The 72,089-nt window shown below is 41.1% G+C and overlaps 1 protein-coding gene across 4 annotated transcripts; it reads right to left on the bottom strand.

The window, feature by feature from the left end:
- Positions 1-23,649: 23,649 nt before the first annotated feature.
- On the bottom strand, positions 23,650-53,495 carry RGMB (repulsive guidance molecule BMP co-receptor b). 4 transcript variants are annotated; one of them, XM_046000356.1, is made up of 6 exons: positions 53,360-53,491; positions 52,787-53,024; positions 51,736-51,811; positions 48,256-48,521; positions 42,305-42,813; positions 23,650-27,057 (listed from the first exon to the last, which is right to left on the bottom strand). In XM_046000356.1, exons 3-6 carry the CDS (start codon positions 51,738-51,740, stop codon positions 26,389-26,391), a joined length of 1,449 nt encoding a protein of 482 aa, XP_045856312.1. In that variant the 5' UTR covers positions 51,741-51,811; positions 52,787-53,024; positions 53,360-53,491; the 3' UTR covers positions 23,650-26,388. The 4 variants fall into 4 exon arrangements, with proteins under 4 accessions (XP_045856312.1, XP_045856313.1, XP_045856315.1 ...); XM_046000357.1 differs by lacking the exon at positions 53,360-53,491 and adding an exon at positions 53,274-53,295; XM_046000359.1 differs by lacking the exon at positions 52,787-53,024 and having other exon boundaries at positions 53,360-53,495.
- Between the last annotated feature and the right edge of the window lie 18,594 nt (positions 53,496-72,089).

Here is a 72,089-nt window from a genome sequence, read left to right on the forward strand (position 1 = left end):
CCGCTAGTGCTTTCATCCTTAGAAAAGTTTTCAACAGATCCCCATGATATATCAAGTTCCTACATATACTTGGGTCAGTTTCTTGCTTTATTCTGTTCACTAGCTTATTTACCTCATTCTGAGGCAGTATCACATTGCTTTATTTTCATAATGTTATATAAGTTATTGATATCTGGTAAGACATGTTGTTTGAACATTTTTAAAAAAATAATTCTTTCCAATATAACATATGACATTGATCTTTTCTGGTTTTAAAGGCTTCACGGCTGTAAAAGGTAGCAGGTATAAAATACCAGTATGTAGTTTGGTTATTCATCTGCACTCAGGGGAAAAAAAATAAGCAACTGTGTATTAAATAGCATTATTTTGCATCGTTTTACAAGATGAAGTTTATAAGAACAGTCACTATGCATGAACTCCTCTAGGGCTATATGCCACCATAGACAAGTGTTTTAATAGATAACGCATTGGGACTGGTGGTGTGGATCAATTTTCTGATAAAGTTCATTTATTTTCTATTCATCACTGTATTTAATCACACTTTGCTTCATTGGCTCCTTGTGCAAAGTCATTACGTGTCTAGATTTTCTTGCTCCAAATTCACTTTCTATATTCATATTGGTGTTTCACACCCTTTTTATATTTCTACCGTTTTTATGAGCCACGGTACTTAACCATTTTCATCCCTCCTTTTAATCTTTAATGAGCTACTTCATGCTATGGATATGTTTTCTTTGAATTAGGATGGTAATGATGAAAAATTCAAATTTAACAAATTTAAATGACAGTACTCGATGGGCTTGAAAACACCTTGAACAGACAATATCTCAATGTAGTTGAATGTGAAGCAAGATTTTGTGATCAGTCCAAATAGTTCATGTGCAACTCTAAAAGCTTAGAAATTGTTAGAACATAAAGAAGTTTGAACAAAAATTAAAATTCACCGTAAAGTTCAAATTTGTGAAATCCATGCAAACAATTGTAAGCATTAAAAAATGTTTTAATTGCCAATCAGACTGAGGATCCTTCATGGACTGAGAAATCATCCAGGGTCTGAGGAAAAACTTTGAAACACACTGTCTTAAAGCATTTACTTCAGAGATTAAAAGTTCCGTATTGTGTTTCAGAAAAGTAGAACTCAAACAATCCAAAGACATGTAAGTTGACAGAAGACGTGTGCCAACAGCCTCGAATGTAGCCAGATCTAGGTTCTGACCAGTACTACCTTAAATTTCACTTCGTTACCTGGGAAATCCCCTACGATGTATCATCATACTATCCATGTGTTCTGTGAAGGGTAGCCATTTATCAAAGGATAGTCATTTTGTGATCTAAGAAGTTTGTGTAGATGTAGTAATTGAATTTTTCAGTTTTTAGGATAATCATGTTCCTGTTTTAAAAATTTTCTTAAGGAAAGATTTCAAAAAACTCCACACAGTTCCTATGACCTTCACGCTCAGATCCCACTCTTCAAAAGCAACCACATTAAATTGTAAGATTTTGTCCTGGCATTTACCAGTGTGTATGTGTGTGTGTGTATATATATATACATATATATATATACACACACACACATACATATATATAATTTTATAAATAAAATCTTTAAAATATATATATATATATTAAAGATTTTATTTATTTTTTTGACAGAGATCACAAGCAAGCAGAAAGGCAGGTAGAGAGAGAGAGGGAAGCAGGCTTCCTGCTGAGCAGAGAGCCTGATGTGGGGCTCGATCCCAGGACCCTGAGATCATGACCTGAGCCGAAGGCAGAGGCTTTAAGCCACTGAGCCACCCAGGTGCCCCTTACCAGTGTATTTTTATATATTTATTGCTTTCTCATAATTCATCAATAAGCATTTTCTATTTTTATAGCAGATTATAATTTTGCCCTCTTTTTTCTTTCATTCACCTCTTCTTTGCAATATAGTGCAAGCACAAGTTTTAGTTAAATTCAGGGAGCGTTTCCATTAGTATTCTCAAATATTTCTCTTAAATGGACAAATAGTGCACTGTGACATTTTTTGTATGACTTTGCCCAACTTCCCCACCAGGAGTAGTTTCATGTTTTCATTTTCTTGTCACTCTGCAATCTTCTTTCTCTTTTCCAAATTATTTTTTAGTTTAGTCTTTCTATAACTGCTGAGAGTCAGTGTTCACATCCAGGTTTGAGACTCTAAATAAAATCAAACCAAATAAAATAAACCTTTTCTCTCCTATTTTCGTTACTTAGTTTTTCTGTTCTGTCTTCTGATGATTTCCTAGATTTACTTTCCAGTTCTCCTAGTAGTATCTTTAATCCTGCTCTTAGATTTTTAGTTTTCCAGAGTTCCTTATTTGTTCTCAGGATCTAAAAAAAAAAATGGAACCCCATTCTTTGGCTGTGATTATGAAAATATTTTCCCTGTATTTTGCTTTCCCCCCCCCTCCTCTCCCCTTGCCCAGCACCTTTTTAAAAAAATTTAATTTTATTTATTTGATAGAGATATCACAAGTAGGCAGAGAGGCAGGCAGAGAGAGAGGGAAGAAGCAGGCTCCCCGCTGAGCAGAGAGCCCAATGTGGGGCTCGATCCTAGAACCCTGAGACCATGACCTGAGCCGAAGGCAGAGGCTTTAACCCACTGAGCCACCCAGGTGTCCCTCCCCAGCAACTTTTAAGCTCAGGGTAGGATTGGGGGGGGGGTAGGATGGAAGTGGGGGGTTGGTCTCATTTGTGAAGGGTTGTCCCTTGACCTGTTGGTGACCCTAGGTCTCTCACTCATGTTTAGGCATGAAGACTCAGGCTCACTGAAAATTTCATGTGTTTGGTAGGTCTTGTTGACCCAGTGGACAAGCTTCACTGTAGGTCAGTAGGGTGTCCAGTTGTCACTCTTTCTTGGTCTTCTCCAGAAGTATTTATCTCTAGGTTGTTTCTCTAGGCCAGTTTTTGACTGGAGACTTGGGTTCTTAGTTGCCAGAATCACCCCGGCTTTTCTTGATACCTTGTTACTCCCATTCCCGAGGCTTTCAGAAATGCTTCAAGGCAAACTGACTTGCTTTCCACTGTATCTGCGTTGGATTTTTCTTTATCTGCAAATGCATGACCATTTCACTATTCATTTCTGATTTAAATATGGTTTAGGGAATGTGAATTTATTTTAGTGTCATCAAATATTGACTCTTTGCTGGGTTGATTTTAAAGGGAATAAAGGGTCAAAATAATGGGTCAAAAGGTGTCTTTTTTACCATTTTGTTCTTGTAGTGGACTTAGTCTTATCTGAGCCCTTAATGCCTCTGCTGAATTGTCCAGAGTTAAACTCAAGGCATAATATCAACCCAGGAGAAAAAGTGTTTTGGGAGTAAAAGATTCATTCAGATTTCTTTGCTAATGAACCCAGATGTCCCATGATTCTTATAATTCAAGGAAGTATCACAGTATGCTGCATCACTGTGCTGCATTCACAGTATGCTGCAGATAACATATTCAGTTATCTAAAATTAAAAAAGAATCCTTAGAATACTCATGAAAATTCTGTTCCTGGGTTCTCAGGACTTTTTTTTTTTTTAAGATTTTTATTTATTTATTTGTCAGAGAGAGAGAGAGAGAGAGCGAGCAAGAGCGAGCACAGGCAGACAGAGTGGCAGGCAGTGACAGAGAGAGAAGCAGGCTCCCTGCCGAGCACGGATCCCGATGTGGGACTCGATCCCAGGATGCTGGGATCATGACCCGAGCCGAAGGCAGCCGCTTAACCAACTGAGCCACTGGGTTCTCAGGACTTTTGAAGACTTAGAATACTTAATCTCAGGCACAAATAGCACTATTAAGCAATGAGTGACTGAGGCCATTCACCAGGGCATAAATAGGAACCATGGATTTCTTTTTAAATTTTATTTATTTGAGAAAGAGCACACCAGAGGGGGAAGGGCCAAAGGGAGAAGCAGATGCTCTGCTCAGTGGACCCTAAAGCAGGACTCTATCTTGAGATTTGGGATCATAACTTGAGCCCAAGGTAGATGCTTAACCTTAACCAACTGAGCCACCCAGGGGTCTAGGCACTGTAGATTCCTCATAAAGAAGTGGGAAGCACATCCCTCAGAAGGCCAGGATGAAGTATGCTCTGAAGCATCAGATCATTGATTTCCCACCCCAGGGTCTTTCATTAGATCCATGTGTATTTTAAGGGCCTCAAGAATCCAATAAGCACTTTAAAATCACTTGAATTTAAGCATTGTATTTATATCTCTAGTATATTTGACCTTGATGGGAAATAAAGATATGAATCTATAAGTGTATTTTCCCATTAATTTTATTATTTATGCATTACTATATATTCTCTTATTTTCCAAAAATATTTTATGTAGATTAAAAACCTTTGTGATAACTAATCTTTCGGTGCCACAGTTTTTAATCACCTCTAAGTGGATATAATAGTACCTACTGAGTAGCATAATTATGAGAAATAATTGAGTTAATATTTGTAAAGTGCTTAGAGCAATGTCTAGCACATGCTAAATTCTATCCAAGTTTTTAAAAATAAACAACACAGCAAAAAGAGATAAAATAAGTGAGGAGGAGGATGCGCATAGAAAACAAAGGATTTGGAAACAAAATGCAGTCCCAAAAACATACCCACGAAATCCCCTAGATTACTAGGGTACCCCTAGGTACCCTTCCACTTCTTAGTTGGAGGAGCATGCAACTCTTGATCTTGGGGTCACGAGTTCAAGCCCCACACTGGTATAGCGATTACTTAAATAAATAAATTTCTAAAAAAAAAAAAAGAAGTGGAATCATTAGTTTTAGTTTTGAGCTCTGTGGTACCAAGACAAAATTAGAAAGGCAATCAGTTATGAGATTCGTAGAGCCCGTAACTTAAAAACAAGAGAGAGTATTGTTCCGTACATTAAGAACAGAGAGAAGTACATCCCCAGGCCCTGATATCTGTCATTTCTCACAGTAGCTGCAGCAATAGGTTTTATTGGGTTGTGTCTCATCATCTCTTCTGTCACATCATTAACAGCCCATTGAGAGTAGCCTGGGGCTGCTGCAGACCTGCAGAAAGGAGAAGCTGCGGGTGGGCTCAGTGACCCACTATCTTTATGGCCTGGCTTAGTCTAGGATTAACTTGGAGAATATCCTTAGGATGATAGCTGATCTTCCAGCGCTCAGTTATCTAAAATTAAAACCAAAAGAAAGGGGGTGGTGGGAGTGGAGCTTGGCATACGATAAACACTCTAAATCTATGTAGGAAATGAATGAATGAAATTCTCTATTGAAGCTATTTTTATTGGAAAACATTACGGAATGGGCAGTACACATTTTTGCCTTCTTATTTGATGAATTCAAAATATAATATCACCTATTCTCGCTGACTCTGTTCCTCTGTCATGAACATCCCTGAAGGCCTCAGGGGAGGTTGAGAGGCAGAAGCCTGTCTATGCCCTCCCTCTGTAATCTGCTTCACAGTGACACGGCTTTTACTCTGACAGATGTTTTGAAGTTCTTACTTCTGCATCCAAAGCAGTTATTGGGTTTATTTTTTGTTATTGCCACTACGTCTGTTTCTCTTAGCCTTCTCTTTTTTTTTTTAATTTTTTTCAAAGATTTTATTTATTTATTTGACAGAGAGATCACAAATAGGCAGAGAGACAGGCAGAGAGAGAGGAGGAAGCAGGCTCCCTGCTGAGCAGAGAGCCTGATGTGGGGGCTCGATCCCAGGACCCTGAGATCATGACCTGAGCCGAAGGCAGAGGCTTTAACCCACTGAGCCACCCAGGCAGCCCAGCCTTCTCTTTTCCCTTGGTATATCTGTTGTTTTCCTTCTGATGGTGAATAAGAAGCCGGGTGATTAACATGGAAGAATTACATCTAAAATCAAACTAAATTAGCCCTGAGTGACAGCCAGAGAAATTTCTCTGTGGGTAAAAGGCGTAAGATTTTGTGAGCATATTGTTAGATTCTTTCTATGGCTTCCTATTTACTCATGGTTGTGTTCTGGATAGTCGAGTTTTCCAGATAACCAATCCTCAGAAAAATGTAATATTAGTCTACACAGGATACAGTATTATGCTGAATAAGGTGTCAGAGGGCGAGCTTTCTTGTAAAGTATTTCACAAGGAGGAGATGGCTGTGGCATTTCTGGGAAAGTCCTCTTGTTAGACATACATAATAGATTAATTAAGCAAGAGTTCCAGGTAAGTGGAGACTAGGCAAACCAGACTGTAGCACTGAGCCATCAATGTAGGAGACAGAGGTGTTGAAGGCTTAGGGCTTAGAGATTGCATGTTCTAGATACTCATCCGTACCCATCTGAAACATCGCTTGCCTGTCCTTGGAGCAAGAGTTTGGGATTAGTCATTGACTTTTCCATCATTTTCATATTCTATGGGTAAAATAAAAATAGTACTCCTTGATTCTCTGAATTTTTGGTATATTACATATGATTTTCATTTAGTGATTTCATTGTTTACCCTAATCATTTTTAGTTACCTAGAGATTTTTGGGAATGGCACAACAAAACGTGTAGACAATAGAACACAATGTGATCTTAAGGAATTCATTTTTAGCATCATGAACAAGAATAATTGAGATGAGCTTAGTTCCATAGTGCATCAGTGTAGTTCAGTAAACCTGAGAAGTGGAGTAAGATTCTCAAGAGAATAAGGGATATACAGTCTGTAATGAAGAAGTAAATCCTTGAGATTTTTTTTTCTGTCCAAAGAAGTGTTACCTAACAAATTATTGGCACAGTCAGAAAAGAATCCATTAAGAGTATGTTAAAATCTTACAAAATTTAGACTATACTTCCCACCAATTTGGATATATTATTTTTCCCATTTTTATCGTTTGTTCGCGATTAAGCTTGTTGGTGCTCCTGCCAACTTGATTAATGAAATGGAGTGTTGGGAACATTGTCTCATTTATTCCTCAGAAAACAAACCTTGTTTCTGCAATTTCTTCCCATGCTTCTACCATCTTGGTCCCTATCAAGTTCTACCCAAGACCTAAATGTATCTTTCCTGTAAAAAAATAGGCTTCATAATGGGTGATCATTGCATTGTTAATGGGCTTGTTCAATTTACTTTAAGGTCATGTTATCACTACATTATCCCAACTACAAATAAATTGCTTAAATTGAGGTCAAAGGTAGCCCAAGGAAGTAACCTTCTTCAGTGAGCCACCTGAGCGCACTCCCAGCATTCATTGACCTGAATACCCAAGGCATGTTAAAATCGATTCAAAGTGCCATTCAGTGAACCAGCCTCCTACGACTTTCTTCCTAACCTCATCATTTAGAGAGCTTGGGGGCCCTCAGGACTGTCTATACTGATAAAAGAGGCAAGGCTTACACTGGGGATGGGAGTAGGAAAGAAGACTGAATCTTTGCTCATGGAGAACAGGAGGTGAAAGGACTTCTCCCCATTGTCCCAAAAGGCGAGGCAGGAGGAAGCTCTTCTCAGGAAAAACAGTATTCTCATATGCTCTTCTCTCTTCTGGCCATGGAAGAAACCATATATTTATCATCTTGAATTTCCTAAGTCCCCACTTAAGCAAGTTGTCTTTATAAGAAGGCTAAAATATATAGAGACCTAGAAATTTTTAAGCACCAAGAGAATATTTTGGGGTTTTCCGAGTCTACGTAATGACCCTATTAAAAACGAGAGTTGATAACAGTTTCATCAAAGTTAATTTGTGTTAGTTACTGTAAAAATGATTCACATTTCTATTTTATACAGGGCACTATAGAAAAATGTTGAGCTTTTCAGAGTAATCTCGTCTCTATTGATGAACAACTAGAGATGTTTGAAACTGTTTCTAAATTAAACAGATTAAAGGACAGTCCACTGAATTCTATATTTTGTGTAACTTATTTTGATAGCCTTTTGAGGAAAAAAAAAGCCAAAAAACTAACAGTAATAAGGGACACACATACTGTTGTTAAGACTCATTATGAAGAAGAGATAATATTTTTCTGCCCCTTGACATAGGTTGTAAATTCCAAGAAGACATGATTATATAGTCTGAAACAGTTAACAGCCTCATATAGATGATTTCAGTAGATGAAATTCCGTTTGAATTGATGAAGAGTTGAAAAGATATGACACTCTACGATAAGCATGTAGATTTATAATCAATGTGCTTGTGTTCAGATTTATGATCTTGCTCTGCATAATAAAGACTTGTCTCTTCTTGGTGTGGGTGTGTGTGATGTATATGTTAGACAGGAACTCGTACTTATCTTACTATTTGAAGGGAGTTCTTTCTCCAAATTACACTTTCTTTCTTTGCCTAGGAAAGTGTAGATAGGATAACTTTGTTTGCTATATGGATGATAATTTACGGCATTTGAAATTTATTTTAAAGGTTTTGTTTATTTATTGGACAGACAGAGATCACAAGTAGGCAGAGAGGCAGGCAGAGAGAGAGGAGGAAGCAGGCTTCCTGCTGAGCAGAGAGCCCGATGCGGGACTCGATCCCAGGATGCTGGGATCATGACCCGAGCCGAAGGCAGAGGCTTTAACCCACTGAGCCACCCAGGTGCCCACGGCATTTGAAATTTTAATAGTAAGTTAAAGTAGTTTGAAATAAAATATTGGTCAAAGCAATAGTTTTATATCTGTGTCAGATGGTGTTTTCCAAAGATACATAAAGATAACTTTCATCCTACATTATCTTTTACATACGATTTTGATACTCCCTCATCAAGAGATGGTCTATTTCTCCAGTTCCTTATATTTGAATAAGCCCTACTATGGCTCTGACTTATGGAATGTAATGGAAGTCAGTGATGCTGGGCTATTTTCTGGTATAGACCTTAACTCCATTTGATTTTCTTCCCTGGGCAGTAGGAAACTGCTTTTGTACTCTACTCACTGCTTTTTCTTGTTTCTTTTTGAAGATTTTATTTATTTATTTGACAGAGAGAAAGAGAGCATAAGCAGGGGGAGCAGCAAGGAGAGGGAGAAGCGGATTCCCCTCTGAGCAGGGAGCCTGATGCGGGACTCAATCCCAGGACTCTGGGATCATGACGTGAGCCAAAGGCAGAGGCTTAACTATCTGAGACCTGGGCATCTCTGCCCTGCTCTGCTCACTCTTAATGCGTCTCAGCGCTGCCATGTTATGTATGTAAGCACAAGGCAAAGCCCATGGAAAAGCCATGCAGCCATGCCACAGCCGCAGCCTATCCCCCAGTGAACAGTCACCACTGCCTGTCAGCTGTTTGAGTGGGCCATCGTGGATGTCCAGCCCAAGCGAACATTTCTTTATTTTTATTTTTTTAAGGATTTTATTTATTTGACAGGAGGCGGGGAATACAAGCAGGGGGAGCAGTAGGGAGACTGAAAGGGAGAAGCAGGCTCTCTGCTCACTTGACATGGGGCTCAATGTCAGGACCCTGGGATTATGACCTGGGTCAAAGGCAGCCACTTAACTGACTGAGCCACCCAGGCCCCCACTCCACTACCCCGGGTGAGCATTTAGATTACTGTATTCCCAGGTGACCCCTAACCACCTCTACATTCCAAGGTGGACCCCAAAGAAGGACCACCAAGCTGAGCCCAGCTAATCCATAGAACCATGAGAGAAAGTATTTTACATCATTGAAACTGTAGATAAACAGTATAGAAAGAAATGTTGCTATATGAAAATTGTGTTAGCCCGTTTAAAAACATTTCCTTTTTAAAACTGAGTGCTGAGGGCTGAGCATAATAATATTAATTGCTAGACTTTAAGTTTCTCTAGGTAAGGAAGTAAGACCATCTAACGTTGAATCTCTAGCAGTCAACAGTGTTTTGTAGTTAGGAGATATTCAAGAAATGTTTTACTGAGTTCCTCTTCAATTGCAGTGAGTTATTTTGTGAACCACATTTATAGTCCTATCCCATGATTGCCAAAGAATGTTGTTCTGATGAGTTGACAAAGTTCAGCCCATTTTTGTTAGGTGATTAGCAATGTTGATATTTATAAAAGATTTTTTGTAAAGATTTTAATTATTTGAGGGAGAGTGAGAGCCAGTGAATGAGTGGAGAGGAGGAGCAGATGGAGAGGGACAAACAGACTCCCTGCTGAGCATGGGGTCCAACACAGGGCTCTATCCCAGGACCCCGAGATCGTGGGACCTGGAGATCTGTTAACAGATCTTAACAGACTGAGCCACCCAGACTCCCCTTTATATAAGATTTCATAGATATGATACACATACATGTGTTTATATCAGTATTTACACAGAAAACAGCCTAAGTATTTTTAATTATGATCCTATTGATTCAAACAGGGATGGTAAATTTCATTTTTATAGTAACAACAAAATATTGAAGTAAGATTATAGATATGTGATTTACCTTCTTATGACAACATCTTTAATGTAGGTGCATTGTTAGCAAACAAAACGATTGTAGTATTTATTCATAAAAGAATGATCTTAATAAACTATTTATCTAGATTCTGGGCATTTTCTTTCAAGTAGGTGCTATAAGTTAATGTAAATCATATAGCGACAGTAAGACATGATTGGCCTGGAGTATGGGTTTTTTTTTTTTTTAAATAAGGTGAAGCACCTCTTTTTTTTCTTAATTTTATTTATTTATTTGAGAGAGAGAGAGATCACAAGTAGACCGAGAGGCAGGCAGAGAGAGAGGGGGAAGCAGGCTCCCTGCTGAGCAGAGAGCCTGATGCGGGGCTCGATCCCAGGACCCTGAGATCATGACCTGGGTCGAAGGCAGAGGCTTAACCCACTGAGCCACTCAGGTGCCCCCTGGAGCATGGTTTTACATGGCAAGCTGGGCTTTATAATCTTAGTGAGCCTGGATAGTAACATAATCTTCACCACTCACTGCTTGGTGATCACACTCTACTCTCTTTACTCATTTTCTTCAAACAGCATAGAGTTTGGAGGTTGCTTGCCCTGACATAATAGATAATCAACAAATCCCTTTGTTTCCCCTCTGTTGGGTGCAGGATCAATCCAGTTCTACTATTAACTTGATCTCTTGCATGTAGCCTCCATCTTAGTATTCCTAATGGGTGTCAGAAAAAGTGGCTGCCATGAGCTTAGAGTCTTTATGATGATCATGGTTACATCTGTCAGCTTATTCTTCACTCCTTCCTTCTTTGTTTCTTCTAATATCTGTCCTAGTTTACTCTTGTGGCATCACTAAGTTGAATTTCAGCTTGTCTTCATCCTTCCCTTTTTTCCTTCCTCCCTCTCAGAGCCTGAATAAAGTGGGCACCAATGTCCTTCAACTTGAAAGTGTCAAAACTTCACGGAGGTCTGTGGTGAAGTGAGGCAGAGGCTCGCTGCCCATTTTGTGTTGTTTGTCTATCTGTCCCAAGCTGGGCCAAAGAGATTGTTCCTAGGGATGTACATTCTCTGCAGGTAGCTGGAACTACAGCTTGGTGAGGTGGCCGTGTTCCACTGAGAGTTCCTGTGAGGTTGAGAAAGCAGCTTGCAGAGGGAGAGAGAAAACAATTCTTATAGAATCAAAAGCAGAGATGTGATCCTAACGGTTTTCCAGGCACTTACCAGCCTTGTGGTCTTGACTCCATCCCTGCCCTTACGGTTCTGTAAGATACCTCTGAAACCTTAGATTAAATCCCTCCTTCTCCCTTTGTACTTGAGGTAGCTCAAATTGAATTCTATTGAGGAAATCATAGAGTCTTGATCAGTCATTACCCCCTCCAGTGCCTGAGGCGATGTATAATAAATTTTAAAAGCAAATATATAAAAGGAAGATGTGATATTTAATTTTATATGTCAACTTGAGTGGACTAAAGAATGTCCAGAGAGTTGTACAACATGATTTCTGGGAGTGTCTGTGTAGAGTGTGTCTGGAAAAATTAGCATTTGTTTCAGTAGAATGAGTAAAGAGATCCATCCTCACCGATTTAGGTAGACGTCATTTTATCCACTGGGGACCTGAATAAAATAAAAAAGATGGAGGAAGTGTGAAATCTTCTCTTTTCATGTGCTGGGACATCCATCTTCTCTTGCCCTTGGATATTGGAGTTGCTGGTTCTTAGACTTTCAGAGTCTGGGACTTATACCAGCTGTCCCGTGGTTCTCAGGACTTTGGACTCAGATTAAATTCTACCACTGGCTTTCCCAGTATTCTAACATGCAGGTGGTAGATGGCAGGACCTTTCTAGCTCCATAACTGCATGTGCCAGTTTCTGTTACAAATTTCCTCCCCCCTACTCCCCACACCTGACATTTGAACAACAGAGAGCTTAGGGGTCCCAATTCCCAATACAGTGAAAAATCCTTGCATAACATTAATTGCCCTAAAAGTTAACAATAGCCTACTGTTGACTGAAAGCTTTACTGATAACATAAGCAATTGATGAACATGTATTTTGTATGTCATATGTATTATATACTGTATTCTTAAAGATTTTATTTACTTATTAGAGTGAGAGGGAGAGAGAGGACACGAGCAGTGAGGAGGAGCAGAGGGAGAAGCAGACACCCCGCTGAGCAGGGAGCCCGACACGGGGCTCCATCCCAGGACCTTGGGATCATGACCTGAACAGAAGACAGACACTTAGCTGATTGAGCCACCTTAGTGCGCCTATATACCATATTCTCAAGCAAGAGAAAATGTTACTAAGAAGATCCTAAATGAACCCATGCAGTTCAAACCTGTGTTGTTTAAGGGTTAACTATATATATTTACACACACACACACACAATGTATACACACACTCACATATGGTCATATATATATAGGACACTTATATCTAACTATATTTATATATGTATATGTGGTTCTCTCTATATATGCATATATATATATATTCCATTGGTTCTATTTCAGGAAGAACCCTGACTGATACAGAGGATATATCTGTATTACATTTTATATATATTACTCCATGCCACTGCTTTTCTTCATAATGTCTCTGGCATTCCCTGCATTTTTGTGTCTCCATTTCATGTCTTTTTTTAGCCATGTACAATTTTTTTAGCCATCCCTCCTACACTGCTTACTTTTTTGTCACTTTCTCCTTCCCAGTGCTATTATTTTTGTAGTCCTTTTCAACATCTTTTCTTTAACCTTTGCCCAGGTTGCTTTCTTTTTGAGTCTATGAGCAATTTCTCACAACTCCTCTCCTCTCACTTGATACATTTGAAAAAATTCTAAGATCAGAGAGTGGAAAGGCTTGCTCAGCGGCCATGATGAGCCTCTTCCCTTTTGCTCTTCTGTACTACAAGCCATTCTGAAAAGTTAAGAATGTTGTAACTGGCCTCGTCTGAACGACTGGAAGGGATCTACAGACAAGAGCTAAGGTTATGATGCAAACATTGCAGGCCCTGTCTCCAAACCCTTTATGTGCAACCCAGTCAATGGAAACAGTTTAGAGTGCCCTTTCCTGAAACTGGATTCTCCACTGGACTCTTATTCGCTGAGGTGTAGAATACAGGACCAGTGAGATATCTGTAGCAGTAATTTCACTGGCAGCAGCTTTTCTTCAGAGTCCTTCTTGTCCCTCCAGGTTCTTCCAGGTCACTCTTTTTTTTTTTTTTTTAAAGATTTTATTTATTTATTTGACAGATCACAAGTAGGTAGAGAGGCAGGCAGAGAGAGAGAGAAGGGAGGAAACAGGCTCCCCGCTGAGCAGAGAGCCCGATGCGGGGCTCGATCCCAGGACCCTGAGATCATGACCTGAGCCGAAGGCAGAGGCTTTAACCACTGAGCCACCCAGGTGCCCCCCAGGTCACTCTTAATCCCTGAAGTTCTGTTCAGGTCTTATGGTTGATTGCAAGTCAGGATTACTCTCCTAGTAGGAGCCTTGAGATTTCTGGGGCAGCACAGTGAGGAGGCAAGCCCGAGTCACCTGGTATGCCCAACCTTTGCATTTGGTCTCACTCCTTCTTTTAGGAGACATGGTACAGAGTTCAACTCCCTTATGGGATTCTGGAGTGTTCACAGGGGGAATAAATGCAAATTTAGTTCTAGGAATAGCTCAAGGGTTTGCCAGTTCCCAAAGATGAACATAAAATTCTCCATCTCATGTACATTTTTGAGTAACCTATTGATTGCTAGGTCTGCACTAGGTAAAGTGCTAAGAACTTTAGATGTGGTAACACATTTAATTCTTACGATGAATGTTTGATGTTCAAAGTTCTAATAGGATCTTCAGTTTAAAGATGAGGCTGTAGTTTGGCATTACCTAAGGCTGTATAACTAGTAAAGTTGGTGGATTTGAACTCTGAATCCTGTGATTCCACGGTCTATAATATTGATCCCTATGCTAAGCTGCCTGTTCTAACTCTACTTTTATGTAGTGTGTAGAAAATATTTACACACAAATGGACCATAATAATGGTCCTGTGGCCTAAAAAGTAATCTGTGTCCATTCCATATTTGTCTTTCTGGTTTGTGAGCTCTTCCTCTACTATCGGCATGCTTCCTCCCAGATCCCAAAATACTTCTACCTCTCTCACAACCTCTAAATGTCAATCAAACTTCCAATTTAACAGAAAACAGACAATCTTTATTTTGTGCCATCCCAAGTTGTTTTACTACTCTTTCTTCTTCCTTCCCAAAAAGGAAGATGAATTCACGTGGTAGCTCTGGCTTAGAATTCATCCCTTGTACTTAGATTTAGCAAATGATTAGCTCTTTCCGCAGTTCTCACTGCACCAGTGACCAACAGTGTATTAATAAAATTGCCATTTGGTGGTTCAAAAGAAGATCTTGCTAGAAAATAAATTTGTTGTCTCTTTTAGTGATTATTACTTTGCTGCTTCCTCTGTGAAGTCTTTGAAAATCCTTTGTGTCGTAAGTAGCACTATTGCCCTTGGCAGTACCAAATTAATTTAATTTTTATTAGAATTGATGTACAATATGAGTTTCAGGTATACATGATAATGATTTGATATTTTTACATTATGAAATGATCCTATGATAAGTCTACTTACCATCTGTCACCATACAAAGTAATAAAGATACCACCGACTTTATTCCCTGTGCTATATGTTACATCCCCAGGATTCATTTACTTTATACCTGGAAGTTAGTGCTTCGCAATTTCCCTCACCTTTTTTGCCTGACCCCCAGCTCCTTCCCCTCTCTGGTAACTAACAATTTATTTCTTGTATCTGTAAGTTTGTCTTTTTTTTTTTTTTTTTTTTTTTTGATTACACATAAAAGAGAAACCTTATGGCATTTGCTTCATTTAGTATAATACCCACTAGTCCATACTCGGTCCATATCTGTTGTTACAAGTGGCAAGATTTCACTCTTTGTATGACTGAGTAATACTCCATTGTTTTTATATATTACATTCTTCTTTATCCCTTCATCTATTGAGGAGCCTTTGGGTTGCTTCCACATCTTGGCTATTGTAGATAATGGTACAGTGAACATAGGGATGCATATATTTCTTCGAATTTGTATTTTTGTTTTTTTCAAATATGCAGAAGTGGAATTTCTGGATCTTATAGTGGTTCTATGTAATTTTTGTGCAGAACTTGATACCGTTTTCTATAGTGGCTGCACCAACTTATATTCCCGCCAGTGGTGCATGAGGTTCCCTTTTCTGTATATCCTTGCCAACACTTTTGTCTTTTTGGTATTAGCCAATTTGATAGGTGTCCTGCTGGATCTCATTGTGGTTTGACTTATGTGTTCATGACGACCAATGATGTTAGGCACTATTCATTTACCTGTTGGCCATCTGTATGTCTTCTTTAGAAAAGGTCTTGGCCCTTTAAAATTTTTTTTTTCATTTAATAAGTTGAGTGAGTTCTTTGTATATTTTGCATATTAACTCCTTATCATGAATATCATTTGCAAATATCTTCTCTCATTGAGTGAGTTAACTTTTTGTTTTGTTCATGGTTTCCTTCACTGGGCAAAAGCTTTTGAGTACTTTCATTTTTTATTTTAGCTTTGGTTACCTGAGGATATTCTTCTAAAAAAACCAATACCACTAAGTCTTACCTGAGGATATTCTTCTAAAAAAACCAATACCACTAAGTCTGGTGTCAAAGAGTTTATTGTCTGTATTTTCTTCTAGGAGTGTTATGCTCTGTTATGCTTTCAAGTCTTACATTCAGGTCTTTTTTTTTTTTTTAAGATTTTATTTATTTATTTGAGAGACACAGTGAGTAAGAGAGAGCACGAGACGGTAGAAGGTTAGAGGGAGAAGCAGAGTCCTTGCAGAGCTGGGAGCCCAGTGCAGGACTCGATCTCAGGACTCCAGGATCGTGATCTGAGCTGAAGGCAGTTGCTTAACCAACTGAGCCACCCAGGGGCCCTTACATTCAAATCTTTACTCTACTTTGAAATTATGTTTCTATATGTTTTAAGATAGTGGTCCCATTTCATTGTTTTGCATGTAGCTGTCCAGTTTTCCCAAGACCATTTATTGGAAAGACTCTTTTTTCCCCCATTGTTTATTTTTGCTTCCCTTTTCTTAGATATATTGACCATATAAACATAGGTTTATTTTTGGGCTCTCTACATTGTTCCATTGATCTGTGGGTCTGTTTTGATGCCAGGACCACACTATTTTGCTCACCATAGCTTTGAACTATAGTTTGAAATCAGGGATTGTGATACCTCCGGCTTGCTCTTCCTCAAGATTGCTTTGGCTACTTGGGGTGTTTTGTAATTCCATACAAAATTTAAGGTTATTTGTTCTAGGTCTGTGGAAAAATACCATTGACATTTTGCCTTCAATTGCATTGATTCTGTAGATTGCTTTGGATAGGATGAACGTTTAGCAATATTCTCCCAATCCATGAGCACAGAGTATCTTTGTATTTATTTGTGTCATCCTTCAACTTCTTTCATCAATGTCTTATGATTTTTAGCATGTAGGTCTTTCGCATTCATGGTTAAATTTGGCCCTAGATATTTTATTTTTTGATGCAATTGTAAATGGGATTTTTTTTCCTTCCTCCCTTCCTCCCTTCCTTCTTTTCCTTTCCTTTCCTTCCTTCCTTCCTTCCACTTAAGATGGATCTTTGTTTTTATTTGTGTTTTGGTATCTACAAGTTTCATTTTGTTTAAGCACAGTTAACAGTATTATATTAGTTTCATGTGTATAACATAGTGATTCAACAATTCTATACATTAGTGCTTACCATAATAAGTGTCAATATCTATCACTATACAAAGTTATTACAATATTACTGACTATATTCCCTATTCTGTACTTTCCATCTCTGTAATGTACTTATTTTATAACTGGAAGATTATTTAAACTCCTGTATCTATTTCACCCATTCTGCTAGCCATCTCTCCTTGGACAACCAGCTTTTTCTCTGTATTTAAGAGTTTGGTGTTCTTTTTTTTCCTTTGTCCCTATTGTTATGAATATGACAATGTCCTTTTTTATAGCTGAGTAGTATTCCATTGTATATATATATACACCACAGCTTCTTTATCTATTCATCTATGGATGAACACTTCAGTTGCTTCCATATCATGGCTGTTGTAAATAAAGCTGCAATAAACCTATTGGTGCACCTATATTTTGAATTAGCATTGTCATTATTTTTCAGTAAATACCAAGTAGTGGATTACTGGATCGTGTGGTATTTCCATTTTAATTTTTTGAGGAACCTCCATACTGTTTTCCATATTGGCTGACCAACTTATATTCTCACCAGTGGTGCATGAGTGTTCTTTTTCTTCACTACCTTGCCAATACTTGTTATTTCTTGTCTTTTTGAGTTTAGCCATTGTGACAGGTATAAGGTGATAGCCCATTGTGATTTTGATTTGCTTTTCTTTGATGGTTAGTGATGCTGAACGTCTTTTTGTGTCTCTGCTATCCATCTGGATGGCTTTAGAAAAATTTCTATTCAGGTCCTCTGCCTATTTTTTCTCCTCAGAGACCCCTGTGGTTTAATTCTGCTGTAGCCACCTATATTTTAAGATAAGTTGGTCCCCAAGTGTCAAAACTTCATCAAACATCAAAAACATGATGGCAATATCAGTAAATTACCAGAGTGGATTTCCCTGTGGTCAGACATTTAGTTAGCCAAATAAATGGCCTTGTTTCCAGCAGGTAGTAGATGTTATCAGCCATAGGAAATCGCTATTTTTTAATTGGACTGCTTTGTGTGTGTGTGTCAAGCTGTACAAGTTTTTTATGTATTTTGGCTTTTAATCCCTTATCGAAAATATCATTTGCAAATATCTTCACCCATTCCATAGTTGCCTTTTAATTTTGTTGATCATTTCCATTGCCGTGTAAAAGTTTTTCATCATGGTGCAGTCCCAGTAGTTTATTTTTGCTTTTGTTTCCCTTACTTGAGGAGGAATATCTAGAAAAATGTTATAGCCAATGTCAAAGAAATTATTTTGTATGTTTTCTTCTAGGAGTTTTATAGTTTCTAGTCTCACATTCAGGTCTTTTAATCCATTTTGAAATTATTTTTGTGCACGGTGGAAGGAAGTGGTCCAGTTTCATCTTTCTGCATGTAGCTGTCCAGTTTTTCTGGCACCATTAGTTGAAAAGCCTGTCTTTCTCTATTGTATATTCCTGCCTCCTTTGCCGTAGATTATTTGACCATGTAAGTGTGGATTTCTTTCTGGGCTTTGTATTCTGTATCTGTTTTTGTGACAGTGCCATACACTTGTGATTACCGTAGCTTTGTAGTGTATCTTGAAATCAGGGATTGTGAGACCTCCAGCTTTGTTTTTCTTCCTCAAGATTGCTTTGACTATTCAAGGTCTTTTGTGGGTCCATAAAATTTCAGGATTATGTGTTCTAATTCTGAAAAATGCTGTCTGTATTTAACTATGATTGCATTGCATCTGTAGATTGCTTTGAATAGGATGGACATTTGACAGTAGTCTTTCTATCCATAAGCATGGAATGTCTTTTGTATATGTATCATCTTCAACCTCTTTCATTATTGTGTTATAATTTTCAGACTACAGGTCTTTCACCACCTTGGTTAAGTTTTATTCCTATGTGTTTTATTCTTTTTGGTGCATTGGTAAGTGGGATTGTTTTCTTAATTTGTTTATCTTTTCTTTTCTTTTTAAGATTTTATTTCTTTTTTTTTAAAGATTTTATTTATTTATTTGACAGAGAGAGATCACAAGTAGACAGGCAGGCAGAGAGAGAGAGAGGGAAGCAGGCTCCCTGCTGAGCAGAGAGCCCGATGCGGGACTCGATCCCAGGACCCTGAGATCATGACCTAAGCCAAAGGCAGCGGCTTAACCCACTGAGCCACCCAGGCGCCCAAGATTTTATTTCTTTATTTGACAGACAGAGATCACAAGTAGGCAGGGAGGCAGGCAGAGAGAGAGCGGGAAGCAGGCTCCCCGCCGAGCAGAGAGCCTGATGTGGGGCTCCACTCCAGGATCCTGGGATCATGACCTGAGCCGAAGGCAGAGGCTTAACCCACTGAGCCACCCAGGTGCCCCTTAATTTGTTTTTCTGATAGCTTGTTATTAGTGGAAATGCAACCAATTTCTGTTTGTCCATTTGTTTGTCTTGTGACTACCAAATTTATTTATTCTAGTAGTTTCCTTTTTTTTTTTCTTTTTGTGAGGTTTAAACTAAAGTGTTTCCTGTGTGATTATGTCATCTGCAAATAGGCGTACTTTTTCTCTTTTCTTGGCAATTTGGATGCCTTTTCATTTTCTTCTTTCTTTTTTTGTCTAATTGCTATGACTAGAACTTTTAGTATTTCATTGAATAAACGTGGCAAGAGTGAGTGTCCTAGCCTTGCTCCTGATGTTAGAGGAAAAGCTTTCAGCTTTTCATTATTTAGTATGATGTTAGCTGTGGGCTTGTCATAAATGGACTGTATTATGTTGAGGTACATTACTTTTATACCCACTTGTTGAGTTTTTATCACAAATGAATGTTGAATTTTGAAATGCTTTTTCTGCACCTATTGAGGTGATCATAGAACTTTTTCCTCTTTGTGGGGCGCCTGGGTGGCTCGGTGGGTTAAGCCTCTGCCTTTGGCTCAGGTCATGATCCCAGTGTCCTGGGATTGAGCCCCACATCGGGCTCTCTGCTTAGCGGGGGCCTGTTTCTTCCTCTCTCTCTCCCTGCCTCTCTGCCTACTTGTGATCTCTCTCTGTCAAATAAAATCTTAAAAAAAAAACCCACAAAACTTTTATCCTCTTTGCTATTGTGGAGTTATCATGTTGATTGATTTGCAAATATTGAACCATCCTTGCATCCCTGAGATAAATCCCACTTGATCTCATGGTGTGTGATTCTTTTACTGTATTGTTGAATTTGGTAATATTTTGGTGAGGATTTTTTACATCTGTGTTCATCAGGGGTATTGGTGTATAGTTTCTATTTTGTGGTGTCCTTGCCTTGTTTTGGTATCAGGATAATGCTGGCGAAGCATTTTTTCCTACTCAATTTTTGTTGGGATAATTTGAGGATAGGTACTAACACTTAGCTAAATATTTTATAGAGTTCACCTGTGAAGCTGTCTGGTCCTAAAATGTTATTTGTTAGGAGTTTTAAAAGTAGTGCCTTAATTTCATTTCTTGTATGGGTCTACTCAGGTTTTCTAATTTTTTGTGAGTCATTCTTGGAAGTTGTATGTTCACAGAAATTAATGATTTTTTTCTAGATGTGTTGGCATGTAATTAACAACTGGAGTAACCTCTCATGACCCTTTGTATCAGTTGTAAATTCTTTCATTTTTTAAAAAAATTTATTTGGGCCCTCTTTTTTTCTTGATGAGTCTGGCTAGTGGTTTATCAATTTTGTTTATCTTCTCAATGAATAAGCTTTTAGTTTCATTGATATTTCTATTTTTTAAAGTCTTTACTTCTATTCTGGCCTTTATGGTTTCCTTCCTTTTACTAACTTTGAGCTTTACTCTTCTTTTCCTGGTTCCTTAAGGTATAAAGTTAGATAATTTGAGATTTTTCTTGATTCTTGAGGCAGCCTGTATCACTATGAACTTCGAACTGGTTTTTCTGCGTTACATAGATTTTGCTAAGTTTTGTTCCCATTTTCATTAGTCTCAAGTTATTTTTTGATTTCCTCTTTGATTTCTTCACTGACACATCGGTTGTTCAGTTACGTATTGTTTGGTCTACACGTGTTTGTGTGTGTGTTTTTTTTTTAATCTCACAATTTCTGCTTTCGTAATGTTGTGGTCAGAAAAGATGCTTGACAGGATTTCAGTCTTCTTGAATGTATTCTTGTTTTGTGGCCTACCAAGTAATCTGTACTGAAGAGTGTTCCATGTACACTTAAAAAATAGGTCTAGGGACGCTTGGGTGGCTCAGTGGGTTAAGCCGCTGCCTTCAGCTCGGGTCATGATCCCAGGGTCCTGGGATCGAGTCCCACATGACCTCCTTGCTCGGCAGGGAGCCTGCTTCTCTCTCCACCTCTGCCTGCCTCTTTGCCTGCCTCTCTGCCTGCCTGTGTGTGCGCTCTCTCTCTCTCTCTCCTTCTCTCTGACAAATAAGATATTAAAAAAAAATAGGTCTATATTGCAATTTAGGATAAAATGTTCTATATGTTTCTATTAAGTCCATCTGGCTTAAAGAGTCACCTAGGGCCAATGTTTTCTTACTGATTTTCTGTCTGGGTAATTTATCCATTGATGTCAGTGGGGCTTATTAACATCCCCTACTATTACTATATTACTGTCAATTGTGCATTTGTTAACATTTGCTATATTAGTAATTGAGATCATTTTTTAAAAAAGATGTCATTTATGGCAAGTGCAGTTCCTGCTTGGTTAATTTGTATATGGTTTGGTCTTAGGTATTACCCGTCTGGTAGCAGAGTGTTTAATTTTTTTTTTTCTGGAGTTGGGAGTTTTCATTATTTTAATTTTAAAAAGTTGGGGAGTCATTGAACTGTTGTTGTCCTTGAAGAATTCTCAATTAGGAAACTTGGCTCTGTTGCTTTCTTGTGGAGTTTGATGGACCTCCTTTAATATATGTTAGTTGACCAGACTGGTTAGTTCACTTAGTTTGAACATCAGCGTAACCGGCAACGGTGCGCGTTCCCCCTGTGTAGGAGCTGTTAACACATGCTCCCGGGCTTAGATGCCCCAGTCTCCGTGTACACCTACACGCTACTCCTAAGAAACACAAACACTTCATTCCAAGCATACGCTTCATATTTTGGGTACAGGAGGCTGTATATCCTATTATTTAGTTGGTAGGGTCACACATCTTATTTACTTGGAAGAGGTAGAGTAGAAAGTTCAGAGTAAAATACAGTTTAAATAATGTTGTGAATATGCCTTTTCCATTGGAAGACAGGAAATAAATGAAAGGAGAAACCATATGGTGAGCTAGGCAGTCAGATAACAAGGGACCGTGAACTGCTTTTTCTTCTTCTTCTTTTTTTTAATGTCTTAATTATATTCTCTGAGGCAGGGATATGCTCCTTGCCACACATGCAAAGACATTGCTAGAATTTTTTCCCTGCTGTTCCCATAGACAAATTATTTTTGCTCAGAAAGGAGTGCAGCGATCCAAGACTGTTACCCTGACCACCTTTAGGCATTAAAATGCTAAATGTTGTGGCTACCAAAAAAAAAAAACAAAAAACTTAGGTAACAGGATTTTTAGGGTTTGTTAAAGTCCCTTTTACTGTTTAAGACAACAAAGACATCTCTGTTAGGTTTTTGGACAGTCACTTAAGTTTCAATCCCTGAAAAGCTGTGGGTCTGGACATAAAGAGTACACTGAAAGAGAAGTTTTGACTTCTAAGCATAGACTTCATTGTGATGTGGATTATTTCTTAGTGTTCATTTAGTATCAACTTCTGCATTTAGTCAGTGGCTTTATCACTGACATCCGATTTTGTTTCAGTTTTTATTCTATATAAGAATGTCTATAATATATAGACAGTTTTATTCTATATATTATATATAAGCACTAAGAGTATGAATTAAACCTTCCATTTAAGAAATGATTATGGGGGCACCTGGATGGCTCAGTGGGTTAAAACCTCTGCCTTCGGCTCAGGTCATGATCCCAGGGTCCTGGGATTGAGCCCCGCATCAGGCTCTCTGCTCCACAGGGAGCCTGCTTCTTCCTTTCTCTCTGCCTGCCTCTTTGCCTAGTTGTGATTTCTCTCTGTCAAATAAATAAAGTACTAAAAAAAAAAAAAAGAAACTTTTAATAAATGATTATGTAGGTTTCCTCCAGCTGGAATTTGTCCCATTTAGTATTTGACCTAGTAACAATAATTGATTTCCTTTGCTTTAAGTTTGGGTTTAATTCTTTTTCACTTTGGCATGTTTCTTGCACAAAGAACAAGTTGAGATCTTGTGATGTCTCTTTTTAGAACACCCAAGAAAAGGGGATTTACAAGTTTCCAAAGCCAAAAAAAAAAAAAAAAAAAATCCTGCTCCCAAGTCTTGCCCACCAGAAAGAAGTTGTTGCAGTCCGTGCTATCTTAACCATAGTGCAGGTCCCATGTCTGCAAGCCACCAAAACTATTACTAAAGACAGAAATTTCAGATGATACCAGTGGACCAGTTTCACAGCCATTGACTTATTTGAAATTGCTTTAAGCTTAAAAATGAAAAAACTCTAAGAAAGATGTAGTTTACAGAACGAGTGAGTGTGGGCTGGCTGTATCACGGGTTGTCAGCGATCACCAAGGATTTTGCACAAACACAACCTTGCTCCCTTTCTTCTCCTGTGTTCTGCAGCTCTCCCAGCAGGTGTCACTATAATCACAGAACAAACATTCCACAGCATGGTATGTAACTTTATTTTTCTAGCATAATAATTTAAAGTATTTACACACTGCACACACACTGTTTTACACAGATACTTATTCATATACCTATGAACCACATCTAAAGGTTTCTTTGCAAAGACTCGACACACGGGGGATTTCCAAGCATAACAAAGAGAAGAAAAGGACAAAAGAAAGTTTTGAGTCTTTTAAAGACAGCCATGTGGAGCATCTGTGAAAAACCAGTGTTTTCCCCCAATTTAAAGCTCCCCCAAGAGACTTCTGAATAGCTACAGCCTATCCGCGTGTTGATACAACCTGAAACTCTCTGAGCTGAGGATTTTAAAAAGTAAAATGTACAAGTACTATTTTCTCTAGAAGTTCTAGATAAGAGGAAACGGAACAACGATCTGGTCCTTCTCTAGAGAAGCATCTGTATTTGTCAGTTATCTGTGGGGACTGTAAATGTTGTGCAGGGACACTGGTTGTAAAGGGCAATAGCCAAATACACTGGTACAAATACTGGTGATAGAGAATGCTTTTAAGTGGCCTTCCCGGCTCTATATGGCCACACAGCCTAAGTAAGTGTCTTTCCCCAACTGTAGAGGTGGTGGTTTCACTTTCCCTGAAAAGGACAAAGGTTCTTTTAACCATAAACACTCTAAAGCCAGATACTGTAGAAGGTTCTACTGCTTTTACTTCACTTTCATACTATTTGCACAAGAATAGTGGTTATAAGTACTCTATTTTTCCTCCTTTGTTCTATTCAATTACATCACAAAGTTGCTAGCTAACTCTAGCTTCTGATCCTGGCACACGGTTCCATAGGTGAACCAAAACAGCCCCAGTTTAGAGGTGATGGCAGGTGGGCCCCTGTCCAGTTTTATAAAAAGGTTAACGGGTATAGGTTTCAGTTCTCTGGTGTTGCGGCTTTGTCAAGGAAGTGGCAGGATGCCTTTGTGATTTTTCCCAGACTTGACAAGTGATTCTGTCATACACTAGAAAACGAGCGGAGGCTTACCGCTTACAGATGAACCCACAGCTCCATCCTGTGATCGGATGATAGCTCACTAAGAAATAGACTTTCACAAAATGAAATCCTCCTTTCCTGCCAGTTGGAGCCTCGGGCAGTAAGCCTAATGAACGGCACATGGCAAAAGGCAGAAATTACCTGGCTCTCTAAAACTGAGCACAGTCTGGATCCAAACTGCTGTGGTATTTAAAGTTCATTACCTTCTTCTTGCACTTAGCTTCAGTAGAAACTGTATCCCTTCTCCTTGGTACCGAACATTTACATAGATACAAGAGAAATTTACCTACCCTAGAACTCACTGCCTCATGGTTCTTGAATTTTGTTGGTGGTGCTCTCCTTTTGCAAGAGCATGGCAACAGTGAAAGGCAAGAGGCAAGGAGACACTTTATAGGAATTTTACCAAATTAAATGAGCAACTGGCTAAATCATATTCACTACAGATGTTAAGAGGGAGATTATCTGATAAAAAAGACCTCCCAGGGAGCAACATGGTTTAGTGAGAATGTCTGGATTAACCAGCACCCACTTAGTCGCCTACTGGTTCAGGCCAGGCCAGCGTTCCTGTCGTCTAACACCCTATTCATTTCTGTCATGCATAGATACGTCAGCGACCTTTATGAAGACAGTGGTGTGGAGGGCAAGGAAGAGTGGCAGCCTTTGTGACTGAAGCAGCGCCTTGATATGAAGCAAGAATCCAACAGACCCTGATCTCTGGGTTCATAAGGTGAGATTAAGGAGGGTTTACTGGGGTCGGGGGGGGGGGGTGTGCAGACAGGGAACAGGGTTGCTTTTGAGCACAAGCAGCCAAGGACCAGAAGGCAAGGAACTTGGGCTTGCGCAAATTGGAAAAGCAAGGTGTGACAGATGCAACAGGGACATGGGGTGAGGAAAAGCCCGAGAGCTCCTGGGGTCTAACGAAATGCCTGGTATTTTTTTTATCCATGAAATTGCTACCTCTAGACCGTTCTGACCTATTGGAACAGCAGTTTTGTCTGGCTCAACCCCACATACGGTAAGTGCTCAGATCAAATGATCTTAGTTCGTAAAACCGGAGTGATATTCTCCCTGCCCTCTGAGAAAGTGACAGCGGTGAAGGAGGGCGAGGATTCCTTGGAGATGCATTGTGTGCGTTGTTTCACAAGAGCCAAAGTGCCTGTCATGGGATTTTGGCTGTCCGTCCACACTGAGTGAGGGCAGGAGGCGGCTAAGGACACCCCCTAGCTCACAGGAAGGACGCAGCTTCCCCCAGAAGGCGGCGAGTGAAAGCTGCACACCCAGGGTGGCAAATCAGTAGCCAAGGGAAAAGGCAGGATTGAAGGGCCAGGACCAGATACCACCACTGTTGCCGGGCATCTTCGAAGGGAACGCTGCATATGGTGTCTGTGTGTATGTACTCTATGTACTAACCAGGTACACACATAAATATTTAATATATAAAAAATAAAGTGCTTTCTAACAGGTCCCCAGCAGGGACATTATAAAATATTTCACAAAACTGCAAAACAAAATCAGTACAATCCAAGAACACTACCTCCAACGTACATGAAAACAGTCAAACACAGTATGTACAATCTGGTGGGTGCCCCGGACAAACATCCTGTCATATACATGGTATATACATATATACTCTTTTACTCAATATATTATGACAATATATATTTTAAAATTCTGTTATAGACAAAAAGAAAACCCCCAAAAAACACAAAAGACGACCCCTACAAAAACACAATAAAGACCAAGCATGGGAGTCCGAGACTGATAGCCCAGTGGCGGCGTCCGTGGGGCGTCCCCTGGCTGCCGCTGGGGAAAATGTGCCAACGTTCCTTCCGCGGGTGCAGCGCCTCCACGTCCTCCAAGGCACTGTGGGCGGCGGCGGTGAAGTTGGCGTCACCAGTGGTGAGCAGGTCAAAGACACAGGACTGGAAATAGATGTCCTTCACTGGCATCTTCTCGTGGCACTGGGCATTGGCAGCCTCCAGTGTGTAGCCCGGCCAGGCCGGTGCCAGTGAGGTGCGAGGCACGCTGTGCCCCAGGATGGCAGACACCTGGCCCTGCCCGTCGTCGATGCGCTCGCTCAGGGGGCAGCCGTTGACACATAGCTGCAGGTCCTGACTTTCCTCGTAAGACATAGCCAGGTCCTCAGGCATGCGGATGGCGAGCGTCAGGTAGCGACCCAGCTGCCGCACGAAGACCGTGGTCCCTATGTAGCGGGCGTGCATCTCTACGTAGCGGCCGCTCTCCCTCTCCAAGATAAGCAGGCTCTTGGTGTCGCCATCCCCGCCGCTGGTGCTGCCATCCACAAAGGCAGCCGGCAGGTCATCGGTCACAGCTTGGTACACTTTCTGATCTGTACACTCCTGGTGAGCTTTGAAGATGATGGTTATCTGGGGGGAGGAACACACACAAATTGAAACAGGCGGGCAGGGATAGAGGTGGTGTCGCCCCCCCAAGCTGGAGCTCAATGGCCAGAGACAGAATCTCTAAACTCACTCAGCCCATGGGCTCCTGCCTCAGAAATGAAAGGAGTCACTGGTAAGAAAAAAGAAAAAGTTGTATAGGTTTAGAATAAAAATTTAATGGAAATCTGGGGAATGTACATTACGAAAAACTTTTTATTTTCCTAAAACAAAACTATGTTGCTGTTGGGGTACAGTGATTTTTACTGGTAATCTGGTGTCCCGTCTTCTTCCCCAAACAGGTGAGCGGTGGTATAGCTCCGAGAAAAAGACTAAGTCAGGTAGAAACGTCAAGGGGGCATAATTAATAGTATACCCATCAGAACTTTGATTTCTACAAAGATTCTTCTACAAACTTTCTTACTAACACTCGGGAACCAAGCAGAGTTGAGGGGGGCCATCCCATCCACAGCCACCAATCATGTGACTCAGCAAAGATTTCTCTAAGTCTCTTAATCAAATGTCTCACATGACTGGCTAATCCCTGTGACTGGGAAATCACTTGGCAAATACAGCTCCCAGGCCCTGGCAGAGAATAAATACCCTCAACCTAGTTACAGCAAATGTTTTCCCCAAACAGCACCAGGCCCTTGAACTTCTTGAATTTTTTCTCGAGCCAACTCTCAATTCTCTTAATTAAGCAGAAAAAACCTGATGCTATAGAAACTTTCCTTGTGTAAACCCATTTTCCTTCCTTATTTAGAACAATTACAAGACAACGTAATTGTTCACCTCCAAAATACTCCATATCCTCTGGTACACGTGGTGGAAGGGAACAGGACTGAAGACAGACGGGGCCTTCTGGGTTACACAAGGTGGGAAATAAGAACATTTTGAGATTTATGTTATTGTCAGGAACTGAAGTAATGGCTTTTCTTTCTTCTTAAAGGAAAAAAAAAAGTACTGGTCAAGGAAGAAGGTAGGCCACTCTACAAATTTCCCTGGATAGAGGAAACCTACCTCCTGCAAGGGAACTAATCCAAACAATAGACCCTTGTTAAAAAGGCCAGAAAATGCCCTGCCTGCCCCCTCCCCACGCCTCTCGACAAGTCCTCAACGCCACCCTCAAGTTTATGTCTGAAGTTTTTTTCCTCATCCAGGCCAGCATTTACTTACACTATTTAATTCCACATGTTCCCACTGGTGTTACTTGACTGGAATTTTCCAGCCATTTCATTTTACTTCAGCCAGTTATAAAGCTAGATCTGAACCAGCTGCACTGTAGCAACTGGTTAAATTCATATCCGTTGTTTGCAGCTGCAACTAAAAGCCAGACAATATACTATGAAAATGCTTGGTTTTCTCTCTTCCTAATTACCCTGACCCACAATTTAATTTCACTACCAGCCTTCTCACATTTCAACACCTTCTTAACAACCCAAAGGAGGTGTACCAGAGATGACTGCCGGAAATTTGTTGTGCATCCAACCATAGGACCTTCCAGAGTGAATGGGATTTTGAGCGAGCTATCTAATGGGACTATAAAATAGATTTATTTGGTGGCTCTAAAGACAGTTTGACAAGTGTTTTTAGGGCAAGCTAGGATCCCTTGGAGGTGAAAAGATTAATTCAAGTAAATTCTGCACCTGAAAGAGTTGAAAACTAATACAGATGGCTCCAATAAGGGCGAGTGAGACTTCATATAATCATTGCCTTCATTTTCAACTGGAGCATTCATATTCGAAGACTCTCTTTCCAGGCTAAGAAACCTCAAATTTAAACTAGATTAAAGTTATTTGCAAGAATTAAGTACTTTTTTGTTCATCTCAGGAATAACAACGAGGAATTAGTTTTGTTGAGACAATAAAACAGATCCATTTTCAAACTAGTTCCCAAATGGGCAAGCCAGCCTAGTGTTTTCACTAAGCACACCAATTCCAACTCAGGAGTCATTTCAAACACCTCATGCATTACTGTCCTCTGCTAGGCCTGTGCCACTAACCCCATACCTCCAGCAGATTAAACAACACTCAAAGCTTGACTTCTGCACCAGGATCTACACTGACCAAGGATCCCAGGTTACTTAACAGATTTTTTTGTCCAGTGTTCTAGGAGTCATTTTCTCCTTGAGACAATGAAGCTGGTATTAATTTGTCTTTCTAACTGAACTAATTCTCACAGAGAGCAAATAAACGTACAGAACTAGCCCGTGCATCAAAATACTGACGGTGATAATGGATCTGTCTCCAGCCACGGAGCTAGAGGAGTTGTCCTCTAGTCTGAGTGTGTAGCGAAGAGGTATCTAGAGGTACAGTCAATGTAGGTGTAGAAAACACTAGGCAAATGTTGCACCTGACTTAACATTTTGTAATTTTAATTTCATTCCTCATACAATTACAACTCAAGCTTTTAAAAAAGGCATTCAAGCCAGCTGGAGCCAGAAATTCATCTTCACAAAAACCAAACTTGTTCATTCTTAAGGTTTAAAAAAAAAAAAAATCTTAGAATTTTTGGAAATTCCAGGTTTTTTTCTATTTAAGCTCTGATAGCCAAACAGGATATTCAAAACTGTATTGTAATGCTTTCAAACAGATAATTTAGAAACATCAGCCATGCCGCTTACTTTCCCCTTCCGTGAACTGATCCATATGCTGTAATAACTCATTTTGGCACATCTCTTCTCTGCCACACCATTTATTATTAATGGATGGCATTTCTGTGCATTTAAAACATCAATGCCTTTTGTTAAACCTTTCCCACCAAGTCCCTCTCAACCCCTACCTCAGACAAACTACTCTAGTTCTCCTCATTCATTTTTAATGTTTCACTCCCTGAGATCTTTACCACCCACACAAGGTCTATTAGGAAGACACAGATACCAGCTACAAATCAACCTTTCCACATGTGATAGAGGGATATGAGGTCTGTTGTGAAAAATCAAAATTTAGAGGCACCTGCCACTTCTTCCACCCTGAAAAGAAAATGCATTAAGGAAAACAAGGTAGCCAAGGACGGAAAACCCAGGCACTGCTTTGCCAAGAGACAGACATGGCGTCCCTAGGCTTGGCAGCTTTGCAAAGTGCTGGGCATAGGTTTTCAAACAGTAGATTCCCTGAACTCTGTACACTTAACTACTTGTGCTTCTTGTATTTTGGAAGACACAATTACCAGTGTGTAGTCAGGCTACTTGGTGCTGCATGTGCAGGACCGCACCAGGTTCGATATGAACCTCAGGATTCACCAGAATCCTTCAATTCTAGAATGGGACTCCCAGATCAAGGGACTCATAGCTCTTGGATTAAAATGGGCCAACAAAGTAACCTGAAATAGTCACAGAAATTAGGTTGGAAGAGAGGGAAACAATTTTGGTAAGCACCTGGTTAAAATTCTGCTTGAGGTAAAGGAAGCTAAAACGAATTCTATTTCATATAATTAGCTGATATGTCTACTGCATCAAATCCTCTGGGTGCAATTATAGGCTGAAAAAATAGGCACCTCTGGGAGGCTAAGAGAACACTGCTCACAGCCCCTTTTACTCTTACACAGGTCAGTGGCAACCAGCCTCCACATTAAGTCCCCAAATGTGAGCAAAAATAAACTACTCCATAAGGGCACATGTTTCCAAAGAGAAAATTCACATGGAATTGTGAATTTTCTGATTACATGGATCAGGAATAAAATAAAGATATCTACTTTTGCCACAGAAATCAGACAAGAAAAAGGAATCATTCCAAATTGGTAACGAATAGGTACAATGGTCGCTATTTGCAGAGGACGCTGATATGGCCTCACCAAAAACCCCACTAGAAGAAATCAATCCAGTAAAGTTACAGGACACAAAACAGGTATCTGTTGCCTTTTTATATACTACTAAGAAGTTATTAAAGAGCAATTAAGAAAATTACCCCATTTATAATTGCATCAAAATGAATAAAATACCTAGGAACACATTTAACCGACTAGGTGACATGCTTCTACTCTGGAAACTACAGAACAGCGATGAAAGAAATTTAAGGGACAAATAAATAGATGTACAAATAAGACACACATGCTTATGGCCTGGAAGAATACCATTAAAATGTCCACACTACCCAAACCGTCTACAAAATAAATGCAATCCCCATCAAAATGCCAATATCATTTTTCACCGACTACAATAAATAATCCTAAAGTTTGTATGAAATCCCCAAAGACCCTGGATAGCTAAAACAATCTTAAGAACAACAAAGCTGGAAGCATCACAATCCCTGATTTCAAGCTACAGTACAAAGAGGTAAATCAAAACAGTAAGGTCCTGGCACAAAAACAGATACAAATGTATATGGAACAGAATAGCCAAGAAAGAAACTTGGCTTATATGGTCCATTAATCTGTGACAAAGGAGAACAAGAACATACAATGGAGAAAAAAGTCTCTCCAATAAATGGTGTTGGGAAAAATAGACCATTTTCTTACACTATAAAGGTGAAATCAAAATGGATTAAAGACCTAAATGTGAGACTGGAAACCATAAAACTCTTTTAGAAGAAAACACAGACAGTAAACTCTTGAACACTGGACTTACCAACAATTTTCTCTGTATGTCTCCTCAGGCAAGGAAAACAAAAGCAAAAATAAACTACTGGGACTACATCAAACTAAAAAGGTTTTACATAGTGAAGGAAACCAACAAATAAAAAGGCAATCCACTGAATGGAAGAAGGTATTTGCAAATGATGTACCTGGTAAGAGAGTAATTTTCAAGATATATAAAGGACACCAAAATAAATCCAATTAAAAAATGGGTAGAGGAAAGGATTTAAAACTACAGATTCAAAGGGGGTACATGCACCCCAATGCTGATAGCATCATTATCGACAACAGTCAAACTATGGAAACAACCCAAGTGTCCATCGACCAATGAATGGATAAAGATGTAGTATGTATGTAAACATTGGATTACTCAGCCAACAAGAAATGAAATCTTGCCATCTGCAGCAACATGGATAGAGCTAGAATGTGTTATGCTAAGCAAAATAAGTCAGAGGAAAACAAATACATGATTTCACTCATACATGGAATTTAAGAAAAACTGATGAATGTGTGGGAAGGGGGAAAAAAAAAGAGAAGGGGGAGGCAAACCCCAAGAAACTCTTAACAATAGGGAATAGAATGAGGGTTAACGGAAGGAGGTGGGTGGTGGACGTGGTAGACAGATGATGGTTTTTTTTTTTTTTTTTTTTAAGATTTGTCAAAGAGAGAGCACACAAACACAAGCAAGGCGAGAGGGAGGAGCAGGCTCCCTGTCGAGCAAGGAGCCTGACGAGGGACTAAAAGCAGACGCTAAACCGACTGAGCCATTCAGGTGTCCCCAGATGATGCACATTACCGATGGTACTTGTGAGGAGCACTGGTGTTATATGTAAATGATGAATTACTGAATTCTACTCCTAAAACCAGTATTACACTCCATGTTAACTAACTAGAACTTAAATAAAAATCTGGAAGAAAATATATAGGCAGAGGACCTGAACAGGTATTTTTCCAGAGAAGACCTACAGATGGCCAACAGACACGTGGAAAGATGTTCAATATCACTAATCATCTGGTAAATGCAAATGAAAACCACAATGAGCGATTACCTCACACCAGTCAGAAGGGCTAGTATCGAAAAGACAAGAAGTAACAAGTACTGGTGAGAATGTAGAGTAAAGGAAACTGTTGGTGGGAATGTGAACTGGAGCAGCCACTTTACAGAGCCACTATGGAAAACAGCATGGAAGTTCCTCCAAAAATTAAAAATAGAAATATCACACAACCCAGTAATTCCACTGCTTGGTCTTTTACCCAAAGAAAACAAAAACTAATCCGAAGAGATACGTGTATCCCTAGGTTTATCTCAGCGTTATTTATAATCAACAAAATACAGGACCAACCTAAGTGTCTACTGAAGTAGAACAGATAAAGTAGAAGAGATAAACACACATAAGGTGTTGCCATTTGCAAGAACATGGAGGGATGTAGAAGGTATTACACTAAGTGAAGTAAATCAGAGAAAGAGATACCATATGATTTCATTTATATGTGGAATCTAGAAAACAAACTCAAAATAGACCAAACTGGTAGTGGGTGGGTGGGCGGATGGATGGATGGGGGAAAGAGATAAAGGGGATTAAGAAGTATAAACTTCCAGTTATAAAATAACTCCTGGAGATGAGAAGTAAACAAAGGCAATATAGTCAGTAAGACTGTAACAACACTGTATAGTTACAAACACTGATTACACTTACTGTGGTGAGCATTTTTTAATGTATGGAATTACTGAATCACTATGTTGTACACCTGAAACTAATGTAACATTGAGAAGAATACTTGAATTAAAAAACAGCACTTATATATATATGTTAAATTAAATTACATTTAAATTACATTAACAGCATTTATACACACACACACACAGGATTTAGGGAAAATGTTGAGATGGTTACTAACATTTTTGTAAAATGTAATTTTACAATTACGACTTAACGTATATATCAAGTATCCACCTACAGGAAGGCTGAACTTCAGACCTAGAAAAGTTGATTTTGTTAAATGCTAACACAAAGATAGTACATGTGTTAAAGGGGAAGGCAGCAGATGAAAAATCTTACCCTAGATTCCTCTTCAGGCTGGAATGAGTGCTTAAGGGTCTGCTACCTTCAGAAGAGGTCTCAAATTAGGTTGCTCTACCCTCAGAATCTCTTTGCACAGAGCTCTGTTCTAGGAGCACTTCCAGGATTCCAGAGAAATGGAATGGATCAGCCTTATTTATTCTTCAGTGTTGCCCCAGGTAATACATGCAGGAACAAGGGCTGCCTTGGCTGCTAGAGGGCTTCTTGGCAGCAGCCAGAGAAAGAAGAAACCAAAGCAAAGGCGAAGGACACCCGCTGAGGCAGCTAGGGTGGTCCAGGGGAGAAGCATTAAGCTCAGGGGCTGGAAAGAATATGCAAGAGTGAAAGGGAAGCAGGCCCAGGGAGGATACATGAAAGAGGCACAAAAATGTCAACTTCCAAAGAGTAATTTCTATACACTTAAAGCAAGGAAGGCTGGAAGTATAAATAGGCTCCGAGACAGCGAAATTGGGCCCGCTTCCTTGTACACACCAGAGCCAGGCTGCGCTGGGCACGAGGAGGAAGGGCCTGGAGTCCTTGAGTCTTAGCCACTCAGAGGACTCCACATGGTACGTGTTTGCTCTGTTCAGACTTCGTGTTATGAGGAGGCCAGCAAGTACAGGAGGGCCTCCCGATACTTCCAGATGGGAAGTTAGGCATGTGTGGACAGTATTCTGGGCCTCAGCTGTCACTGTACTTCAGACCAGAGGCCACAAGTATGAGGAAAGGTGAGAACCAGGGCTGGAGGCAGTGACTGCCCCAGCACGTTTTGCCTTCAGGGAATCTCCCTTCTGGGGGTGGCAGTGCTGGGGCCACAGATCCTGAGGCCCTAGAAGGGCACCCCTTGCAAACAGCTCTAGCCTTGGTTCAGCACAGCTGCTGCATGAAGCAATGGGGATTAGGAAATCACAGCCTCCGATCATTTTTCAGTTTTGAGAGGTGATTTAAAAAGTAAAAGGGCTTGAAGGTCTTTACAGTACAGTCACACTCTACCACTTCTAGGTTCAATTTCAAGTTCCCAGGACTATTAAAAAAAAAAAAAAAGAAAAGCCTATTCACAAAAGAGATGGCTAGAGGCGGTGACCCTCTATTTCAAGAAGCCAGTTAACTGAAATGCTACAAAACAATATCCTCTGTCCCCACTGGCCTGAGGCAGGGAGAGAGGCAGGCAGCAAAAGCACAGAAGCCAGAGGGGGACACACGGACGCACTCTCCCACACCTTTAGATCTAGAGATTAAACCCTGACCCCCTACATGTCAGAAGCAAATGCAGAGTAGAAGAGAACTTAGGCTTTAAATGCCGTCCTATCAATCTGCTCACAGTATACAGACTGTGTTCTAACACTCAAAGAACCCCACCAGAATTAGCCAAGCAATCTTTTGGCTCCCACTCTTAAAATAACCAGCTAACTAGGACACAAAGAACTCCTCTTGCCACAGACCCAGTTTCGCCGAAAGCAACAGTGCGGTGTTGTCGCTGCAAGCCCGTCTAGTTCGAGTCTACCCTGCACATGTGTTGCTCTTCTTGTTGGTTATCACCTACGAGCTGAGCAGTTTAAAAAGTCCTTACGTTACCCCACCCACGAGAACACAAAATTCAGAACGGTGGAAGAGCAAGTTCTACTGCAGTCAAAACAAACAAAGACCCAATGGGCAAGGTAGATTTTGCCTTGTTCACTACCGTAGGTAACTTGTGACGTGCCACATTCCACACTGGCAGAAACTGTTTGGTTAGCATTAACTGAAGCCAAGAGAAAAGTACCAACTATCCAAGGTTTCCTTCTCGCCCCTTCCTCTCAAAATTCTGACTCACAGAAAATCTGGCAGGGCAGAGAGACACTGGGAAATGCCACAGTGAAAGCAGTTCTAACTCTCAGCTGTGTATCAGACTTGGCCTGTGCCTCTGGTTTCATCTGTGGAGCAGCAGGGCTCTGTTTAGAAGCAGCAGAGGCCCACAGCACTGGGATGGAATCCTGCCTGGCTTGGGCAGGAGTTGGGTTATTTTCATTTACAAATGGGGGATATTTTGAAAAGTCTCCTCCTCCTCCTAAACCACAGCTGGGACAGAGGGAGTGGCACAGTGAAGGATGATTCAAAATACAGAACTCAGTAGATACGCAGATATAAACTTTATACAATTTTAAATGGTTTCTACTAACATCTTTAAGTCTCTTCATTCTAGAGAATTAAGATGGTAAAAGATCATTACGCAGAGTATTTACACGCACACGGACAACGTGATGATATGCAGCCTATACAGAAAGCACAGGGACGCCTCCGTGGCTCAGTCGGTTAAGCGTCTGCCTTAGGCTCAGCTCAGGTGGTGGTCCCAGGGTCCCAGGATAGAGCCCCACATTGGGCTCCCTGCTCAGTGGGGTGTCTGCTTGCCCACTGGACTCCCCCCAGCCCCTGCTCATGCACGCATGCTCAGCTCACTCTCTCCCTTATGCTCTCAAATAAACAAAATCTTAAAAAAAAAAAAAAAGGACAAGTACAGCATAAATAATCAAGGTAGGCCCACTTATCTTATAAAATGATCTTTCACACTTGTGGATATATCATACAGCTAATAATTTCTCCTCCTTTTTCTGCCTGCCCTTCCCCTCCCTCATACTTGGAAATCCTTTTACCTCCAGAAAATTTGTTGAACCTGTATGAAACAAAGCTGAGTACTTCCTGGGCCTCAAACCTTACATCCAATACAGACAGGAGCTATGCAGGAAATGGAAAAGGGAAAAATAAGAACATTACCACCCGGAATTATAGCTGACTTCTGCTCTTCTGTTCTTCACAGTTTCAATATTCTTTCTACAATAAGTAAATTCAGGGAGGAGGAGGTCACTGACAGTATGCTTTCATAGGTTTTAAAAATGAGAAAGGACCCAGAAAAATGAATTTAAGAACTGGAGACTCTGACGGTCAAATTCTAGAAAGCTTTTGGTATTAAAAACCAATAACCTTTAAAAAGTGGCAGCCAGGGTTCTAGACCCTGCTGGGAATACAGAAATCCAAGTGTAAGTGAGGGGCCCCCTTGACTGTGGGAGGTGGAAAGGGAGACTGTGCCAAATCCCAGGAGTAAAAACAGTAAACTGTGACTGCAAGCAGGGGGACAGTTATGCGCTGGCTACATCAGCCCATCTCTCTAGCCTTTCTTGACACCGGTGACAACTTGCTAAGTAGGAACACCGAGAGCCAGTCTACCAATGTTCTAGAAAGAAACCCTGAATGGCTAATTTTACACACAAAGCCCACAGTGCTCCACCAACTGCTTCAGGTTTGTTCTGTGCGTTGATTGAGAGGAAGACAGATCCCCCCTGTATCTCCCTCACCGTTCCTCACCCCCACAGGGGGCCCTGTGACACGCAGTGGGTTCCAATGCAATGCTGAGTTAATTGTACGTTTTTATCAGAGAAAAGGCTACACTGAGCAGGAAGCTACAACTGCAAACTTCTTCCCCATCCGCTCCCCAATATGCCTCAATCAGTCCCTCTCTTTCTGTTTGGTAACCATTTTTGCAAAAAGGAAGACCAAGATAAGGAGCTATTATAAAGAGATGGCAAGAATTTCCTATGTAACAGATACTCATAACAAAAGAAAGAGCAATTTCAGCCATTAAAAGTTAGTTGTAATTATCTGCAACAAAGTTTGTGATCTCTGGAAAGAAAGGGCTTTTTTAAAGATTTTATTTGTTTATTTGACAGACAGAGATCACAGGTAGGCAGAGAGGCAGGCAGAGAGAGAGGAAGGGAAGCAGGCTCCCCGCTGAGCAGAGAGCCCGATGCAGGGCTCGATCCCAGGATCCTGGGATCATGACCTGAGTGGACGGCAGAGGCTTTAACCCACTGAGCCACCCAGGCGCCCCAGGGCTCTCTAATTTTAAAGAAAACACCACTGCCCTCTCTGTAACAATGCAACATCCGAGAACAGTGTCCACAGATGCACAATACAATCCTGCCACTGGAGTATGAGGCACTGTCTTTAGTTGACAAGAATAATCACTATTGTGTAGCTCAGACTATCTCTATAAAGATACTAAAAAACATAGTAGGCGGACAAACACTTGGACACAAAGAAAATGCATTCGGCCTGGGGTTTAAAGAGGATGGTTTCTCCAACCTTGATCCAGAGACTGCTTAAAATGACAGTTGAAAGCCTTTGAAATGCAGGCATGCCAGGCTTTTCCCTGTTCTCCAATAGCGAATGGCTCCAGAACACTAGTTAACAAGCCCGTATACCACTGTGAACAGCAGCTACAAGTGAAGGGGCAACAAGAAGAGGGGAGGACTCAACTCAGGCTCCAGGACCCCACAAAGGAGGATGTCTTGTTGCGAGGAACACCTTGGGTTACACAGTCTGAAGGAAGGAGAGAGAAAGCAAGAACAAACCGAACAATCTAAGTCTTCCTTAAATGATCTCTACTGTCATCAACCAGTCCAAGTTTCCAGGCATTTCCCAGAAAGGAGCTGGAATCTGGGATTGAGGGATAATTATAATAATTTTCAGGCCATTTCCCAGAAAGTAGCTGGACACTGGGACTGAGGGACTTTAAAGAAGAGATAACTGCCGGGCCTGGCCCTCTTCCCACACTTCGGATAGGCACGGGTGCTACTGCCATGGGATTACCAGGAGCCGGAAGCCCAGAGCCGTAGCAGTGACATGCGAGGCGTGCTGGAGCGCTCACCCACCTGGTCTGCAGTCACCTGGCCTGGTGAAGACAAACAACACACCTCTTTCCCAAATGCAAACACTTTACGGTAAACCATTTTTCTCACTCAAGGAGGAAGTATGGAAATTTCTGTAGCAGATCTATAAAGGAACCTGGTGTCAACCCCCCACCTTCCCTTCTACTCGTGATTTTGTTTTACTGGGACTGAAGAACGGGATGACAAAGCTGGAGTGATGGAAAAGGACACGATTACGTTAAAATAAACAGAAAAATAAACCAAAGGTATCCAAAGCACTTGTAAAAAAGTGAGTTTGAAAAGTATTCCCATTGTTTAGGTCTACAGTAAATGCATTCCTGAAGTTTTTTGGAAAAGGAATTACTTTAAATGTACCCGAGAGACTGGCAATCTTAATACACACTGCTAGGAGCGTATCTGTAAAGTACAGAATCTTATCAGAGAATTCACCGCAAAATCACTTTCTGTAGCCATGGCATACACAAATCCTTAAGAGTGCACCTGAACAGAAACAGACACACAGGAGATGAAGGGGCTGGCAAAGGGACTGCGCAAGAAGTGGAATAGGAGATAACCATCTGCTCAGATGATCTAGCCTAGTTACCGGTCTGAGGCCCAGGGGAGCTAGGTACACGTGTCCTCTTTGGAACCTAAAAAGTTTCCTCCTCCCCACAAAATAAAAACTGCTTTTCTTTCCTATTTAGCCAACTCTGCCAGTTCTAAGCCTGTCCCTCTCATCTCTTCTCTCCAGGGCCTGCAGCCACAGCTCACAGCCAAAGGTGGGGGAGATGGCCCAGAGCTGGAGACAGAAAGCTAGCCCTGGCCTCCCCTTTAGGAGCACACCTCCTGGCAAAGTGGCAACCGCACAAAACTGAAGAGAGGGAGACAGACAGGCGTGGGGGTGTGTCTGTGTGTGTGTCTGTGGCTAAAAGCATGAATGGCCTTGAGGAAGCATACCTGTAGCGCCAGACTAAGGTTCCCAGGGCAGGGAACAGAGAGGAGACTGGGGGGGGGGGGGGGGGGGCTGCCCTAAACTCGCTGCCTGCTCTGTGGATGAAGGAAAAGGCTTAGCTAAGAAATGGCCCCTTCAAGGCAGGACTTCACTTTCTTTTATTCAGTTTAGATATTTTTCCCCTCACCTTTTGTCTTTTTGTTATGAGAGAAAGGTACTTAAGGGCAGTTAGGGATCACAAAGAGGACCCCGAGACTGCTTGCTCAAGGAGCCACATTCCCAGGACTGAGGTACTGTCTTAAGGACCTCACTGAGCCTCAAACCCTGGCTCAGTGACTTAGTTCAGTGCTGAAGGTATTGAAATGATTAAGTGCTTACAGATGACAATTTCAGCAGCACAGCTGACCAACCTCTACCACAGCACTGGTCAGCTTTTCCAGCTAGTGACACCGAGCACATAGGTCATTAAAAATGCCTGACCCCAAGGATGATACGGTATCTGTGGAGTACAGTGCTAAGTTACCAAGCAGCTGGTCTATGTACGCGTTTGTGGGCTCAGTCGAGCGGAGACCTGTACATAAAAATCTTCTGAAAGGTTTTTTGTTTTTTTTTTTTTTAAATATTGCAGTAGACATTAAAAAAAAAAATCAGATCTTTTTGGGAACTCACTTCAAATGTATTTTTTGCCTCAGCGTTATTTTTATTACCATCGTTTTTTCATTGCTTAGAATTTTTAAAAGGTTTCATTTTGGCCCTGGATAGGGAAAAGGAAATTGCACTGCAAAATTTTAGGCTTTTAGTTGTGCTTCACTAGCACAGGTCACACCAGCACTGAGATAGGTCTTTAGCAGTAACTTTCCAGATGCTTTTGGGAGCTTTGGAGAGAGCTGCAAAAAACAGAAGGAAAAAAAACCCCACAACTATCAGAGGCAGGTGAAGCCATAGAGTCATGGGCTCCTGAACAGCATGGTCACCAGATGTGAGAACTACTTTCCCACAGTGCACTTAAAGACCAAGTATTCTCATTGTCTGCTGGAATTTAAGTCAGAGGACAGCTTGCCTCCCACATCCCTTTTGGAAAGGGCAAAACTTTTGATCCTTATCAAACTGTGGGAGAAAGCGAAGCTCTACTTCTTATTCATTTGCTAAAAACAATGGCAGACCTGATCACAAATGAAACGGATCCCAACCTAAAGTACTTCAGTGTCAACTGTTCCATTTATAGAATATCGATACTCAAAAGGTAACTGGTTGTCCCAATTAATTCCAAAACGATCACTAAAAAGTACAGAATTTTGAACGGCTAATTAACAAGTGGAAGTGACACACGATTGGATGGAGGGCACGGAAAATTAAATTTAAGGCTCGAGTATTTCCCCATGCACAAAGCACCTGCTACTCTCCAAAGTACCGCTGACGGCCCTCCAAGCCCTCAGTTAACTACACCATCGATGATGACTTTCTCCATTCCCAGTGGAACTGCTTTTTTGTTCTCACGTTTTCCCTAAAGGCTATTCCCAGGTTTTATGCCCTAAGACGCTGCAGCAACGATGGATTTTTGGCCATAGTTGGTCTTAAAACTTCATAATTGTGTAACTTTCTACTGTAACTTACAGTCAACACATATTTTAACATACAGATAGGAAAAATTATTTACATACTTATAAAAACCAGTGGAGGAAAGGTTTATTTGAGATGTAGGATTTGAGAAAGGCAAGCCTAGGCTTTTATTGGGAGCTGAAGTGTAAACATTTTTGAGTTCCCCTAGATGTCTGGACTAATGTAACAGACTTCTTTGTTCCGAGCAATGACTTCTAATCTTAAGATTTGTGAGACCCCTGGGTGTCTCTAGGTATCTCTGGAGGTGCTATAAAATTACCTCCTCAAAATGCCAAGCACAATAATTCAAGTTCACTTAAAAAAAACATGCCACCCATGTTTGGAGGCAAGGGAGGGTGTCCTGGAATCAAAAGAACAGTCATAAATATTACTAAAGCTTGATCCCTGTCAGTTATATTTGAGTCTAAACCAACTGATGAATAAAGGAAATTGAGCAAGATGAAACAGTTCTGTGTGATTTTTGTGATTAGGGGAGACTGGGAAGGAGCTGGATACTTGGGACAGTCTTTCTTCTGGAAAACCTTTTCTGACCTCCACATTTACTTACTGATGCCTGAATTAGCCCTCACTGGCAACTGGGAGCCTTGTTCCTAGCTCTTCACCCACTTGCACTGACACTGGCGCCTTGAAGTTGGTTTAAATGACTGTCAGGTGTCAGTTTCTTTAAAACAAACAAACATACAAACAAACAAGAATACAGACAGGCAGGGTTGGCTGACCTTACTTTTAAATTGTTTTCCTGAGATTACATACACGTTATCCATCACTGCTCCACAATATCCAATTCTAAAATTGCTTAGTCATGACAAGGTTAATAACGAAAATACTCCGGTTTTGCCACTAGGACGCTGGCCTATAGCCACTATTTTTACTACAGTTTCCAAATTTCCAATAAATTATGTTTCCTGATGGGCTACTGCCCCAGGTTTCAGAGCTTTCTCCGAACACTGCAGCAAGTCATCAGAAAAGTCGGAATATGGATTTAGAAACCAAAGGGACAAGAGTCACACTCAAAAAAGACATCACAGAAGAAAAAGTATACATTTTCCCCTTAAACCAACCTGTCTCTTCCTAGAAACTCAACTTGTGTTTTTTTAATTTTTCGTATCACTGCTTAAACTTAGACCCACATTTTACATAAGCCTTAGGATTCCAGTGAGAAATACTTTACTAAATAATTTTCATTCAATCCTCCATTCACCCTGTTAACTGCTTGCCAAAAACAAGAAAAAGTTCCTTTTAAACTAGGTCTTCTGCATCATACTTCAAGAATTGTCCAAAGGAAAAAAAACTGTCTTAAGCATCAAACAACTGCAAGTTACGAGTCAGAAGGAAAAAAGCGTACTTACTCTATTTGTAGCAGTAGCACTGGATCCAGGGACCACAGGCACATTCGTCACTTGAACTGAAAGATAATTATTATCTATGAGTGGCCAGGCTCCTTCCACTTTGCACGTCTGAAAGTGATCCTTGAAAGTTCTAAGGTGAGGATCTCCGAACAAGCCACAAAAAAGGTAACCAGGAGGGTTCAGATCCCCTCCCCCGTGTTCTCTGGCTCCCGCGTGGCTGTGATAGTTACAAGGGTCATGGGTCACTTCAGGGTTGGTAGAAGATGTGGGTCCGTCCTTAGAACAGTTCCTCTGGCTCATGAGGTCACTGATACCCAACACAGCAGAATGGTATACCAGGTTACCACGGCAAGCTTTTGAAGTTCGCTGGATGCAGCCAGCATAGGCACGCAGAGCCTTGCAAAACTCAGAGTCAAAGCCGTCAATGGCAGAGTTCAGGTGCGAAGTCAGGGCCACAAAGTCCATGGTACATTTCTGGATTCGACATTGGGCCTGCTGATGGCAGTCACCTATGAGAAAGAAGATAAGACCCAACATTTTTTTTGAATGCTTTGCAACTTCCTGAGCTTCATGACATCCTCCTTTGGAAACTGTTCTATCTTGTATCCTCCTATTTTAAGAAGACCTTCAGAAATAGGGTTGCATTGTGCTTCTGTGTCTCTCAAATTCAGCCACTGGGAGAAAAACTGCATGCAATTAGTTACCTTAAAACTTGAAATCATGAGCTGCTGTGAGTGAACATGAGTCTGGCCCAGTATTCTTACATGAAAATTATAAGGGAATGGCTAAATGGAGTACCTTTTCACCCCTGCTATTGTTTACAGATTTTGAGAAAGATTCCTTTGCTCTAAGGCCAAGCCAAAGATGGGAACTTTGTTTTGATTTTGTAAAGGGCGTAAGTCATTTGCTTTGGAAAGCATAGCGTCTATGCACAAAACCACAATTAAGGCTCCACATCTCAGGTTGGGACCCCTAAATTATAGCATGATTAGTTAAAACCCCTTTACCTGACTCTAGTACAGCTACAGGGTAACAAGAAAAAATCCAGGTACTAAGATATTCTGTATTTCCTTAGGGATGTTTATTAAGGAACTGTACATAAACTGACAATCTCCTGGATGCTATGAAATCTAACTGTTCTCTTAAAAAAATAGAGTGACTCATTGGATCAAGCTGTGTATTTACTTCTCCCTTAACATCCATCACTACTGGATCCCAGATCACAAGCAGGTCATCAGGAAAGGTACACTAAATCAAAAAGGACACCAGATTGAAATCATACTGCAAGGACAGTTGATTCCACTGACTGTTTGATTAGAAAGAGAACCAGGGGGGTGCCTGGGTGGCTCAGTGGGTTAAAGCCTCTGCCTTTGGCTCGGGTCATGATCCCAGAGTCCTGGGATCGAGCCCCACATCGGGCTCTCTGCTCAGCAGGGAGCCTGGTTCCTCCTCTCTCTCTCTGCCTACTTGTGATCTCTGTCAAATAAATAAAATCTTAAAAAAAAAAAAAAAAAAAAAAAGCCAGGGAACTACAGCACACAGAATTCTTAGAGTATATATAAATGACTTCTTTCCTTAAGTCGACAGTTCAGATACACCTAATGATTAAAGCAAAGCTAAAATAATTTAAAAAAAAAACCCCAACTCCAACTGCCTTACTTTTTAAAAAAGTCAATTTTCAAATTATGTTTTGCCACTAGCTCCTCATATAAAAAAATTGAGAGGCGCCTGGGTGGCTCAGCTGGTTGAACACCCGCCTCTTGATTTCAGCTCAGGTGAGGATCTCATCATCTTGGGATTGAGCCCCATGCCCAGCTCACTGTGAAGTCTGCTAGTCCCTCTTCCTCTGCTCCTCCTGCCTGTCTCCCCCCACCACCCCTGTCCCACCGCATGCACACACACTCTCAAAAAAAAAAAAAAAAAAAAAAAAATCAAAACCTCTCAAAGCGTAAAAAAAGATACAAGAATTGCCAATACTAGGTCAGTTGTGTGGGCCAGTTTTATATTCTGATCCATAAACTGGGAATGCTAGAATTACTGAAAAGGAAAATACTTTTAATAAACATCCACTTCAAGTTTTATAGAAACTAATTTTAACACGTACTTTGTGTTACTTAAACATTCTTTTTAGGTCTCTAAACTGGAGAAAGTTTCAATACTTTCAAGTCTTAGACTCAGCTCAGAAATGAGAGGAGGTTGTTTTTGTGATTTGTTCCAGGCATAAAATATTTCATAATTCTTATTCTAGGTGATGGGAAAAAAAAGTATTATTAAACACGTAATTATTTTAAGATGTGGACATAAATTTCAGGATAGTACCAAGATTTAGGACTTCAGCTGATAAAGACTTAAAACTAACCCTAGTATCATTGTAGAAAAATACTTTAATCTTTCCAGTATTAAGGTGCTTTTAAACCTGAATGGAATAACCTGTAATCTCTGTTTCTGGCTTGAGTTAAGCAGAAAAGACTGGGGTGTGACAACCTCTCAAGCCACCTCTCCCGTTGTTTTTACATTTCAAAGACCAAGAAGGGAAAAATGTAGTCTAGATTGAGCTCTAATGTGAGTTAAAAAAAAAAAAAGAAAAATTACTGTTTTGGGGCCATGGACTTACAGCTATCACTAAATCACATTTAAAAAAAAAAATCACAAAACACCTTCATGTGTTTGGCCTATCTCATGTTGGCTCATTCTAGAGTTGACAAAAGCAGCTCCTATATTTACAGAATTCCTCTCTCCAAAGTAGATCAAATCCTTTTCAACCGTTTGATTAAAAAAACCAAAAACCAACCAACAACCTCAAAGGCATTAAAGCCATTTTACATATTGGAAAAATCAAGACAAAGGGATATTAAAAGCCTTGTCGTGGCTGGATCATAAGTAGCTAGAACAAAGTCCAGGATAAAGTGCCTTTCCTCAAATCTTTTCCTTCCTCAGGTCACAGATGCTCTAAATTCCTGATTCTCACAACAATAGTTGACAGCTTAAAAAAAGACAACTCTTCCATCAATTTTTTTTTCTTCTTAAGTAAGATTTCACAGCAAGCAGAAAGCAAGGAAGTAAAGACTGGGCCAAGATCAGTGAGTAAAGAGCAGCTCCTAGACTGAATAAATGACAGGACGGGAACTTTCCGCTAAACTCGCAATGCCCATTTGTTCTTTTTATGGTCTATAAAATCTATCCGAGCATACATTTACTTATAATTATTTTAAATAGTCATAAAATATCCAAAGTAAGAAGAGCATGAGATGCAGATGTAACTGTTCGGAAGAGAAGTAGAATATAGATTCCCACCTCCTTTTCCTTCCTTGTCCTCCTCCCCTCTCCCTTTTTCCCAGCAGGCAGGTGCCAGTTCTTTTGAGAAATGTCACATCAAACAGAACTCCTTGTGTTCTGTTGCGTGTGATGAGGTTTCTAACAGCCTTTTCAAATAGAGATGATGGGAAAAGAGGAGGGCTAACTAGAGAGTGCATCTGGTCAGCAGTTTCGGCCCATCACAGGCTCCTATATAATGACTAATTCGCAGTATACACCCAGAAATATCCAGGCTTCATGAATTTATAATGACAGCGCACACTTTGCCTGTTCCAGGCGGCAAAGTAAGCTTCCTGTCAAGATGCCAAGACAATGCAGAGCAGAAACAATCTCAAGGATGTAGCCAACAAAGCCATGAAGAGTATGAGTAAGCAAGTAACTCCCATATTGCATCTCCATTCAGGAATTGTAAAGATTTGCTTAAAGTGGATGTAGGGGAGGAAGAAAGGACTTTTTTTATTTCCTAGGGCAGGAAACAAAATCTGCTGTTACAGATGTCTCCATTTTTCAAGTCAGATGATCAATGATTGGTGTGATAGTGTTTTCATTCCAGTTAATGAAAGTGCTAAAGGATTTGTGGGTCTACAGCTTTCGTTAATGATTAAAAGACCTCACCATTCAAGACCATTTCCTTGAGGCCAGGATTGCACGAGTGAATTTGCAGCACAATCACCAGTTTATAATAAGAGAAATAAGATATGCTGAAGCTGAATTATGTGAAACGCAGGGCCATATGGGGTGCCGAGGCAAATTATATGGATCCAGGCATAAAACATATGGTAGCCCATCTGCAAAGAGCACTCCACTGGGCTCTCTGAAGAGAGAGATCCTTGCATTTCAATACCAATACTCTTCAAAGAAATCTTTCAAAAAAGGAGTTTTTTTTTTTTTTAATGTAACCAAATTAATCATTCACCCCAACAAGTTGTCCACAGGTATCACTCAGCACGTAAACTCTAGGTAGAATCCAATGGTGACTTTAGTGAAGACCCACGAAGATACTGAGAGGAGTTCACATTCCAAGTTCTTGAAATAAGGTAGCTTACATTAAACATTGTAACAACTTAAGTTTTTCATTACTGGCCAGAAAAGAAATTTTCAAGGACCACATTCCAATTTTGTCTTAGAACCCTCTGACTAGGAAGGGAAACAATATCCAAGCAGTCATGAGGGACACACAGTCCTAAAGAATACTTCAATTTCCATTTCAATAAACATACACTTCGACATTAAGAAGACAGATTCTTCACACAAAACACTTCTGAATGTAGCTTGATTAAAAATTAAAAAATGATTAAAAATTTCCATGTGACCATAAACAGGTTCACATTACTAAGATTCTAAAGTTACTCATTTAAAGCGTTAATCACTGTAAGACTTACTACCACACCCTATGTTTCCCCAAGTGAGAGTTAAAACGCAGCTGTTCCATCACAATGCAAAGTTACGAACAGTAAATTAAGTCTCCTCAAATGCCACATTTTTTCCCCATTACTTAAAAGACCTCCCAGATTTTTAGCAAGGCTGCTATGGCTTAATAAATAAATACTACTCCACACAGTTGGGTGGCATTACAGTTCAGGATTCTCCAGATCAGAGAGCGCTGAGACTGCGGTCATAAAATACAGGACAAAAAAAGTCTCAAAGAAAAACTTATCTCTTGCTCTAATTGTTCTCAAAACAGAATTTATCTTTCAGTCTGACACTAAATAAATTCTTTAGACAAACTCCTAGACGTGGTCCTTATTTATAAAGAACATCCTAAATACCCCCTCCCCGGCTTTATTGAGATACAACTCACATAGAACATTGTGTTAATGCAACTTATTTCACAAGAAAAATAAGTACCACCTGCTAGAAGGCTCGTCTGCAGGCCTACTTCGGTAAGAACAGACAACTCTCTTGCTTCCACAGGGGAAGCGCCGACCTCCAGAAAGCCTGGTGAGATCTGTCAACCCCTCCTGGAACCCGAAAACACGCGGCGAGCCACAAAGCACCAGTTTCCCCAAAGAGGGTGAATGCTGAATTAAAAGCAGCTTTCGCAAATACGAAAGAAATCCCTGTTTAAAGACGTTTAAGTTACTTCGAGATTAACCCCCACGTTTTCAAATTCTGGTGAAAATCTCTACATGTGGGGCGATTTCTCCCCCTCATCGCCACCCCCAACTCCAGAGAAGCAGCACAAGGCTCCCTGTCTCCCCTCGAAGGGGGCGGCGGCGGCGGAAACCTGATCCCAGCCTGACTTTCAGTAAACACCAAGACAGTGAGCAATAAAGCACACGGAACATTTGTCCCGGGGGCTGCCCCCGCCGCCCCCGCGCTCTAAATCTTTGATAAGCGGCTGTTGGGAAGATTTACCAACGGTCCCCGTCGAAGGCGGGGAAACTGGAGGGAGGGAAAAGAAGGGAAGGAAAGAGGCCTCTCCACTGCGCCCTGGGCGCGCCGCTCAACCCGCGGGTGTGTCCCGGCCGCCGCGCCCCGAGCCCCGCAAAGGTGCAGGTCTGGAGCCCGTGAGGCCTCTCCCATCTCGCCACGCCACGCCGCCCTTCTGCCCCAACGTGTGCCTTCGGGACCGGGGTGTTTGGAAACAAAGCACTCGGCCCTAAGTTGGCTCCCCTCGCGCGCGCGCCTCATACCTGCGTGGAGCAGCCCGAGGCTGAGCAGTAGCAGCAGCAGCAACGCCAGGGGCGGCCGGCAGAGCTGGGGGCGGCGGCGCTGCTCAGCCCCGGCGGCAGCAGCAGAGGCGGCGGCAGCGGCGCAGGAAGGTGCTGCTCTCAAGCCCATGCCCGTCCATGCAGGTCTCGTGGGCTCCGGCGAGGGCGGCGGCGCGGGCGCCGTGTCGGGTTCGTGGCCGTGGCTGCGGCATGGACTGGGGGACGCTCCTCGCTTCCTCTTCTTCCTCCTTCAGGCCCGCGTCGGATACGGGCCGCCGCCACCGCCGCAGCGAAAAGCGCGCCGCGGGCGGAGCGAGGCGGCGGCGGCGGCGGCAACGGGGCGCAGCGGCATCGCGGCGGCCGGAGGCGGCGGGCGGGGCAGAGGGGGCGGGAGAAAAGACACAAAGACGGTGAGCTTAGCGCTGAGCCCGGCCCCAAAAGCGCGGGCGCCCAGGTCCCGGCCAGCGTGGGCTCAGCGGGCGTGGACCCACCCGACGCGCGCCCAGCCCAAACGAGAAGCCGCTGGCAGCCCGGATATCTCTGCGCGGCGGACCTGCGGTCAATCAATCTCAGCTCCGCACTGCCGCCCCGCCCTCCCTGCATGCGCCAATCCACGTCGTCCCCACCCCTCCGGCCTAGCCCCTCCCTCCCACCCCATTGGCTGTGAACGCGGGACCTCTGGGCCCAGCCCGCCACTCGCAGGGCCCAAAGCGCCCGCCCCCCGCACCTCCTCCTGCCCTCAGCGTGCTCATTGTAATTCGAGTTCCGCGTCCGCAAGCTGAGAGTCGGGTCCGCGGCGCCCGGGCTCAACCTCCCTCCTTCTTCCTCCTCTTCTCTCCTCTTTCCGCGATCTACTGTTTCCTCGTGCCCGACAGAAACCGCCAACGGCAACTCTCTAGTCGGGTAACAAAAGCACCCGGCTTTTGACTTCCCCTTTAATTAATGTTGATTGGGTTTAAGTTCCCCTGAAGGTTTTTTGTTGTGTGTGTGTGTGTGTGTGTGCGTGTTTTAAATCACCCCCACTCTGTCCCTCCCGCTCCAGCTCCGGCTCCTGAGAGGAAGTGGGCGCTTTTACCCAGAGCCGTGCGGCAGGTCCCTTCGCAGCCAATCACATCTGCGGAACCGCGCTCCGAGCCTTTTCCGGACGTTTTGTAAAGCTAGCACCCAGAGGCGTTGGAAATCCAAACGTGACCTGCGGTCCGGAACGGATCGGATGGGCTGGGAAGGTACCCACCAGCTCCCGGCGGAATTCGCCGGCAGCTGTGCGAGGCTCTGGCGTTATTGTTCCTCTGACATTTCCCTTCCTGAAAGCAGCGGGAAGGAGTCTTGAGAGTGGGCGAACTTCGACGTGTTCGGTTACAGTGTAATTAGATTAATGAGGATAGTGAGTTTTTAATGCAGTGTGGAGTAATTACGCCATCGTTTCTTGTTGCTCGGTGGCTTTTCCACGAATTTTCTTAGCCTATTAGCATATGAATTCAATGGCAGGTCACTTTCTACTTTTGTCACGTGGTTAGATCCAAAAATGAGGGGAAAAGACCCAATCGTGTGCCAGGAAAGAGGCTGCCAAATCTTATCACAGGAAAGCATGTTGTAAGGTTGACGATAGGTTCGGTTCCAATTTGTTATCAGTAGGTGTGAAGTGGTATCTAAAGAATGGCTTCAAAGGCTAGGAGCTACTTCCACTGTGCTTGCCTTTGCCATTCCTCCAAGGGGCTGGGGGTTGCCGTTTTAAATTCACTTATAGCCAAATTACAGTTTGCAACCGTACCGGTTCACTACTCATAATCTCTAATTAGTAATTTCGTATCAACCACCGACACGTTAATACTCCACATGTAACAATGTGCTAATCAATGGACTAGGATAATTGAGGGCAACCCTTCGATCACTCCGGCTTACTCATTAGACACATTATGAACTGTACAAACCACTAGGTCCCTAATGAAGGATGTCTATCTATTTTTACTGTAACTTTTCATTACTTACCTATTACATAGTATGATGACTCAAGTGGTAAACACACCTTTCACTGCCCAAGATATAATCCAAACCCTGTGTATATCCATAATATGCTTAATAATAGCTTCAGAGTTGCCTGGAGAAATGACTTTTCACAGGCAGAGTTATCTGATAATGATTTTTAGATAGTATTGTGGAGTAAATACTATGAGACCAAAAATTTATTCTCTTGCAATTATTACATGAAATACATGAACTGAAATTAGTGAAAAGCCAGCAAATATCTTTTAAAAGTAACCAAATCTGAGCAGTTTTTCAAAGTATTTTGCTAACAAAGACTAACAATAAGATGTTTCTTTTCCTTTAACCCAAGATTTAATTGGACCCCTATGAAAAGCATGCCACTTTATTGACCATACTTCAAAACACATAACCAAAAGTTAAGGATCAAATTCAGTTTAGGTGGGGTTTTTCCGCTCTCATTACTTTTACTGATTTCTCCCCCTGCCACTTCTCCCCCACCTCGTATCCTGTTCCTTAAACACACAGTGCTCTAAATTTTTTTTTATCAATAGAGGGCATCCTCGAGCCACTACAAATTCTTGTATAGAAATGGAACTGTATTTCAGAGGGAAAACTTCATTTTTTTCTAAGGTGCTTTATTGCTCATCTGTTGTAAAATTTGACAAGCCCAAGATTTATAAGGCTAACAATTCATTTTTTATTACCACATAAGTGTTCAGCCTGCTTGAGTAAAATGTTAATTTTCACAATTAAACCACAAGGTGGTTCCTGTTTTCAAGTCGTTAGGTCAGTTGACATACTCGCAGGATAAATTCGGACTGTTAGCAGGATTCCGAATGGAAAGCAAGAGCGTGGTGAATGGTCGCTTATAGCGTATCCATTCCTCCAGCTCGAATACCATAAGTAAAGCAGGATTTTAAGATTCTGTAAAGAAAAATCTGGGGATTTTCCTCCCATAAAGTCAATGACTTATAGAAGTCTTACATCTTAATCAGAAAAAAAATCATGACATGACAGCTTGCACAACTCACACCCCCCCCCCCCCATTTCTTGTCACTTGTACTCTTTCTCTCTTCATCTTTGTTTTCAGGAAGGAAAGATGAGACCAGAACAGCACAATTAGAGGACACAGCAAAGCATCCCATGGTATGAACGTGTAAGTGAACAGAATTAAAACACATGCCATCAACATGAATGGATTCTGAATAAGAATTAGAAGTTTCTTTTCCTGAACCTATACATGCTGTCTTAACTATTCCCCTGTTGATTTATCTCCATTTCCAGACATCTAACACGAGGGGCTCACCTAGGACAGAGTAGCTAGGGAGCTGACCCCGATAACGATTTGTGCAACCCATTCTAGAGTAAGCCCCCCACCCCTGCCCTGCTCTCTAGTCCTGGGTGACCGCAAAGCGGGGGCTGAAATAGCCCGGAGTCCGACAGCCCAGCAGCAAGCTGCTAGTGGATTGTACTTACATCATTCTTAACCCTTCCGATCCTGGAGGGGGCTTGACGGGATCAGGGGGTCCCCGAGCTCTGGAGCACGCAGGACCTGGGTGTGAGAGAAGACCCCAGAGCCTGGCGTGAGCGCTGCGCCCCTGGAAGGAGGGGGCCCGGGGCGTGAGTGGGGCTCATCGCCCGAGACTACACAGCCGGCGCCCACGATCCCTGCGGGCTCTGCAGCGGATCACACCGCTCAAAGCGGCAGGTGCAAAAAGCATTTGGGAGCCGCTTGCCAGCGCGCGGAGGTAATGCGCTTCCTGTCCATTTATCTCAGGAAACCAGCGCAGCCTTCTCTTCCAAACAAAATTAACCTCTCATTAGCCAGCCACTGACTCCCGAGAAGACCTTAAAAGCTTTACCAGCTCGCTAATGTATTTAGGCTTTTCTTCCAGGCAAACGCGGCAGCGGTGGTGACTGTCATCAGCCCTGGGGGGGTTCCTCTGGGTTCCCCTGGGAGCCAACCGCTTACCTTCCTCCCCGTCCCCGCCCCCAGCCTCAAATCTGGGAAACTCTGGCCAATCTGGATCCCAGTTTGTGGTACTCCGCAGACCCGACACGCCTGAACGGACTTCACACCACAAGTCGCCAAAACAAGTTCCCAGTAGTTTCAAGAGCGCCCCTCATATCAAATACTCAGCTCGCCTATCTTCAAGAAATGGGGAAGGGTACCCTGGAGGTACTTCTATGGACAGCTGTCCCTGGGTCATAGGCACTGACTGTCCTTTACAGCACCAGCCGTTTACGCAGCAGGGACGGGAAGCAATGATCCGAGGTACGGGGAGTAGTGTCAGCTAGAATCTAGCCGATTCCAGGAGTGGAGAATCAAATGCGGTTCTGGGTCTGCAAGGGAGGCCTTTTGGAGCGTTGGGGTGTTCTCACCCTGGCCCCCCGCCGCCCTGAGGCTGGCAGATTTATACCACACAGGTGGACCAAGACCTAAACAAAACAGTCCGGGCCTCTGCCTGCTGCTCGCCCCCCACGTTCCCTTGGCCCACCGCAAACTTCGACAAAATAAACAACTCACCACAGGCATTCCCTTGTCTGCAGCGCGACGCTTGCCAGCTGGGAAAATAAGCCGCAAGCCACGCGGCGGGGGCGCAGAGGGAGGGCAGCGCGGCGCCCGCCTCTCTCCCCCAGGTGGGGGCAGCGATACCCGGGGGCAGGACGGAGGCTCCGCCTCGGGGGCCGCTTTCTCGCCTGACTGCTGAGCGAGCGCCGGGCGAGGGGCTGCGCCCTTCCAGCCAGCGCGATCTCTCGGCCACCTAGGGAAGGGGGCGGGGAGGCAAATCACTCAATTCCCTCCCGCGTTCTCGAAGTGTCTTTCTCTCGCCTTAGGTCTCAAAGAAGACCTAGCCTAGGGGCCTTCACCCCACCCCCTCCAGCGCCACACCGCCCCCTGTCGGCACTACCCGGATCTTTACGGCGCCGCCGATGAGTGGCAGGGAGCAGCGTCCCAGAGTTCCAGTCTCCGGGTCCCGGCTCCGCTCTTTCCGTGCTCCCTGCCTCCTTACCCCCAAGTCCCGCACAAAGAGGCCTTTCACGCTGCCAGCGCCACCCTCCGCGCCGCCCTCCACCCCGCCGCGTTGCCTTTGCCCACCCGCAGGACCAGCCGATTCCCGGTTGGTGATCGTGCCAGCCGTCTTGGGGCAGGCCGGCCGCGGACGCGTGCAGGCTGTTCCCACTCCGCGCCGTGCACAGGCACAGATGGAGTCCCCCGCCCGCCTTTCCACGATTTTCACCAGCTGTGCACCAGCAGCCACAAAATGCACCCCTTCTTCTACATAAATGATCTCTGAGGGCCTCACGAGTGTATATAAATGGTGGGTGTTTATGGCGGGGCCCGCGAGGGGGTTGTCGTAGGGGTGGGCATGGTCTCTGGACTTTCGCTGAAATAAGGAATCCAGTGATCTGTCCTGTCCACCCAAGGTGCCAGTGTGGATGTTTCAGCTTCAAAAGCCCAGGATAACGATTTGCGAATTGTGAGGGGGGAGAGAGAGAGTTGAAAAGACGTCTAAGACCCAGATGAGGAAGTTTGTTATAAAGAACAAGTCCACGAAATGTTCGGGGAACGACAGTCACTTGAGTCAGAGTAGGTGTGGAAAGCAAGAACGAAGGGATTAACTTTCTTCCCCTAGGCTGATCTTTCAAAGTTAAAAGTAAGCCTTGTAGGTATTCAGAGGTATCTATTGTTCTGTGCCTTCAAGGCTAGTACGAGCAGAGTGCTTTCTATTTTATTTTATTTTATTTTATTTTTTGTCCAGGGAAAGGTTGCAGCATCTTGACTTAGGGATTCCACCTTTTTTTTTCCTCCTTAGAAATATCTTTGACCCTCTGCAGCCTTGCTTCTCTTCTCCTGTCCCCACTCTTCCTAATAATTTCTTGATCTAACGCTAGAGGCAGCATAGGGCAGCATAAAGAGGACAAAGTGGAAATCCAGAGAGGAGGGTCTTGACCTGACTTTCTCAGTGGGACTCTTGGGCAACTGATTTAACGTCTGAACTTAGAGGTCACTATCAAGAAAGTGTGTGTTAGGGGCAGTGGTTTGGTTCCTTCCGGTTCTGAAATTAGGTCACAAGGGAAGCCTCCTCACACCTACAGATCCCCCCTTTAAAAAAAAAAGATTTTATTTATTTGACAGGCAGAGATTACAAGTAGGCAGAGAGGCAGGCAGAGAGAGGGGGGGTGAAGCAGACTCCCTACTGAGCAGAGAGCCAGATGCGGGGTCAGATCCCAAGACCCTGGGATCATCACGTGAGCCGAAGGCAGAGGCTTTAACCGACTGAGCCACCCAGGCACCCCCGGATTCCCTTTTAAAGTGTTTTCTCACCTTGCTTTATCCTCTCTCAGTGCCGATCCAATTGGAAAAAAAAAATACTGGGGATATTTTAAGGTAAATGTAAGATACATTGAAAAATCATGTTCTTGATACTTAGAATTAAACAAACAAACAAACCTAAACCAAAATAAAAGTCCCTCAGCTCCAGGTCCAAAGAAACAAGGAATTTCAATGTCCCCACTTGCTTTGGCTTTGAAAAGCCACAGCAGCAATCAGCAGAGCAGAGCTTTGATTCAGAATGTAAAGGCCAGTCTTATGTTTTTCTTTCTCTTCTTTCCTGCTACCAACACAAAGACAAGCTGACACATAAAGAAGTGGTGAACAAGAGTTCAAAGCAAGCCTTGTGATCTATTTCCTACCTAATGCAGACCTAGTCCTTCCCTACTTCTCTGCTCAAGAGGTCTGGATGGCACCGAAATAGTAGGCACAAGCTGCTAGAATCCTCTCCGCGCCCCCCCCCCCCCTTTCCCAGAAATATTGGGCAGTGGAACCTGGATGCTAACTTGTCAATCATCATGTAAATGCATTCATTAAATCAATACATTCACCTTTTCCTGAGCCTCCTGATACTTTCCAGGATTTTCAATTCACTATCCACTTTGGAACTTTGAGGCTTAGTTCTCCCTCTAGGCAACCCCGGGCTGTTTTCTGTGGAATCTTTTCTGAAATCAAGACAAAAAAGGGTGAAATTTCACAATCAAGTATTAATTCTTAAATTACAAATCTCTTGCTTCTTCAATTTCAACCGAAATTTCAAAATTGCTTAGCTTTCATAGCAATGCACACTTTAAAATGTATCCAATAAAGAGTACACTTTCATTGGGGAAAAAAAGGTTCTTTAACAATAGTGGTGGGAAAATATTTTGTGCTTATCTAATATGGTTTCTTTCATTTGTTTTGAATGGGACCCACCCACGGTCCCATTCACACATGCTACACACTACTATATTTCTAACTGGACCTTGTATGTTCCATTAGTAAAAAGAGATAGTTTATTTTTTTCTCCCAAAATTCTTTATCTTGCTTAATGCTCTACTATTTTTTCTCGTATCTTACTTGAATCTTTCTTTTTTTCTCATACTAACCAATATAAGCCAAAGACAAGTCGCTTTTCAGTAAAATTGACTGAGCATTTGTCTGTTGACTGTTAAGAGACCTGATGATGCACTGTGTCTTTGCACCATCTTCTGAATTTCCATTTAAATGTGATAGAACTTCAACTTTTAAAATGTTCAGCTAATGTATATATCAAACTCTCCAGTTGTTAAGATCATACATAGTTTGCATACTTTTAATGTTTCTAAATTTTTCCTTTTGCAATTTGGGGGCTTCACCTCAATTATCTTGTAGCATACGAATCTGTTTTCTAGTACTTCTTGTTTTGGTTTTCCTGTATGTTTTGTTGAAATTCTTCTCTAGCTTCAGACTGATTCTCAATTTGATAATTCCTTTATGTACTTATAATGTTTGAGAATTATTATTATTGCTAATAAATTATACTATTTTAAATATTAATAGCACTTCTAATAAGATCGGTAAGAAAGTGAACATTTATAAAATAATGCTAGGAGAAATACTGCTTTCACGTGTGATTAAGAAAAAGAGTTTATTTAGATAAACATTACTGAAGTTCATCAAGACCTGTTTTGTTTGAGAGGATTATTGTTTTAATTGAGTAACCACGTAAAGGATCCAAGACCTACTTCTGCTTTTAAAAGGAGGAGAATTTGCTTTGCTGTGCTTTTCCCCTCTATACAAAGATGTAAGACCGCTGTCTTGAACCATCAGCTCATATAATAGTGAAGGTAAAGAATTTCTGGTAAATTGCAAATTTAAAAAAAATGAAACTCTAGACATAGAGCTATTGAACAAAGAAAACAAACAAATAACGAAATAATATCGAACATGACACTGTTTCATTCTGTCAGCAATGTAAGCCTAATTTTCTAGAGAAATCCTGCACTACTAAAATATCCCTGCATATGTATACAATAAAATAGGTAAATGAAGGCATATTAAATTAATAAAGTCAATATTCATGAAAAAATACGATTTAAAAAATGGACCATAATCTCCTTTAAGTGTCAGGAGAAAGGCCATATTTTTTTGCCTGTGTGCTATTAGAAAATCTTTTGTCATGAACCTTTTAGCCTTCCAGCACAGTGCAAAAGAGTAGGACATGAAACTTCAGGGACCGGCCTTTTCCTATTATATTTGTTGATTATCTCAATTGCAGTCATTATACACACAATCTTTTCTAGATCTTGTAATATAAGTTTTAAGAGGCAAAGTATATATCAACTCTTACATTATATTTGCTCTATAAAAACAACTTCCAGAAGTTGGAAAATTATCTTTTTAGAGACGTAAATAAATGCAACGTTATTCTTCTGTGAACCAGTTTAGACCTAGCACGGTAATTTATAGTTTCTTTTAGAGGCAGAATCTCTATTCAGACACTCACTTATATACACAGTGGCAAGAACATTATAAAAAAAATTACAGAATGGAATATACTACAATCCTTAAAGTTCCATGAAATCTAAGATATATGGGAAATTGGATACCCTCTATTCTAGTAGTCAACACTACCAATTAAGAATTTTAGTTGCTGTTTTAATATAATAGATGATTATTTTTATACTATATCAATGTTAGAGAAAATTCCAAACATATACAATTTAACTCAATTTAATAAATTGGAACAGTAGTGGGACCAAAGGAATCTGTTCAAATAATCACAAGTATAAAAACAATAAGTCTTCTCTTCCTTCTTTTTTCATATTTCATCATCCCATCATTTCGAATCATCCAAGTTGTAACAGAGGCTCAGATAGTGTTTGTGCCAGAAGCAAGGCTAGACTCAAGCCTGAAAATGAATTCAGGGATGAAAACTGCATGTTTATCAGAAGCTTGAGTGAAATAAATCTGGCTGAATTCAGGAGTAGGGTTTGTTTCAAAAGAAGAGGATAGTTTAGGAGTAGGAAAGGATCATCGGAGGTCAGGTTCTTGCTGTTGAGTAGTTAATGTGCGCTTCAGCTGTCTCAGTTGGGACTGTCCATCAACAAAGAATGTGAGGAATGGATGAGTGATGCAGGAATCTGTATGAACTGGATGAAGCTTCCCTTTTCCCTGTGCCCTGGGGCAGGGTTCATGGGGGAGAGGGGATGCATGCCCCAGACCCCCTGGTAAGCAGTCAGCATCCGGGATACTTGCTCCTTATTAAAGAAAGGATCTGATACTGACTAAATAAATCCTTTCTAATTCTTTCATTAAGCGACTGATTTATGAGCATTCACTAATGAGCCTACCAGTCTTCTAAGTCCTGGGGATACCGCTGTAAACAATTCAGACAAGGCCCTCAAGAATGTGCATTCTGGGGCACCTGGGTGGCTCAGTGGGTTAAAGCCTCTGCCTTCAGCTCAGGTCATGATCGCAGTGTCCTGGGATCGAGTCCCGCATCAGACTCTCTGCTCAGCAGGGAGTCTGCTTCCTCCTCTCTCTGCCTGCCTCTCTGCCTATTTGTGATCTCTCTCTGTCAAATAAATAAATAAAATCTTAAAAAAAAAAAAAGAATGTGCATTCTGGTGGTGGTGGGAGAATAAAGAGGTAAATGAGTTAACGAACAAAATAGCTTTAATAATGCTATAGAGTTTAAGGAACAGGGGGCTATGATACAGAGTAAGATGGCCGAGAAGAAGCCACCATTACTGGAAGGGACTTTCTGAGATACCACATCTGTAATGAAGGCCTGTAATGAAAAGGGACAAAGGCTTCCAGGCAGCGGTCAAAGTCTCAAGTTATGACCAATCTTGGAGTGTTCAAGGAACAGAAAAACCTACGGCAGAAAGTACCTAAAGCTGGGAGAATTTTTAGCAATTTAAGCAGAGTTCTCTAATTCCCAGTTGGCATTTGAATGAGGAAGACTTCCGGGTTGGTCCCACACCTCAGGAAGGTAGAAAATGAAGGCAGCATTTATTTAATCGCTAGCAGGAGCACCACCTGGTGTGTGACTCCCTGGATCTCTATCTGCACCCTTACAACTGCTCTGAAGCACAGATTATTGTTCTCATGAGGAAATTTAAATGAAAAGATTTAAGAACATGCCCAAATGTACACAGTAAGTGGTTGGTACAGGGTTTGAACTGAGTCTTTCCGATTCTAAGCCCCAGTTGTTTCCTTCAGACTTCATTGTTCTAGATTATTTACTGGACAGTCTTGTTAGAACGCACACAGATTCATCCTAAAGTGTTTAAGCCATGGACAAATAAAATCAGTGTAAGTAATAGGTGAATTGAAAATGAACTAGTTGGGAAAAAAACCCTTAAGACTTGTTTTTAGAGGGGCACCTTGATGTCTTAGTCGATTAAGCTTCTGACTCTTCGTTTTGGTTCAGGTCATGGTTTCTCAATTGTGGGAGCAAATCCACGTCCAGCTCTGAGCTCAGTGTACAGTTTTCACATTCTCTCTCCCTCTGCCTCCTGCTTACTCATTCTCTCTCTCAAATAAATAAGTAAATAAAATCTTTTAAAAAAATGATTTTTAGAAATTTTATATAAAACCTGTGATCCCCTTCTAGCCGGATCAAGAATCTCTCCTCACAGGTGCAGAGAGCTGAAGAGTCTCTAATTTCCCCAACTCACATTCCACTACTCCCTACAGCTCTTATCAAGACCTGAATGAACATTCTGGGCTTGACTGAATGCCCAGTAGTACCCTATGGCTTGATCTTGGAAGTACAGGTTTTGGTACACACTCCTTCAACCGGAGGCCTCTAAGTTTCTAACGAATTCACAAACAGAATTATCTTATGGGCATACTCTCACCTGTTTCACAACTTAGCTTCTGCCATTTCCTTATTACTTAGGGCTGTGTGACTATGGTCATGCATGAGAGTTGTCCATGGTTCCAGACACACTATATTAGTGTTTCCTACCACATTCAGAACCTGGAAAGAGAACTGGGGGTAATGATGTGGAAAAAGTCCAACAGAGTCATAATGGAAAACAATCCAGGTCATCAGTGCACAACTGCATTACTGCATTCATTATTACTGTAGAGAGGTAGTTAGTATTATTATGTCTACTTATTCATTCAATCAGTCGAGTTAGTTATCTGGCCAATCTTTCAACAAATATTTATTAAACCACCTACTATGTGCCAAAACTCTTCTACGTACTACGGATATATCAATGAAAGAGAATAGAGTTGGGAACTAAGAAATACATCAGTGAATAAAACATAAAAATTCTTCTCCCTCCTAGAGAGAGAAAGACAATAAATATAAACAAGAAGACATTCTAGAGTATATTTAGAGGAGCAAAGTGCTCTGGGAAAAATAGAACATGATAGTGGGATGTGGCATGCTGGTTTGTATGCCCAATATTTTAAAGGGTGGTTAAGGTGGGCTTCACTGAGAAAGTGACATTTGAACCATACTTGGAGGAGTTGATTGAATGACCTAAGTATCTTACCTGAAGGAAGGGAGCTCAAGGCAGAGGATGAGCCAGGGCAAAGATTCTGAGGCATATTCAAGAAAGAGAAAAGAGGCCAGTTTTATTTGCCAGGACGGAGTGAGGCAGGGAGAGTAATAGGTTATGAAGTCAGAAATATTATGGCGGCCTGGATTGCAGAGAACTTCTAGGACACTTCGGATTCTGACTGAATTTAGGAACCTGTGGAAAACCTTTGAGATTATGTGACTTAAATTTCAGTAGTTTGCTCATGTTGGTTTGTGGAGGATATCCCATAGCCGGGCAAGGATGGAAGCTCAGAGTCCAGTAGGGTGGTTATTTAATAAGCTTTGTAAGACGGTAGTGGCTCGAATCAATGGTAATGAAGAAATTGTTCAGAAGTGGCTAGATTCTGGATATGTTTTGATGTTCGAATCAAAAGGCTTTCTTGATAGATCAGATGGGGATGAGAAGCCAAAGATGATCCTAAGGTGTGTGGCCTAAGCCACCATCAGGATGGACTGCCATCAATCAAGCTGAGGGTTGGAACAGGTTTCTGGTGTGTGAAAAACAAAATGCACCAGACAATTAAGGAGATGATTTTATTCAGTCTGTGGCAATAGGGAGAAAGATGATTAAAAACAAGGACCATCTCAAGGAGAAAGAAAGGGGCTTTGAGGGAGCAGTGGGGAGGCAAGGGAATCTTCAGGTTGTCTTATGGAAGGAGTCATGAGGAAGGATGGAGAAGACTAGGATGGAGAAGACTCTTATTTGAGTCCTTGAAGAAGCACAGAGATGGGTTATCTTGGAATATTTGAGTGCAGGGTGGTGCTTTGGGTTACCCACTTCTTTATATGCAAAAGGGTGGGAGCAGAGGGCTCCGGTAAAGTTAAATTTTGTCTGGGGAAGAAGCAAGAGTTCAGTTTTGGATTTATTGGGTTTAAGGTTTTTGTTAGACTTCCTAGTGAAAATCTCTTCAATATTTTCTTGTCTGACATCAAGATATTTGCTGTATCTAGCTCTAAACTCTCACACTGCATGTAAAAATATGTGATTGAATAATTAATTTTATTTCAGAAATCAGAGGAAGTCTCTGAATTATTATTTTTTAATGTAAGCATTTTCATCTTCAACAGCATTTGTATTACTAAAAGATTTATCTTAATGAAATTGGAGCCAAATTTTCCTTCATCTGACACTTCAGATGTTCTAGGTCTCAGGGATAGGACTCTTGAATCACAAAAGACTGCTGGGTGCACCTCAGGATTGAGTTCGTATTCCCACGTCTCACATGCATCGTATGATCTCTCTCCTGTGGGCACTTAGGTGTCCAGCGAATTAAAAAAAAAACATACCTTTCTTTAGTAAGGTCTCCTAAAGATACCTGAAAATCTTTTTGATGATTATACACAATAAAATACATGAAATGGCACATTTGGTTATAGTGTAAGAGGTTACTGATTTAGATTTTCATCAAACGTCTTAACGTCATGGAGTGCCTCACATTTCATATGAAATTCTGGGCAACCAACGTTTGATCAAAGTAGTTAGAGAAGTTACAAAAAATGTAGGCCTTTTGCGAAAGACACTGGAAACAGTGGGCTTCAAACTATATTTATGAGGAATGAGAAGAGGGTGAGGAGAAGAGGTTTTAGGTAGGAAAGAACACATTACGTTTAGAAATCTTATAAGTTAAATTTAACGCAGAAAAGACAAAAAGAGTGAGAGCAAGCTGTGGCCCAAACTGGTAAAATGTAATAGTATATATTAAATAAACTTTGTTTGCAAGTTTGGAAATCTGATTTAGACCATTCCCTTTATTTTGGGTAAAAGATGACTTGGTTTTAAAGTAATCCATGGCTGGTATGTAGTCTCGTATTTCCTGGTTTTCACTTTATGAAAGCATTATTGCAACTAAATTCTCTCTCTTTTTAAAAAAGAGATTTATTTACTTTAGAGACAGAGAGAGCACAAGCAGGAGGTTCAGAGAAACGGACAGAGAATCTCGAAAAGATTCTGCACTGAATGCGGAGATGGACGTGGGGCTTGATCTCACAACCCTGAGATCATGACCTACGCTGAAACCAGGAGTGGGGTGCTTAAACAATTGTATCATTCAGGTGCCCCGTAACTAAATTTTATTAATGAACAAAGGAAATGAGACTCAGAAACCAGTGCAAGTTCTAATATATTATCTCACTTATTCTCACAACGGTCCTAAAAACCTAGATGCTATTACTTTCTGCATTCTACAGATCAGGAAATTGAGAAGGTGAGGTAACTTACCAAGTCATGCTCTTTTCTGTGAACAGTATGACCACGTCTCTCTCTGCCTATAAAGTCTCTTAACTGTCACACCGAGTACTACTTTCCATGTATGTATTAGTCAAGAGTTCTATCATTTTCACTTTGCCTTCTCTTTTCTGGACTAACAAATTCCTGTAACCTTCATATTAAAGATATTTCTTTCCTAACTTCTAAATCTTCTCTTTTCTTCAAAATGTTATAATCAGTGTCTCTTTTATTACATAATTCTCCTAGAATGAACCTCACTTGGTACTAAACCAAAGCAATGCAAATAAAATTCACTCCATTGTGTTAAATACTATCATTAATGAAGGATAAAATGTATCGTAGAATTTTTGTGTTGGTGACACATTATTGGCATCTTTCATTTTTCTCATGCTCTTTTGTGTTCTGTTCTCATTAGCGTTTTGTAGTACTCACTGTTTTCTATGTGAGCCACATCCCTGTTTTCCTTTATTGAATGGATCATTTTGATTATTTCTAACCCGTTTCTCCAATTTCTCAGGCTCATATTCTACTTTAATTCTAATTTTCAGAAAAGAGTGTAATTTTTCTAATCATTTAATCTAATCAAATAAGTTTGATTACTATTAATATCTTGACTCTGAGCTTTTAATGAAAGTTTTAATTTATACTAGCTTCTAAAGGACTTTATGAAACTCTAGGTAGTGTTCTCTCCCAAGCAGGATATTTTACATTTATCATTACTTCTTTTTGGGTTGGGTTTTTTTTTCCCCCCCCTGAAATGGCTTTTTTTTTTTTTTTCTTTTTTAAGCAATGTTGTCTCACCAGTAGCTCAATTTCAGTTTCTCCCATCTCTTGGCACAGAAGAAATGACACACCCTACATACTGGCTTGAATAGTAACTCATAGATAGAGCTATTTTGGCTGCAGGGGCTTTTGGTCATTTTGCCTTCCTAGCTGCCAAAATGCTAATAACCTCTGAGGGTTTCCTGCAAGGGCTAACTTAAGAAACATATCAGGCTGTGTGCACCACCAATACTCAGAACCTGGTGACTTCAACCATGCAGTTCCAGCCATGAATCCTGGAGCTGGTCAACACTGGGCAATCCACTAAGTGAGTCAGTAATGAAACCATGAAGCTGGTTGCACGTTATAGCTCAAATTTATGAGAAAGAGATAATTCAAAATTTAGCATGTCATTGAATTCATCCCCTCAAATTTACCTTTTAAACATTTAGTACAAGGATTCTGAGCCTTGGCCTATCCTTTGGTTCTTCTATCTTTCTTTGCAAGGCACTCCATATTAACTCATGGATTTTTTTAAACTGTTAAGACTGATGGCAAGCAAAATGTCAATCAAAAGCCATTTTCTAATGTGAAACTTCTAGTCCATGTTTGGGTTTCTGCCAGAATAGATTTATTATGAGTAAGTCCTCAAGTCAATCTTTCTCTTCTCTTTTCTTAAAAATAATAAAATGCAATTTGAAGAGAACATTTTTCTTTCTTTCCCTTCTTTCTTCTCTCCCTTCCTTCCTTCCTTTTTAGTAATTCTTCAGAGATTGTTTCTTATCAGAAGGGTTAAAAAATAATTTGACATGTTATTTCTTTCTTTATTTTTTAAAAAGATTCTTCTTATTTATTTGAGAGAGAGAGAGAGAGCACAAGCAGGGGGAGAAGCAAACTCCCCACCAAGCAGGGGACTCTTGAATCATGACCTGAGCTGAAGGCAAACACTTAACCCACTGAACCATCCGGGTGCCCCTAATTTGATATTTTAAATCAAGTAGGAAAAGAACCTCTGTTAGGTACCTTTTATTACTGTCCATTGTTCGGCAAATATCAGGGAGATGGTAGAACACTTAGACATTTCCAATCATCTACCTCTCATGTCTGGTTTGACAATATACAGTTTGCATCATCACAGTATAATTTAGAGTTGTAAGAATCCATGCTATTTTGAGGTGAACTATTCCATAATTGTTTTAGGGTTTTTTATTTTTATTTTTTTAAAGCTTTTATTTATTTATTTGGGAGGGGGAGAGAGAGAGAGTATGAGCAGGGGGGTTGGGCACAGAGAGAGGGAGAAACAGACTCCCTGCTGTGCAAAGACCCTGATGCCGGACTCCATCCCAGGACCCTGAGATCACCACCAGAGTCAAAGGCAGACACTTAACAAACTGAGCCACCCAGGCACTCCCTTTTAGCATTTTTTTTAAGACTTTGATTATAGCAAAACATTGAATTTTTTAATTAAATTTTTAAATTTTTTTATAAACATATAATGTATTTTTATCCCCAGGGGTACAGGTCTGTGAATCTCCAGGTTTACACACTTCACAGCACTCACCATAGCACATGGATCCCCAATGTCCATAAAAACCCCACCTCCCTTTCCCGGCCCCCCACCCCCAACAACCCCCAGTTTGTTTTGTGACATTAAGAGTCACTTATGGTTTGTCTCCTTCCCGATCCCACCTTGTTTCATTTATTCTTTTCCTACCCCCCAAACCCCCCATGTTGCATCTCCACTTCCTCATATCAGGGAGATCATATGATAGTTGTCTTTCTCTGATTGGCTTATTTCGCTAAGCATAATACCCTCTAGTTCCATCCACGTCGCAAATGGCAAGATTTCATTTCTTTTGATGGCTGCATAGTATTCCATTGTGTATATATACCACATCTTCTTTATCCATTCATCTGTTGATGGACATCTAGGTTCTTTCCATACTTTGGCTATTGTAGACATTGCTGCCATAAACACTCGGGTGCACGTGCCCCTTCGAATCACTACGTTTGTATCTTTAGGGTAAATACCCAGTAGTGCAATTTCTGGGTCATAGGGTAGCTCTATTTTCAACGTTTTGAGGAACCTCCATGCTGTTTTCCAGAGTGGTTGCACCAGCTTGATTCCCACCAACAGTGTAGGAGGGTTCCCCTTTCACCACATCCTCACCAACATCTGTCATTTCCTGACTTGTTAATTTTAGCCATTCTGACTGGTGTGAGGTGGTATCTCATTGTGGTTTTGATTTGTATTTCTCTGATGCCGAGTGATGTGGAGCACTTTTTCATAAAACACTGAATTTTTAACTGACTCATAGAAGAGTGCTAAGCTTGGTAGTTGTTTTTTTTTTTTTAACTACATTATAAGCAGTCAATAATTTATTATTTTGTAGTTCCTGGACGTCACCAAAGACTTTTATTTGTTGAGTAAGTAAGTACTAATATAGGGAAAAAGTGAACTTTCTGGTTTATTAAACATATTTTACAAATAAAACTATTTAAATAATCACTCCTAGGATGATTAACAACAAAAGGAAATAAATGATGTCACATCAGAAATATATATATGTAACAGGTGAAGTGTAATATAATGTGTCAACCTTTTGGTATGCAGATGAGCCTGAAGGAAATATACGATTCAGAAAAATGCTTACTGAGAAACACTTGGTGCTGGAAGAGCAATTCACTTTACTTTCTGGTACTCATCTCTCCACTCCATGTATTGTTATTAGTTTGTATTATGCAGCGTGTTCACAAGCAAGAGACACAAAGATGTACTGAAACCAAGCAAACAGGAAAGTAGATAGGCAGATATCCAGTCAAAACAACAACAACAACAGCAAAATCCAGAATATTCAAGCTCTTACCAAGTAGAAGGATTGGTTACATGCTGTAGCTAAAACCTATGAGAAGGAGACAATTCAAAATTTAATATAAGCTTTTCTTAATGAAACATCTTGGGGCTGGCTTCAATGTTTCAGATTAATTTCCCTCTCACCAAAGTACATTTTCTGGCTTGTCATCGTCCTATTTTTTTCCTTCCTGAAATAAATTGCCTTTTAGCTAGCATTTTCTTGTTGAGACCATGCATATCTATGTGCCTAGATGGAATTCAGGGGAGAATGAAAAGAGATGAGAAATTTTCTGCATAACACAACTCAGAACTAGAAAGTCTGTGCTCTGAACGTCAGAGCCCACAGTTCATGTGGTTCCTCCTTGCTGGATAGCAGAAGTGGATTCGCAGTGTCATCCCTGGACAAACAGCATCAGCATCAACAGGGAACTCGTTAAAAATGCAAATTCGCAGGTCTTACCCTGGATTTACCGAATCAGAATCTCTGAGGATGTTAAAACACAGCAACCTGGGTTTTAACACATGCTCCCAGGCATTCTGGGGCATGCTGTGAGAACTTTGGTGCTGCCTCTTGCTACTCACAGTGTGGTTCTTAACCCAGCAGCAAAGGTGTACCTGGAAGCTATTAAGAAATACAGACCTCAGACCCATGAAATCAGAATATACATTTTAACTGGATCTTCAGATGATTCCTCTGCTTATTAAAGTTTGGGAAGCACAGGACTAGTCATTCTGCTCCAGGGTTCAGCCTTGGGTGCCCAGTGAAACCCCCTGGGGATGTTTAAGACTACCATCAGAGATTCTGATTTAATTGGTCTGGAAGTTTTTTTTTTTAAAGCTGCCCAGGTAATTCTAATGGGCAAGCAAGGTTGAGAACGACTGCTTTGAGCCTTCAAGTAGAGTTTAGTTACTAATAAGCTACTTTATATGATTTCCAACACTGTAGATCTTAATCCTTAGCTAAATTGATAGAAGAAGATCCCAGATAAGAGAGGTGATTCTTTCACCTTATTCACCTTATTCTGAATGATCAGATCACACCCAAAGCACCGCCTTCAGCTGTGGGCTCCCTTCTGGGAAGAATGTAGCAAAACTGGACCATGTTACGAGGGGTGGGACCAAGAAGCAATGCAAATCATTCCTGGGAGAAGTGGTTACAGGAATTTGTAAAGTTTAGGCAGCAAGAAGATTGTTTTAACTATAAATCAGATGTTATCACTCTCATGCCTGTCACTTGCCATTGCATCTGGAAAGAAATCTAAGCCTCTTACCAAGTCCCTACATGATCTGGTCCTTCCTACCTTCCACCCCATCTTATACCCCCGGCTCCGCCCATTTCTCACTCTCTCCACCCACTGTTGCTTCCTTTATATTCTTTGATCATTTTGAGACTTTTCTTATTTCAGAGTGAATTCACATTCTGTTCCTTTTGCTTAAAGTGCTTTCCCCATGGGTGGAGCTTCAACTTTCCCATCTCCTCAGATAGGGTGCCTTCCCTCTGTACCCAGTCTCTTCCAGTACCTTTCTGTAACAAAAGCCTACTTAGGCTCTTCCCGATACATACTGTCATCAGTAATTATCTTGTTTACCTATTTATTTTCTTGTTGATTATCTTCCTCACTAACCTGTGAGTTTGATGAGGACAGAGACCTTATTAGTCTTATTTATTACCGTATTACCAGTGTCTAGAGCACTGCCCAGTACGAAGTAGGGGGTAAATAATGATTCATTGATTGAACAAAAAATGAAGGAACAAATGGGGCGCCTGGGTGGCTCAGTGGGTTAAGCCCTTGCCTTCAGCTCAGGTCATGGTCTCAGGATCCTGGGATTGAGCCCTGCATTGGGCTCTCTGCTCAGCAGGGAGCCTGCTTCCCTCTCTCTCTCTGCCTTCCTCTCTGTCTACTTGTGATCTCTCTCTCTCTCTGTCAAATAAATAAATAAAATCTTAAAAAAAAATGAAGGAACAGAGAAGACTTTGGGTACTATGATAGTTATTTTTAAATGTTTCGAGAATTGTAACTGGAAAGGTGTTCAGATTTGAATGGCTTCAAGGGTTATCCTTAAAACCAAAATGTTAACATTGTAGGGGAGCTAACAGAAAGAAATTTGCAAAACTGAAAGGAGCAATAAGCAGCCAGAAGGAGAAGTTGTCGTAAGTGCATGGGTACAAGTTTCAGCTGAATGGCGTTTGACAGAGTTATCATTGAGGTGACTTGAGCATTCAGAAGGTCATTGGTTTCAAGGATCACTGACATCTTACTCAAGCTCATGAGTCTAGGAGAATGAGAATAGAGGAGGGCTGCTACTGACAGAGGTACTATCTATATTGAGAAGACAGAGCACATTGCTGTATTGCAGTGGAGAAAGGCAGGAACATTTAAAAACTCAGTCACGAGACCTGAAAAGGACTAGAAGGCAGTCTGATTTTTCAGTGTGTTAGAGCAAATAGCTCTATGCTCATCACCTCTGTCATTGTACAGTATCACAATATTTTCATAGTAACATAGTTTCCTTTTTAGTTTTTATTTTCTTAAAGATTTTATTTATTTATTTGACAGAGGCAGGCAGAGAGAGAGGGGAAGCAGGCTCTCCACTGAGCAGCGAGCCTGATGCAGGGCTCGATCCCAGGACCCTGAGATCCATCATGACCTGATCCAAAGGCAGACGCTTAACTCACTGAGCCACCCAGATGCCCCATATTTTCCTTTTTAAAAGTGTGACATGTTTCTTGTCATTTTTCATCTTGTAAAAGTATTGTAAATGTTGTGTATTTTATTCACCATTTATCTGTACTATTTTGATGGTTTTTGAGTATACATCTTATAAATAATTATTTATGAAACCAACCTTACATGAATAACCTTGTAAAATTTAAGACTATGCTATAAAGATACATTCTTAGTAGTGCAAATGTTAACTTAAAAGGTATTCAAATATTTAAGACTTTAATAGTTGTTATTTATCATGATAAACTTGAGTCAATATTCTTTGTATAAGGAGTCAGGCAAAAAAGTGATTTATTTTGGAAAGAATTCCACCCAAGATAATGAAAATAAAAGAGTTTGGGTATATAAAATTATGAAATAAACTTTCACAAAAAATGTCAGTCATCTGGAAATTTCTATTCATCAAGGGTCCTATAGCCAAGGTGCTATGCTCTATGTCTAAATTTGTGTACCTGGATTTATATTACTTGAATAGAAGTGGTTAATACTAGAGATAATCTACATTTAATCTCATGCCTTATTGGCCTGTCCACTCTGTTAGTAGAAATACGTTGTCATAATTAAACTTTGCTCTTTTCTAGTATTGAAAAAGAGATTTGTGGGCTAAGATATTTCACTCATTGATCTGTACAGTATGTATGTATCAAATATATGTTTTGACATCTGCTTCATTCTGATAGTTAGGTTTTTTCCCCTGATATTTAGATTTATTCCTGGTGTTTCCAGTCAGCAAATCTCATCAGAAAGTTTCGTGGAAATTCTATTGGAAGGCCTGGGATCCCAAGTGATTAGTGAGACAATGATACCAACTAATTATTAAGGTAATTTCTAGGAGGTAGTTCTGCCCTATGTTGGATATTCAGATGTTTCTTTTTTGTTGTGCTATATGCTTCATTATCATTAAACTGTTTATCAGTGAGCTCAATGCTTGCAACTAATTTGGGCAAATAATTACTGGAATAGCTGATGGTAACCCTAACCGAGAATTAGAGTCTGGCTAATCAAAGTGTTCACACAGTTAAATTATAATTTAACATTGCCATTGTCAGTTACATTGTTAGAACGCTCGAGGAGGATTTCTTGACCAGCTGATAATATGCTCTGTGCTTTTGCATAATGAAATCATCAGTGGTCTCTCTGAGTCCCCTGATCTTTCTTCTAGGTTACATTTAACTATCTGTGTTCTTCACTCTATTTTGTCCTTTCCCAAAATTTGTTGTTTTCACTTTCTCTTCTAAATTTAATCTTCTCTTTTCCTGTAACTATAGTTTTCCATCACATTCTCATTACCAACTGCTTGAATTATCAACTTATACAAAACTTACTGGGAATGAAATTGAAAAACTAATAACTACTGAAGACTTCCTGTAAGCTAGGCATTGCAGAAACCTGTTTCAAACATTTGCTTTTCAGCACAATCATGAAAGTTATATTATTATTCCTATTTTACACATGGGGAAACTGAGATGGCCAGGTATTTTATACTGTGGTTAAGTAGCTAGCTGGAACCCAGTTGGGCTTGCTTTACAGCTCTCTCCACAGCACCACACCCACACTATCTCTATAATTACTTTGAATACCTACTATGTTCCAGAAATTAAATCGTGTAGGCTTTCTGAATATGAAATGAATAAAACATAAATCCTTGTCTGCTAGATCTCATATTTCAGAAGGGAAACAGGCCTAAACACAAATAAGACAACTCTAGAACACAAGTACAAGTGTTTGGAAAAAGGTAGAAGGAGCAGACTCACGGAAAATAAGGAGGATGGTTGTGGGAACCAGGAATCATTCACAGAAAAGGGGGAAAAAAAAGAGAAAGAGTGTATCAGTAAGAACTGACAAGAGCAGAGAAAGTTAAATGTTGTGTGATATGGGGGAAAATCCTATGGTTCTCTTCTCTTTGCTGAAAGCTGTGTGTCAAAATACATCTGTGGGACAGACACATGGTCCAGCTGGATTTAGGGGTTCAAGCAATGCCAACTGGACCTGGGGTTTCTCTTTCTCTCATCTCTGTATTGTTTTGGTTGACTTTGATCCTAAGAGGATATCCCCTCAGGATCAGCAGCAGCTGTTAATCTTTTGTGGTCCGGTCTTCAAATTCCATATACAAAAGAGAACCTGTGACCCCCGATTCTTAGAATTATCTTTGTCTCTAATTAGGTCAGGTGCCCATCACTGAATTGTTACTGCCCAGGGCGATGTGCCATGCTAGCTGGCTTCGGTCTGTGCTGGGCACTATCCCTAAGCTGTCTGTGGAGCTCACCTGGAACCCATGCACTGAGAGGGAGGGGAACTATAGCCGGGCGCTCTTCCATGGAGAAACACGAGCAGGCACTGGATGGTAAAAACAGCCATTTACCAAAGTCATGGTTCTTCATACATGTTGGCTTTTCTTGTGTTCCCCTTTCATTACAGATCCAGCTAAAGGCACCAATGCCTTCTCAATTCAATTCCATTTAACAATCAATCACTGAATACTTGTTTTATGCCTGGCCTTGTGTTATTCCCTGGAGAAACAGCTGAAAAAGACATGGATCCTACTCTCAAGCAGTTCAGAGGCAAGAAAAGAATATATCTTATCTCTAAATAACTAACTTACACGTTCTTATATTTTGTTGACATAATTTATTCATCTGGCCTCATTAGTTTAGTTTTTTTTTTTTTTAATGAATGGGACTTACATTTTTTTTTAAAGATTTTATTTATTTATTTTACAGAGAGCATAAGTAAGTAGGCAGAACAGCAGGCAGAGGGAGAAGCAGGCTCCCCACTGAGCAGACAGCCTGATGCCAGGCTCCATCCCAGGACTTTGGGATCATGACCGGAGCCGGAGGCAGCTGCTTAACCAACTGAGCCACCCAGGTGCCCCAGGTCTCATCAGTATTGTTTGCCTTGGATAGCAGGGTTATGAAAGACAGGAACATGCTCTTTTTAGCTTTTTTTACTTTTATTTTTTCTTTCTTTCTTTCTTTTTTTTTTTAACTAGTTCTCAGTTTTTCAGACAGCTGCTTTTCAGTGAAGAGTATTTCAGTGGACATTATTTTCCCAAGGACAAAGAGGACATTGGGAATTCATGAAGTTTATCTCTTTAGCTTCAAGCAGTGTCATTCACGTTGGTGACAGGTCAAAGTAATGGGAGGGAACTCAACAAACTTCATCATGAACTGCATTACTATTTAACTACTTTGTTCTTAAAAGTACCTAATTAAAAAAATCTGTCATATAAATTGTCAGATTTTGCCTATTTTTGTGATGCAGATCATTTTGTCTTAGAAATTTTTTAACAAGCATAGATGTAGAAAAAACATTTGACAAAGTGCAGCATCCTTTCTTGATTAAAATTTCACAGTGTAGGGATAGAAGAAACATACTTCAATATCATAAACGTCATATATGAA

Source organism: Meles meles, chromosome 3 (assembly GCF_922984935.1).
Source record: "Meles meles chromosome 3, mMelMel3.1 paternal haplotype, whole genome shotgun sequence".
NCBI classification, from domain to species: Eukaryota; Metazoa; Chordata; class Mammalia; order Carnivora; family Mustelidae; genus Meles; species Meles meles.

Coding starts and splice junctions, on each gene's coding strand:
- RGMB (XM_046000359.1), bottom strand. Junction 42,814..48,255: donor CCTCGGGCTGCTCCACGCAG/GTATGAGGCGCG, acceptor TCTTTCTCATAG/GTGACTGCCATCAGCAGGCC. Junction 27,058..42,304: donor GTGCTACTGCTACAAATAGA/GTAAGTACGCTT, acceptor TCCTCCCCCCAG/ATAACCATCATCTTCAAAGC.